Source organism: Hippopotamus amphibius, chromosome 4 (genome assembly GCF_030028045.1).
Source record: "Hippopotamus amphibius kiboko isolate mHipAmp2 chromosome 4, mHipAmp2.hap2, whole genome shotgun sequence".
Lineage (NCBI taxonomy): Eukaryota > Metazoa > Chordata > Mammalia > Artiodactyla > Hippopotamidae > Hippopotamus > Hippopotamus amphibius.
In genome coordinates, this window is record NC_080189.1 from 53,349,184 (window position 1) to 53,421,272 (window position 72,089).

Below are 72,089 nucleotides of genomic sequence, written 5' to 3' on the forward strand. Positions count from 1 at the left end.
TAATAAATACTGAATTAAGTTTAAGATTTATTTGAAACTGTTTGTAATCAGAACTCATTCCATTTAAGATATATTCTCAAAATACTCAAAAGTCACTGTATTTATAAACATAAATAAATAAATCTATTCTCTGTATTATAATGTCATTAATTTGATGTTAAGTCCAATTATTTCCATGTGTTTTAAGTGTGATCTTCAGAACAGATGCCTCAGCATCACTTGTAGACTTGTTAGAAATGCAAATTCTTGGGCCCCATCTCAGAGCTTTGAAATCAGAAACTTTGAGAGTCAGGCTCTGAAGGTGATTTTTCTGTACACTAAAATTTAAGAACCACTGATCTAGTGATTAACATTTTTATTAGATTTTTTCACAAGTATAACACATTTGTGTATATATAAACAATCTCTTGTCTTATCTAAATGTTAGCATAGTATATATACTGTTCTGTATCTTGCCATTGGAAAAATACACTATGCATACAAGTCATTTTGTATTTTTACCAGAATATTTTGGAGGTAGATTCCTAGAATTGAAATTGCTAGATAGATTGCTAGTAATTTTTTTAAAGATATCAGATTCCTCTGCTGAGGAGTTGTACATTTTGTGTTCTCATCAGCTGTTTCCTACAGTCCTGCCAATGGAATATGTTGTCAGACTTTTGGATGTTTGACAATCAGATATATGAAAAATAGTAGCTGGTTGTGGTTTTTCATTTGCATTTCCCTGAGTAAGAGCAAGTTTGAGCATCTTTGTGTATGTTTAGGTGCCATTTTCATTTCTTCTTTTGTGAATGTCTGCTCATATGTTTTGCCACTTTCCTATCAGGTTGTTATTTTTTTTCTTCTCAATGTATAGGAACTCTTAATATATTAACATTATTAGCCTTTTAAATGCAAATATAGTTTCTCAGTTTATCACTTGTCTTTTAACTTTGCTTGTGTTGTTTTTGTGTCATGCCAATATTTTATGGAAAATTAACATAATTAGATTGATCAGTATTTTATCTCATAGCCTCTAGTTTTTGAATTAGTAAGGTTATCCTCTGATCACATTATAAGGTGATTTTCCCATGTTTTCTTTTAGTATGTTTTTAGTTTGTACATTTAAATTTTGTTTTATTTGGAATTTATTCTGGTATGAAGTACTGACCTGATTTTATTTTTTTCACAAATTTGTGTCTAGTTGTCCTAATAATTACAATAACCTTTTCCCTCAGTAATTTGAGATAGATCTTATTTCTTATTTTTGCTCTTTTTTCCCTAGTTTATTTTTGACGTTTGTCAATTCTCATTTTTCTATCCTTCCATAATTTTTGCTGCACAACTCCTGGGAATAAGGAATGTTATAATTCTTTAATTCTCTAAATCAATAAACTCTTTATGGAGTTACCCCTTACCTAGCTAATAGCAGATTCATAGAGTGGCTTATTCTCCCTCACTCTTTTATCAAAGCCGAATCCAGGAATTGTTTGGGGATTGAAGATGGTGAGGAGTGCCCATGTGGTTGACATCTTCATTTGGCTCCTCTGGGTACGTGTTACTGCTGTTAAGAATTAGCTCAATTTAGGCACTTTGCTTCAGGTGGTCTTAGAGATGTTTCTTAGAATATTTCACTCCAGTGGCTAAAGATTCTTACTAAAACCTTTGTGTCATACTGAAACTCAGCAGGACATCTCACAGCATTTGGGATGCTTCATTCCACAGCCCTTATTCCTCTGTCTGCCTCAGTCTCAGTGTAAAGGAGGGGTTAAATCCCCCCCTTTCTCTCAGATTTGGCCTTTTTCAGCTTTATTGCCCAGGCCTCTTGGCCTTCTGACCACATTAGGCCCTCTCTGAGACCATCAGCTTCATAATTTTCAGTGAAATAGAACCACATTTTTCCTTCGTGTTTTTAAGGGTATTTTATATCTTTAGGCCTTTAGAAACATCTTATCTTCTCTTTTATGGGTAAGGGATTAGAGCTTGGGAAAGTAGATGCCAGCTCTATTTAGCATTTTACTGTCACACTCTGTGATGTGCTTTTTCATTCATTTATGCCTACCTTAATACACAATAGTTAATGAAACTAATTGTTAAATGGTATATTTGGGTGAAAGATACAATAAATAGTATGATTATTAGACACATTATAATAAAAATAATCTATTTTGCAACTTTTCAGCCAATGATGCTTGTCAGTTAGGTCCTCCAAGAAGCAGACATCAAGATAGAGATATATTGGAGGAAATGCCTTGAAAGATAAAAGAGGAGGAAGCTTACATACAGCTTTCATACTGCACAAGTCTTACACCTGTGAAAGACAAAAGTAAGGGGAAGATTGGGTAGGAAGAGATTCAGATTGCAGTGCAGTTGTGAAACACTCTTGGCTGGGTTTATGGGAAGTGCCCAAGCACATATTGCCCATTAGAGGAATCTCCCTTGAGGAAGTAATGGTTCCGGTATCTCTGTCATGCATGTCATTGGCTGGGAGCAGCCCAAGGGCGACATGAATCATGAGTCCAGTGAATGCGGTGGGTGGTGCCTTCCAAGGTGTGGCAGCTGGAGGCTATCAGTCAGCCATGTTCCTTTGCAGCAAGTTCTCTTGAAGGGCCTTGTGACTATCCCCGTGGCTGCCACTAATGTCTACTGATGTATTTAGCCAGTTTCAAAGAAATATTTCTACTGTGAATTTCTCTTACAATACATTAAAGCAGTTTGACAAAGCCTCCTTCATGAGGGGTGGGTGGGGGGAGGGGGACGGGGGGGTTGGGAATCCTAACAGGGGTTAAATAATGGACAACTTTTTGTTGTTGGTTATTCCTAAGACGTCTACCAAGTATTTAAATATTATTTCAATTTAGAGAATGTGAAAAGAAGTAAAAATAACATTTTCTATTACTTAGCATTTTAGTAATCATAGGCCATCTAAATATACCATTAGATAATGCCATTCCTTTAGTCCTGTCTTTTTTTTTTTTTTTTTAAGGTAAAGTAGTTTACCACTTTAGCACTTACTGAAAAGTCCAAAATTGCTAGCTGGATATACCTGTTTCTGATCAGTCTGTCCTTTTGACACTTTTGATTTTGATCTACAAGCAATTTGTTTTCAACTGAATCACTTGCTTCCAAAAGGACTGGAAAAACTCCTAGCCTGGTCATCTGTGGTCTAATTCTGCTTTGTTACCATGTAGCTGTGTGACCTTCTGGAAATTACTTTACTCCCTTGGGCTTCAGTTTCCAGATCTGTTAAATGAGTTTATTAGATTACATAATCTCCAGGCTTCATCTAGTCTATGAAGTTTTGTAGTTGAAGTTGGAGGTTATGGTTAAAATGTTTCTGTATTTGTTATCAAAAACTAAAGACATGGAAGCTATATTTAGGAAATGTGTGGACAGCACATGTTTTGGAAAATGCGGTTAATATTTAAAACAATCTTCCAGGCTAAAATGGTAGGTTTTTTTCCCACAAGATAAACTTAATAAATATAGAGTGGGTTATTTGTTTTTTAAAAATAAGTCTTTTATTTTAAGACAACTTTTAGATTTACAGGATTGTTGTGAAGATAGTACACGGTGCTTATTTATTTTTGCTTAAGACAAATTTAAAAATATTGGTGGCAAGCAGGGTTGAGTAGATGGTATTAGTGGTGAAAGGGGGCAGGGATGGGGCTGGTGGGGCAGATGGTAGAGAGATTGGACTTAACATTTTATGTGAAAAGAATTTAGGCATATTATGTGATGTGATCCTGTTATTCCATAACTTAAAAAAACAAACAAACCCTAATAAATGCTTAAGTACATTAATAGAGACTCCTGATCAAGAATAAGGGAAGCAACAGTCATATTGTGCTCTAACTTGGTGACACCCTATCTGGAGTTCTGGTTTTGGTTTTAAAAGTGGTGAGGAAGATTTGAAATCTATAGTTTGAGGCCTGCTATGTGAACCCTGCCTGTTAATAATTGCATAGAAATGATTGATATAAGTATAAAATGTACTGTTCCTGCCTCTACTCGCCATTGTCTGAACTCCCGCGTCCTGTAACCCTTAGCAACCCCCACGTTCTGTAACCACCTGTAATTTATAGAAACTGTGTAACCAATCAGTTAGTACCAACTGTAAGCTATATGTCTTAAGCTATAAAAGGAGAAAACTGGCCCAAAACGGGGCCCAGAATTTTTGGAGTGTTAGCTCATCTGGGTCTGCTGGCTCAATAATCCTGAGTTCTCCAACTCTCTGAGTGTGGTGCTTGGTTGCTCGTGGGATCAAGTTCTGCAACAAAAGGAACATTGAAATGTTTGTAGGTGATCCAAAGAAGAGGGAGCAGGGTGATGAAAAGTAAGGAAATTATGTAAGAGGAGAGACTGGATGAGCTGGAGAGGTTTAGTGTAAACAAGAGAAGACTTAGCAGGAATTTGCAACCAATTACTTTTTAAATTAAATTTATTTTAAAAATTGGGTAAACTATTCATATAATTAAAAAATCCAAATGATGTAAAAATATATATAGTGCTTCTACTCTTATTTCTACTCCTCTGTTCCCCCATCCTGTTTAGGTGTGATTTTTTTTATTAGTTTCTTTTGAATCCTTTCATTGTTTCCTTAGGCAATACCAGCAAATGTACATACACAAAAGGAACCAAACTTTACATGTTATTTTGTACCTTGATTTTCTTTCTTTCTTTTTTCTTTTTGCTTAATAATATATTTTGGAGCTCTTTCCATATATGTATAAAGAAGGTGACTTGTTTGTTTTAAACAGCTACGGAGAATTCCTTTCTGTGATCATCATAGTTTACTTAATCCTTCCCAAAGATGAATGCTTGAGTTCTTGCCTATATTTTGTTTTTACAATGCTGTTGTTCTTGGAAAATGAGAAAAATGAATAGCAATGTCTATTTATCATTTCAGATGCTTGCAGCCATATCTATAGGATAAATGCTCAGGAGTGGGGCTCCTGGGTAAGAACTTAACTATGCATTTTTAATTTTTAAAGATAATACCTAATTGCTCTCCTTGGAGTGTTCCCGGTTTGCATACCCAAGAGCGATGCATGAGAATGTGTTTCCACAGCCTCACCCACAGAAGCTGTGCTCAGACTCTTGGATTATTGCCCATCTGTGAGGTGAGAAATGGCATTTAAATGCAGGCTGAGTTTTCATGCATTTCTTTATGAATGAATGAGAGTGCCTTTTTGTATGTTGAAGAGCCTTTTTCCCCCTGTGAACTGTTCAGACCAGCTGCAGTTTTCTGTTGGATTATGTAGCTGTTGTTAGTACCAAACCCTCATCCTCTTGGCATTCAACCCAGGAACTGAAAGCTGCTTGTGTGAGCACCTGTGACGCCTTGCCTGCAGGCTTTTTCCTGGCCACGGTGGCAGGTATGGTGCGCATATGGGAAAATAGCAGAGCCAGAAAGTTAGTGCCCTAGAAACTTCTCTCATCCAGTAACAAACAGGAATTTGGTGTATAAAATCCCCATTTTCCTTTCCCCTTGATGGGGATAACAGGTATAATGGCACTGCTTCCTGGAGTTCCCCAGTGGAGTGGGGCCCACGGTGGTCACTGGCTTGAAAACCCTCACTGTATTCCTCCTGTGTTCTGTCTACTTCCCTACTGCATTCCCAGTACTGAATGATTTCACTTCCAGAATAAACTACGCATTTGCCTTAGAACCCTTGCCTCAGAGTTGGCTTCCGGCAGAATCCAAGTCAAGCAGTCTGTGAGGCTTGACTGCAGAGTGCTCCTTGAAGTGTGGGCTGCAGATGGTTTAGAAACTTCTTTAGCAATTTGATGTTGCTATGATATTTAACTGTGGTGATTTTGTGTTTCACACACACACACACCCCATGATGAATTGGAAACATAAACAAAAACACTCCGTAGTTAAAAAAGGGACAACTTTAAATGATGACACTAAGAACCAGTGGATGAAAGAAAAATTAGGACAATTTTGGTTAGATATGAGAGAATTTTCTAATTGCCCACCGTACCTAAAAATGGAAAGATTTCCTGTTGGTGGCAGTCAACACTCTTAGCTTGAGAAAAGTTAAGCCCACTTGACTGGCTGGGCTGTTGAGACCGAAAAGAATCCTTGAGTTTGAGGGCAGATCTTTCATTTTAACAGATCTTACTACTCTGCATTCATGAATCTTGAATAGTAATTCATCTCTTTCTATGAAAGAAAAGATTAGTAAAAATGAAACCAATATACGGGTTGTATTCCTTAATGCATGCTTAATACATGCTGACTCTCTAAAAATCATAGGGGTTTAATTACAGTTGATCCTGTTCTGGTGGTGTTTCATATATTGTGAGTTCCATTCCAACAGCACTACATATATTTACAAAACTGAGAAACTGGCAACTTTAGGTAGTGGGACTCAATCTTTTTTTTTTTTTAACATAAAGATTTCTCAACTAGTATTAAAATACTAAGTGAAAAGTGTTAGATTTCCTGGGTGCGGCACTGGATCTCAAGAACAAATAAGTCCTCTCAGTACACAAAGCACTAGGGTGAAACCAGAGAGAAGGAAAACACTTGCCTTTCAGCTTCTAAAGAGCTGTACTCTCCTTGGCTACTCCTCTGAGCCCTCAGGTCAGGGGTATTTGCCTACCTCCACCTGAACAGAGGTCTCTCTGCTGCTTAGGAAAGCTTGTGGCCAGACTGGAGTGGGAAGATTAAAGTGGCACTTACAGCAGAGCTGAGCTCAGTGATGAAACCAAGCAATCACAAGTCACTGAAGCCTTAAAGGATGTCCTAAAATCAACAATAGGCAAATACGGAGTGCTAAAGATGGGGTGACCAGGGATAGTTAAAGCTTCCTTTAAAAAGTTTCAAAAAAAAAAAGTTGCCAGTGGTTCCGTCCAGTCAGCCGAATATATGGATCCAAAGGGATGTTTTGGAGGACAGCGTGAGGGTCCTCCATTGTATTGTGTTGAAAGGCAATGGCCCTGGACGCAGATGGCCTCGATTCAGATACTATGTCTGCCTCTCACTAGTCAAGGTGCTCAATGTTTTTAAGGCTCAGTTTCTTCTGAAGAATGAGGACAATAAGTATTTTAGAGAATTGTTATGAGGATTAAATAAGATAATGCATGTCAGGTGTTTAGTGTTTGCTCCTAGTATCATACAATCCCATCGTTAAAAGCCTTCCAAGATTCCCACATAGCAGGAAACAGGTAGAACCTTACATAAACTGGAGGAGTCAGCTGTGTTTGGATAGTAAAATTGGTTCGTTGGTTTGGGAAGGGAGAGAGATGGGAGGGGCGAAAGGAGGAAGTTGGCTGGGCCAGGGCATGGGTGCGTGGTCCTGCTCGTCCACGCTCCCCTTTTCTCCAACCCCTCTTGCTTTGCCCTTCACCCTTGATCCTTCTCCTCCCTCAGCTGGATCTTCTTGCTTCCTCTTGTGGATGATGGTCGTGTTGATGGAGAATGGGAATTGCGAGCTCTGTGTGCAGCACCTTGACTGCCATTCCACCTTGATTTGGGGAGGACTTCCAGAACCTTTTGAGCTCCTAGTGGTCAAATTCATTATACATACATTCATCGTTACCCTGGCTCTTCTGTGATCTCTGAATAGTAAATGCATGAAGAGCTCTTGAACACAATTTCTAGTTGAAGTAGCTTTCGAATAGGAACTTTGTTCTCTTTACTTCTAGCTTACTCCAGATTGCCGGCCCTCTCTTTATCTGTTTTTTTCTTTTTTAAAAAATAAATTTATTTATTTATTTGTTGGCTGCATTGGGTCTTTGTTGCTGCGCACGGACTTTCTCTAGTTGTGGAGAGCGGGGGCTACTTTTCATTGCGGTGCACGGGTTTCTCATTGTCGTGGCTTCTCTTGTTGCTGAGCACAGGCTCTAGACGCGTGGGTGTCAGTAGTTGTAGCACGTGGGCTCAATAGTTGTGGCTCACGGGCTCTAGAGCACAGGCTCAGTAGTTGTGGCTCACGGGCTTAGTAGCTCTGTGGCATGTGGGATCTTCCCATGAACCTCATTGGCAGGCAGATTCTTAACCACTGCGCCACCAGGGAAGCCCTGTTTATCTGTTTTTATTTTGCTTTCGAAAGAATGATAACACCCATCAGGGCTGCAGCTGTTCAGTTGTCCAGGGTATTTCCTGTCTGGTCCCACAGGTTGAAATCCAACTTGAAATCAGTTCTACCCATTCAGGCATTTGCCCCGTCTGGGTGGCATCCACCTGAAGGAAGAAAGGAAGGATGGAAAGCCTTTTATTTCTTCCACAGAAGTCCAGTGTGGGATAGTCTACCCCTGCCTCTGTTGGGCCAGCTGATGCTTTCCCTTCTATGAGGGTAAAACTGAAACATGCAGGAAATCACGTGAAATCACCCTGCGGAGCACAAACACGTCACGTGAAGCTGCAAATCCGCTAAGCTGCAAATCCACTAACGTGCTTTTCAACCCCTGTACTGCCTCTCCTTTTCCTTCTCTCTGAAAGGAGCTATTTTTAGTTCCAGATGCTGCAACTACTGTGTTTCAAAACTACTGTGTTTCAGTCACTTTCTTTGGAATGCTGATGAGTCAAAACCAGAATGATTACAAAACTTGAGAGATTTTTAAAACAATGTTTAATGAGTACACATTTACAAAAGCAGTCATCCCTTAGTATGGGGAAAACATACGAAAATAAAAGGTCTATGATGTAATAAAAATTTCCCTAGAATACAGAAAACATAATAACAGTGAGGAAGTTTAGTCTGACTTTTTAATATAGAAGAATAGTTTGGAACAGTTAAAAGGAATATAGTTCACCCAACACACCTATTTCTATCTGTTTCAAACTCATTCTTTCCACCTTAAGTAAACTGGGGGAGTCAGCTGTGTTAGGATGGGCACGTTGGTTTGTTGGTCTGGGAAGGGCGGACTTAGGGAGGGACGAAAGGAGGGAACTGGCTGCTCTGGTCAGCGGTGGGGCTTGGAGCCCTTGTGGATGAGGCTGAGGGTCATGGCCAGCAATGCACAGGGATGCCAGAGCCACCAGGGGCGCTCTGTAACATCTGGCTTCCTGGGTGGCTTGTGTGAAGTGCCCAGGTGGAGCAGTTTTTAATCCAAGAGTGGCATTTTCTGTTTTTAGTGAAGAACCATGTAGGCAGTAAAAACATTACTCTTTTACCAAAAAGGGAACCTGGTTAACTCCAAAGGCTTTCTTTAGATCAACCTGGATAGTACTTAACCTTTCATCAACCAATTCTCTAGCCAAAAGCAGCTGCCAACCCTAGAATACTTGGCTGTTTTGCATAAAATAGAGGGATGAGTAGTGACAAGCTCCCTGCCTTTCTCAATGAGGCTCTAGGGTCAGCACCACATACCACAGTTCTGCTCAAAGTCTCAAGCTTTTTTGTATCCTTGCTTGGGTGGATCAAGAATAAATTAACGGAGTATATATTCTGTGTATCTTCTCGTTAACACAAATTGAAATAAAAAACAAAATCTGTAAGGGTGTAATGAAACCAACACTCTTATTCAATGCCAATGGTATTGACTTTAGAAATAATTTGGCAATATATATCCAGTGCTATTAAAAGTTCTTTAATTTTTAATCCCAATTCTTCTCAACTATTCTGAGGAAGTAACTTATTTATTCGTGTTAAGATATCCTCTGAAATGTTGTTTTAGTAAAAGATGGCTATAATCTAAATGTTGAATTAGGTCAGTGGTCAAATAAATGCATATTTGATGTAATATTATGCAGCCACTGATTCAATACATATACCATGTAAGTAAGTAGACAAAGCCACAGTGTGTTAAGTGAAAAAGGAAGCCTACAAAACTGAATATCCAGTATAGGTAGAACTATTTTCAAAAAGTTTTATAGAAAAATACCCCGTATTGTGGGTGATGTTTTAATATATTTTAATCATTTTGTATAATGTCATAGAATATATGATAATAAAAATAAAAAGTAAAAGAAACGGCCTTTGTGGAACAGGCAGAAAGATGTTGAAGCCCAAGCCTTTTGGTTATTTCGGCCTATGGGAAGGTCATATAAGCCTCCTCTCAGCTCCATGTGTGAGCCAGGAAGGCCAGTCCCGCGGCAGGTCACCTTGGAAATGGCATCATCAGCACAGAAAAGCAGAGAGAAGGGTCCTGCCTTCCAGCAAGGATCTGAGAGAGAACCAAGTCTCCTATGACAACCATTGCTCATGCCTCTCTCCTCTAAGACACCATAATTCTCTCTCATCTGTGTATCGGTCCAACTTACACTTTCATTATTCATTTAAATGCACTGCTTAAATTTACAACAAACTATGACAAATTACAGAAGCTACTTTTTTATACTAGGAATTCATTTCACAGATGATTAATGTTGAACAAAATTTGGAATATATTATTTACAAAGCATACCACAAAACCTAAATAATACCAAACCTGATATAGTGCAACTTTTACAAAATTTATTTAAATTTTGGTTTATCTGAACTTTTTGCACAAGGGCTTTTATCAGCTCTTCTTTGCTTATTGTACATTGAGAAAATCCAAGTGGATAGCCCTCATTTTTAACTCAGTCTTTCCTGTACCTATTCCTTTGTGGAGGAAGGATCTTATGACAGCTGTATAGATTTTTATATATCCAACCTATGATTACTTCCAGTCAGTTGTGATATTTTTATTAAAATAATTCCCCACACTACACATCCATATTAGTAAAAGCCAAATCAAAGAGCACACGCAACCATAGAATTCACCATGGCAATGTTTATGATAACCTGCACTTGCAAAAACCAAACTAAAAATCTCATTCCTTTTATGGATACTTCCTGGGCCCTCTTCTTCAGACACATCTAATAAAGTCTTTATCAGCGGCCACCATCTTACTGTTTTCTCTTTCACTCCACTCAGCCCTTGAACCAGAGAAGGAAACTGCATGTACTTCTCCTGGATTTCGCAAGACATTAGGTCATGCATGTTGCCCACAACAAAGAAACTTCTTAGTGTGAAATTACAAAGCTAATCGCAACCTCAGCACCTCCTGCCTCCAGGAAAAGGAGAGGCAGGGACCAGCACTGATTCAACACAGACCTGAGATCAAACGGTGTCCATTTCTCAAAGTCAGGCATGGTTTCTTTCTCTGTTCACAAACTTCAGCCCATGGTGGGAGAAAAATGCTTTCTTCACTGCACCTATTATTATTCTCTAAACATACAATACCATCGTTAAGAAGTCCAGGTGAATTGAGCTTTGCTTTAAATATCTGTGTTTCCATTTAGTGCCGATTCTGAGAATTTCGGGTTCCTTTCCCAGCCCTGGCGGATCCGTGTAAGGGTCTTGTCTATACATGGCAGGATGAGGATGAACTTGATCACCAGCACCGTGCAAGGGATGATCAGTGCTATCACGTAGGCTGAAGGAAGATACCAAACGAGGCTCGAAGGACTGAGGAATCTCTTTCCGCCGTACAGCAAGGTGTGGGCTGTGCACAAGATCAGGGTCAAATAACCCAGTTTGGACTATAAGCAAGAAATGAAAACATATGCATTAATACTGTTTACATTTTCACATGAAACACTAAGCCAATGAAGGGTATTTGTCAAAGCCACAAACCTTTGAAACGTAATATTTAGAACACTGCTAAGTACTGAAAAAACATTAACTCTCCTTATCAGTAAATCATTTAAAAAAAGACTGTGCTTACAAATGACATGGTGGTTTCATCTTAATCTAACTGGATGGGAAAGGTTCCCAGCAGTAAATTCTTTCGCATTAGAATAAATAAGGTACCTTCTTCTTCAATGGTAAAACTCTTTTCTGGATCACTTTTCCTGGAGGCCAGAGATGAATAAGACACAGTGTGTCCTCAAGAAGCACCACATTAGTATACAATGCTGGCTAAAAGCAGATGCTAGCTAAATTCTATGGCAATAAAGAGCAATTAGCAAACTTTACTTTGGTTGGTTGTTTTGGCTGAAAAACAAAACTCAGTGTTTACTTCCGTCTTAATGTCTTGAATAAAGGTATAAACGTGAGAAAATGTTGACTGCATATGGTCCCTGGGAGAACCACAAGACTTTTGAAATTCAAATAATTCCATAAAGTTCAAATCTGATTTGTTACTAATAGTCTCTTCTGTTATACTGGTTCACAAGGAGCAGGCATCAGAATCACGCAGAGGGCTTGTGCAAATGATCTCCTGGCAAACCTCCAAAGTTTCTGATTCATTTAGGTCTAGGTGGGGCCTGGGGATTTGTATCTAACATGATCCCAGGTGATGCTGCTGCTGTTCGTACAGGTACCACACTTTGAAGACCACTGGTCTATAGAATTAGTTACTAACTGCTTTTAATGCGGTACCTGGTGGTTGATGTTTGGAAAAACTGATTTTCCCTCTTACAGACCAGCATTGAATCTGGTATGATGGCAGTCTAGCATATCTTGCTTTGAAGGTTTTAAAGATTATTGCATTATATGCCTTTTCATAACAATAAGTCCATATTGTAAAGCTGATTTTCAGAAGTAGAAATTTGGTGTTTGGGTTTCTCTCCACCTTGCACCGAGTACGTCTCCACACACAGAGTTTAATAGTAGTTGGTTCTTTTTACTGTATACTCTTACCTGTGGCTCTGAGAGTGGTCAGGAATCTTGGCAAAGGATGCTCTGCTAAGAAATTAAACCATTATGGATCTGCCTTTTGGTACCAGAGTTTAGCATTTTCTAATTTGAACTTGTTTCAGTAGCTATATTTATGAGATTGCTAGGGAAGGGATGGAGCAAAATGAAAATGCATGCAGGTATGAGAGAAAAGTGAGAATATTTGTAAAGTCAGAATGATTTTGTACTGTAAAGTAGATTAAATCGTGAAGTTCTTTACCTGGACGAATCGGAACTCTCTCCAGTTGACCATGTTGCTAACTGATGGCAAGGAAGTGATTCCCAAGAGTACGAACAGGAAAAATCCAAGCATTCCCAAAGCGATATATGAATCGTTGAGCCAGGCAGTAGAGGTACTAAATGGGTTTTCTTTCTTGGTTATTGTCTAAGAAGAGTTGCAAGCAATTTTTAAAAATTCCTTTTTTCACAAACTGCCCAAACTTTTAAGGGGATGAAAAAATACCTCTGCATGGTTTCTTTGCTCAAGGCAAATTGTATAACAATTCTTAACAATCACTGAAAATAGTTACACTTAGAAAAATACACTTAGATATTATATTTTTTGATAGAAAAAGTAATTGGTTCTATTGGGACTTTATTATGATAGTTGACTCCAGGAGTTGTGTAGAGAGTTTTAATTGACCCTATAAATCTTAAAACAAAATAAACATTTACTTAAACCTTTACCATATGGCTTCCTGTTCCCTAAGCAAAAATTGATGTTCTCAAATGATTACATCAGGATTCTGTTTTCCTGCTTTATATGCTGATTATTCACACACATGAAGTTTGAGTTCCTTCATGTTTTTTATGTTGTAATATAGCATCAAGTCTGTTACACCACACCTTGAGAGAAATCTGACCCCTGTGACATGACTCTTACCTAAGGACATCCCAGGTATTTGTTAGGGAAATAATGTAAAGAAATCCACAGACATACCATCAAAGGGTTATTGATTGATAACTTTGAGACTGCAGTAAGATTGATCAAAACCAGTTATTTCCAAACTAGAACTGATGTACAGAACATCCTCTGGGACTGCTTTAAGACTCCCTGAGTTGATTCTCTCTGAATATTTTGACTATGCAGAAATAATATTTGACATTTCCTCAGAATTGTTTTGTTTTCTAGTTATTGAGGACAGCATCCCACAAGTCAAATATTAATGGAGTTATAAGCACCCTTTTGTGAATTTGTTTACATTCCTATGACACGTTTGGACAGCCCCCTCACTTATAAGATGGTTGGTTTTGACTTCCAAAAGGAAGTAGCATGCATAAAAATAGAAACTTGAAAACACTTTGGCTTCCATTTATTGCAGTAATTCAAATAGGTTCGTTAGGTTTTCCTGAGCCCTCAAATCTGTTAGTTTGTCAGTATCTCAGTGGGTCCTGGGAATACAGATATGGGCTCAAGTGACCCTGGGAATCTAACTTTCATTCTCAATAGTTGTGTGAGACTTCAACTGGATTCATTAAAAAACAAAACAAAACAGACCCCCAAAGCAAACATGAGGTGTCTAATTGTAGCTACTTTAAAAAGGAAAGATACTTAGAAGAGTGATTTTCTACAACTGTGAAGTGGACTATGATGTAGCAGGATTGCTCTTTGATTTCGAGCATAGGAGAATACAAATGAGTAAAGATTTACCTGGGCAGTGGTTCTGTTGGTCAATGTCCATCGCACATAATAACGAATAGGGATCACAAGTGTGTAGAGGACATGAAGGAAGGCAAATCCCAGTGCTGTCAAGCCAAGCTGCTTCCTGCAGAGCATCCAATGGTCAAGCCAGTCTGGGAATCGGCGGTATTTTGTACCTCGGTGCAGCTGCAGGATGGCCGCAATAACACCAGGGAGGTAAACCAAGGCAAGCAGTATAAGTGCTGCTATTGGAAAGACACGATTGGGAATAGAAATAACCAGGCGGAATGTCCTATCTTTTTTTCCATAAACATAAGGGTGGATTATTTCTCTTATTACACAGTAGAAAAAGAAGAAGACACACAGAATAGCAGACAAATAGAAGGGGAACTTCCACATTGGAAATAGTTGCAGTGGGTAGTCTTCAATTTCACTGGCTGCCATGAGAGATCCTTTATCCAATGGAGTAAGTCCAAGACTACGAACAATATCCATCACTCTTTGCTTGGCTTTGCTGTCATTTCCGCAGACAAACACCTGGGTTAAAATAATTTTGTATTTATTCTTTCTTCAGTAATTATTTTGAAAGTCTGTCCTTAAGCACTGTGCAGGACAATGCCGTATGGTAGTTAACAGCTTTTCAAACAACGCTGTAGAATGGACATATTTAACAAGATGATGATTTAGACTTGCACCTGTGTGTTGGATAGTTAAGTACCAGGGTTTTAAGTTGAACGTGACTTTAGGCATATCACAGTGATATGATAAGACTTGGTTCTCCACTATCCAAACAGTTTGAGCTCTCTTCTGTATTCATGGCTGCTGTATCACTTATGGATTGCTTTTGATCTCAATGAATAAATGGAACCCATTTCATACAAGGTGGTGGGAGTGGAAAGGATATTCACCAACAATGTAGTGGTGATGGGCATTTAGGTTGCTTCCATGTCCTGGCTATTGTAAATAGTGCTGAGAGAACAGCATCGACATATATACATTACCAAATGTGAAACAGATGGCTGGTGGGAAGTTGGAGAATAACATAGGGAGATCAACTTGATGATGGGTGATGCCTTAGAGGGCTGGGATAGGGAGGGCGGGAAGGAGTCGCCGGAGGGAGGGGATATGAGGATATATGTATAAATACAGCTGATTCACTTTGGTGTACAGCAAAAGCTGGCACAACAGTGTAAAGCAATTATATTCCACTAAAGAGCTTACAAACAAACAAACAAACCCCCAAAACCAATGTAGTGGTGTTATTTTCTAGTACTGACAAGAGGCCTCCAGAGACTGACGCCATTGGGTTCATCAAGCTAAAAGCTGAGGGTGCAGACAGTGGGCGATGAATCCCTACAACTGGTTACCCTACTTGGTCAAACCCTAGGACGTTATTCGTGACACATATTAGCAGGATGAAATGTTTTCTTTTAGAATTATGCTATGGAGTCTTTGAGGTAAGTGCATATTAAAACATTCACATTTTAAAGATGGAGTGTGAATTTATGGTTTAATCTTACCTGCCGACTTGCATCCAGTGCCCCTGACTGGAGAGCCCAGGCTGAGATAGTGTTAAATGCTTTTACCACGTGGGCGCCTGGCACCAACTGAGCAAGGTGCTCTGCGTTCGATTCTGGATACTGATTGATTTTGAGATTGTTGCTGACGTCGACCAGGGTTTTCCCATGGAGAACCTCTGTGAGCTCTGTGAGAAAATCGTAATGTTCCCTGTGGATTGTTACGATTATAATGTCAGATTTCTGGGCCGCTTCTGAGTAGCTCAAGACTGCTGCACCGTTGGGCAGCAGACTGGACATCCGGGGGTTTCGACTTCCAAAAACAACAGAATAACCACCCTGGAGCATTTTAAGTCCCAGTGATCTTCCAAAATCTCCAGTTCCAAAAATACATACAGTCTCTTGCTTTTCTGAAGCACACATAGTGAGAGGAAGTGCATCTGCAGTTTTCTCCATCGCTGAAAGAGAATAATGCAAGGACCCAACAAAATAAGAATGTTCTTGAAGAAATTAATGAGAATTATATACAGGAAACAGTGATTAACTGATGTTGTTTGAATCTTCTAATGAATTATCTCAAGCATATTCCCTACAAAATTGGGAAGGACTAAAAACGGCCTCTCATTCTCATATATCTTATTTAACAAAATCTTCTATTGCCTAAAGAAATGCTGTAAAAACCCAAGATGCTTACTGGTTGCTGTCTTAAACTATGGATTCTATCACAAAGATACTGCATTTATTGAACACTTACAGCTCCTAAAGATCTCAAGAGCAAAATCTGACAAAGGATGCACTAATAAGGAAATTATCGGCCAATTCATTTAGGTTCAGTGATACAAAAATCCCAAATTAACCAACAGAATCCGCCAGCCTGTTAAGAAACAGTGCACATTAATCAAATGGGATTATTCTAGGAAGGTAAAGATTAGTTCTGTAAATTCAATATTAGAAAATCTATTAATAGAACTCACCATATAGGAGATTAAGGAGAAAAATATGGCCATATTTATGTATGCCAAATGGACCTATGTTAAAATTTGACATTTATTCTTGATTCATATTTTAAAAGGACCAGATATTTCCTTAACATACAAAGTGTCTCTCTCAACCTAAAATCTAGTATCATGCTTAAAAGAGAATTACTAGAAATATTCCTAATAAAGTCATAAATCAAGACAAATATATATCTGCTATGGTCACTTTAATCATTATTGGTTGGAACTTCTAGCTAACACAGTTAGACTGGAGAAAAATTAGAGGTACAGACATTCAAAAGGGGTTGCAGAGGATCAAACTGTAATCTTGGAAAACTCAAAGTCAACTGAAAAAGTGCCATGCACATAAATACAATTGAACATCTTGTCTGGGAACCCAATTAATATCAATACTCTTCCCATATGAAAAAATAAACCAGTTTGAAGATTTAATAGAAGGAAGGGCCCTATTTATGACTGCAACAAAATAGAGATAATATTTAGGAATAAACTTAAGAAAATGAGATATGTACAAGATCTATATGAAGAAAAATTTAAAATTCCCCTGAGACTCAGAGAAGATTCATATAAATGGAAATGTACAGCATATCTCTGGATGGGAAGGCTCGGCTTCACAAAAATGTCCGTTTTCTCTGAAATAATCTATAAATTCTGAAAAGTGGGCTAATCAATGGGGACTAGTTCTTTAAATATTAACATATTATAAATCTAAAATAAATAACATGGCACTGTCACAGGAATAGCAAAATGTTCAGTGGAATAGACTAAAAAAGTTCAGAAATGAACCTATGAAATATATATGATAAAGATGGCATCTCAAGTCAATGAGAAAAAGATGGCTTATTCAGTAGCTAATATTGTGACAACTAAATAGCCAATTGGAAGAACAAGTTTAATCTATACCTCACATTCCTCCTCAAGGTAAATTTAAAATATATTAAAGATTTAAATGCATTTTTTAAAAAATGGAACTATAATAGATCTAGAAGAGGCCATGGAGAATTCTTTTATAACCTTAGAGGGGAAAGGCCCTTTTCTTATATCATAAATCCTTGAAACCATTAAAGAATAAAGGGATAAATGTGATTACATAATAATAAATAATACCTGCAAAGCAAAAAATTATGGTAAGTGAAGTCACAAGATAATCAAATTGGAAAAATATTTTTAATTCACACAAATCAATAAAAAAATTGCCCATTAGACAATAGGGCAAAAGAATATGAGATGACAGTTCATCCTAAGAAAATAGGACTTTTCAATATAATAAAATATTTCTTAATCTTATCCAAAGTAAAAGTAATGCAGGGTAAAACTAAACTGAGATACTGTTATAAACCACGTGATTGAGTTGTTTTTTAAGGTTTTGAAATTTAAATTAATAATAAACCAAAGTTCTTGAAGTTTTTAGGATCTAATAAAATAATCTAGGGTACTCTCTCCATTTTCAAAGAATATTATTTCTTCTTTCAGTATTGATTTTTTTCTCAAAAAATCTTCTCTTCCCAATATTGAGCATTTAGTTTAAGCTTTTAGTTAACCTTTTTTTTGGGGGGGGGAGGGAGTGTAGTCTCTTGTGTTCAGTGATGCATCCTCAGTGCTGAAAAGAGCACTGACTGTGATGGACCAGGACTTCTTGATAAATATTTGTGGGATCATATTAGAAGAGTGGAATGTCGGAGATGGAAGCAGCGGTTTTCTCCGTGTGCCCCGTGCAGTGTGAGGTGCATGTGTACAGAATGAGCACTGAGAGTGAGAAAAGAGGAGGTGAAGGAGAGAAGTGGAGGCAAGGTTTTTAAGGACATTGCTTCTACTGCCCAAATGGGTTTAAAGTAAAGCTTCATGCGCTTGATGTGGAATTTCAAACCAGACCTAATCACTGTTCAGTTCCTGCATATGGTGAATTTCTTGCAGATTGTAAAGCCTATGAAGCTTGCAGCTTTGAAACAGGATTTCAGAAATTTGCCCTTTCCATTTTAGCCTATGGAAAACACCTGTATTTTGTTGTTGTTGTTGTTTTTGTGTATTTGTTTTTACTGAAGTATAGTTAATTTCCAATGTTGTGTTAGTTTCAGGGTACAGCAAAGTGATTCAATTATACATACATATATATATATTCTCTTTCAGATTCTTTTCCATCAGAGGTTATTACAAGATATTGAATATAGTTCCCTGTGCTATACAGCCGTCCTTGTTGTTTATCCATTTTATATATCGTAATGTGTATATGTTAATTCCAAACTCCTAATTTATCTCCCCCCACCCCCACTATCCCCTCCCCTTTGATAACGATGTTTGTTTTCTATGTCTGTGAGTCTATTTCTGTTTTGTAAATAAGTTTATTTGCATAATTTTTTTAGATTCCACATATAAGTGATATCGTATGATGTTTTTCTCTGTCTGACTTACTTCACTTAGTATGGTATTCTCTGTGTCCATCCATGCTGCTTCAAATGGCATTATTTCCTTCTGTTTTATTGAGTAATATTCCATTGTGTGTGTCTATGCATATACATATATGTATATACATAGACACACACACATATATATATATATATATATACCACATCTTCTTTATCCTTTCATCTGTTGATGCACATTTAGGATGTTTCCATGTCTCAGCTGTTGTAAATAGTGCTTCTGTGAACATTGGGGTGCATGTATCTTTTCAAATTAGAGGAAAGGAATTCTTACCTGAGCTTATGCAAAGGTGTGTATCTATATCACAAGCAGACTGTTCAGACCTCTGTAGGTAGTTAGAAGTCATAGAGAAAAGGGACAAGAAGTACAAGACTTCTCTATACTTCCACAGAAATTCTTTGAATAATTGAATTAAGCACAACTGAATCATTTTATAAACTAGCTGGTGACTGATATCCTGAACTATATCAGAGAAGGGCATCACCTTATATAGGAAAACACCTGGATATGATTAGGGCTTATCATGTGGAAATGGCAGCTGTGCCTTTGAAAAACTCTTAACAGCATCTACAAATGCAAACTAGTGTAGCAATTTATATTATATTGCTAATCAGTTAACAACTAGTTGTTATAACTCAAACCCTCAAATTGCTGAATGATGCCTTAATTTTTCTACTTTGTAGAACTGGTTTGTGAGTGTATTGAAAGAATACCAGTGTGCCTGGCTTTCCCCTCACTTTTCTCCATTCTTTATCCGGATATATTATTTTTCTCTCTCTTATATTGGGATGAACATTTGCAAGCAAAATATAGATTTGACAAAGTTGCCGGTGTCCTGCGATGAGATGGATGATGTCTTTATTAACATATTATCGTTTGGATCACCTTAATCAGTTCAGAAAGAGAGGGAGTCCAGGCTTTATTTTGACCACGTGGCCTCTACATTCATCTATTCTAACCTGTCTAAACTTTTTTTTAAAAAATGAAGATATTAGCTATACTACACCAGTATTTTTTGCTCCACTTACTAGCTGTGTGACCTTGGGTAAGTTACTCAAACTGAGTCTCAGTTTCATCATCTTTAAAGTAAGAGATCTGTAGTACCTACTTTAGAGACATTGTGAGGATCAGTTGAATTAATGTATCTTAGAACAATTCTTGAGGCATAGTAAGTACTCAGTAAGGTGGCTATTATTATGATAGTATTTAATATGCTATAATCATCTAATTCATCAATCTATTAATGATCTAATTAATGTAGTCTTTATATAAATTCTATAAATTAAGGGTTAATTATGCTTCTATAACTGTGATCATTGGAAATATATAAATTTTATCTGAAATAGCATTCAGTAACTCTTGAGAAGCTTCTGCTCTCCCCACTTATTTCTCATAAATAAAACCCTATAGGAAATGGCTTCAGAGCATATGAATTTATCAAAACACAGATGTAAAAACAGCTCAAGTGTGAATTTCTCTCATTTGTAATTCTTTCACATTTTATTTTAATATTTTCCTCTTGAAATGCAGCTTGGCAATCCAGTATAACACACTTGGGCTGTTACCCCAACCATTAAAATTTATTTTCACTCTTAAACCTTCAGAGACATCCCTGGGCAAATTGAAGATACAAAAACAGTAAGGAAATATTAAAATATCACTGGTGGAGTTAATGGAAAGAAATACAGTTATTCCATTGGGCAGTTAGTTACTCCGTATCAAATTGTAGAAGTTCTAAGGTTGATAATTGTGTTGCGCACATCTTGAGTTCCACTTCAGATCCTCCTGGTTCTATTTCTAGTCCTTGGGCAATAACTGAGCCCTGCTCGGTTTCCACTGCATAACAGAGGCTCATTTTGGGGCTCTAGATCTTTTATCTCGACTTCTCTGATACCTGCACCTGTTTGGTACTCAGACATGTATAACCATGGCCCCATCATAGACCAATGGGGCACAGGACTTCATGGATACGTGCTTTCCCTTTCATCTTCTGGAACACAGTTCTGACACATTTCATAAGGCTCCTATGAAGGTCCCAGAGGAATAGAGCATTACTCATCTGAAACAGTGGCCAACTTAATGGGCTCTTATCCTGTCTTTCCCATGTTCCCTGGTTTAAGCCCCTTGTCCCTCACTCCTGATCCCTGGAGTCACTTTCATAGTAAACTAACTGCACACAAGCCTTTATCACAGGCTTTGCTTGTGAATTAACCCAGGATAATACAATATTTTGATTATCATTATGTTTTTATGGTAGAATAAAAATGATCAGAGCTAAGATTACCATAACTGGTATGATGAAATGACATGTAAAAAATAAAAATGTTAGCTAATTCTTTGGAGGAATTTGATTCAGCACTTTTGGAAAAAATATCCTAATAATAGAAGTTCATGAAAATGAAATGTATGCATACTCTAAACCACGAGGGAGATCTTGTTGAGGGTGTATTTTACACTAAGTACCAGGTAAAGAAGGAAGTTACACCCATTTCAGGCTATTTGTAACTCAGAATAACTCCCATGTATAAACAGGGATGTATGGAGGTAGTAAGGTTTCTTGTTCAAAGACTTCAAAAAAACTCTCCTAGTCCTCTTTTATTCATAGATGTAGGATGGAAGGAATCAGGAAAATAAGAAAAGTGGTAAACAGGAAGTAGAGTCATTCAGGCAAAGTTGGGATAAGACAGTTATGGCATAGTGGTCTCCTCTCCTTACTTCAGCTCTTTCCAAACCTCAGTTACATGACAGGAAACAAAACAAGACTCGCCCCTGGTTTGTCTCCAAAATCTCCAGATTTTGCTTTCTATGGAAGCATCTCTCAGAGAAGGAGGCCAAGACAGGTAAAGTGAGCCCACAAGATTGTTTATATAGATTAGAGATTGGCAACCAATGACACAGATGCAAAGGTGGCAGAGGCACCTGTGAGGGCCTGGGGGCAGCCACCACTAAGAGGCATGAGTGTGTGTGTGTGTGTGTGTGTGTGTGTGTGTGTGATGAGGGGGGACTGGTGTGGGTCATGCAGAGTTTTGCCCATCATCTCCCTCTGTCTACAGATCCCACCCCAGGCTCTGGGAACCTAGGGCGGCATTCTGCTGGATGTTCCCAACTAGGCATCCCATGAGGATGTTAGGGCCAGTCTGGCTTGTGCTTTTACTTCTCTCATCTCCCAGAGGTCAGAGGTCAGAGAGGCCCAGAGGATTCTAGCATATTAAAAACATGGAAACATCCAAACAGAATACAAAAATTTCATATTTTAAATACTTATATTTAACAAATCAATGTTATTAGCAAAGAAACCTTTTTATTTGAAATAATTATAGATTCACAGGAAGTTTAAAGATAGTACAAGAGGTCCTTTTGTATCCTTTACCATTTCCTCCAGCATTTACATTTTACATAGCTAGGGTACAATATGAAAACTGGGATCCTGACATCAGTGCATTGGGTGTGTATAGTTCTGTGTCATTTATCCCTAGTGTAGGTTCATGTACCCACTACTGCAATCAGGATGCAGAACTATTCCATCCCTACCCCTTTACAGTCATACTTATCCCCCTCTCTGTCCCCACCCCCTACCCCTGGAAGTCATTAATCTGTTCTCTACTCTGTAATTTTATCATTTTGAGAATGTCCTATAAATGAAATCACACAAAGTGCAGCCTTTTCATACTGGCTTTTTTTCACTTAGCATAATGCCCTTGAGATCCATCCAAGTTGGTGCATGTGTACATAGTTCGTGTAGATAGTTTGTTCCTCTTTAGTGTTGAGTCCATGGTATGGACTTCTTCATTTGCTTATTTGCTATTTGAATGTCCTGTTTGGAAGTGTTGGAACAGGATTACACAATTTGCATGTCTTACGTGCTTTTACTTAACAAATCCATGCTATTAAATGCTCGGTTACCACTTCCTGAGATTCTGAATCAATTATTCTGAGGTAGGGCCCAGACATCTGTATTTTTTAAAAAAAACAAAACTCAGACAAATCAGTTCTAAAGAGCTGAGAACCACTGGAAATGGGAAAAGATAAGAGTGTCTTTTTTTGGAGAGGGATGGTGGGGAGGGAAAAGGCAGAGGGAGAACAGGCTGCGGATGAGCTTGTAAGGGGTTGTGGAAACATTTCACCTGCTTTACAATTTCTTCCTCTAAGTAATCATTAGCTGCGTCTCATAGCCTAGTATTCCTATTTTTATGAAAACTGGAGGCAAAAAGAGTGTGCAGGCCCCCCAAGGAGAGGGTCAAGGGATGCCAGACATAAGACTTGGTAGGCTTTGCTCTGCAGCTCCCTTAAGGAAGCTTTGACGAGTTGTCTTCCATGAGCCACAAGTTATAGGTTGATCAAACCCAGCCATGAATCTGCTACAGTTACTCCTTCATAGCACCTCTCACACGGTGCCAGACAATATCCCATTTACATTTGGATGAAACCAGTATTGAAGACATTCTGCCCCTTTCTCCCTTTGAGAATTCAGCTTTGAATTCTGAAGTGATTGTTCACACAAGGTTTTGAATTCCTCCTACAGTATCCTCTCCGGACACCCCCCCCCCCCCCCCCCCACCGTCAGGGTTGTAGCACATAAATCCAATCATCTGGGTTGGCACCTCCCTGGGAGTCAGAATACAAATAACACTTTAAAACTCTATACGATGTGACAGGATTTTTCGTTTTAATTTGATGCCTGTAAACAGGGATTTTAAAAAATTCCTTCCTTCTGTTTTATTATTCCTTCTGAATTTCAACCTGAAAGCCCTAGATGACTTGACAACATATTTGTAATGAGCTGAAGCCCATCAATCAAATTTTTCCTTTCATCACCAGGCACAGGGGCAGGAGGGAGTTCTGCAACTAGGCCAGCTTCCTCTGATTCAGTGCATTTGTTTTAATATATCCCAGGGACAATTGGAAAGCAAAAAACAGTAGAAAAAAATAGTTTTAAAAACTTACAATAATACATGAACCCATCCAGTTTATTCACTGAGCTGTTGTATTTAGTGAGATCAAGGCTCTTGAGGGAAAGCAAGCATGCTCACGTTCAAGCACATATTCTTTTACTGACAGGTATATATTATTGTAGCAAAATCAGAAGCCCTTGGTTTAAAAAAGACTATTGATTGTAGTTTATTGGAAAATGTAATGTGCCCATATCAATGGAGTTTTACAATTTTTTGACAGTACAGTCTTCAGTCTATATATGTTATTTGAAAATATAATAGTATATTTCTTATTTTAGCCTGGTATTTAGAAGTAGCTCTGTTAATAATAGCTATAGGCTAACATAAATCTATCACTTAAAGCTTTTAATCTAAATAAAGAAACCACTGCAGATTGGTTGCTGAAAAACTGATTAATTATTTCAATTGTTTTGGGGGAAAATGTTATGTATCTCATAGTACCCTAATTTATTGATGCTTAGTTTTTATGCTAGCCAATAGAATGACACAAAAGGAAACTAATCTTAACTTGTACAGTTTGATCAAGTCACAAGAATGTAACTAAATATAACCTTTACATTAATGTTCTATGGGGATATATATCCATATGAATTGCTAATAAGTAAAACTAGCTATGACATGCTGCAGCTAAAATGATTCTGTCAGTAACATTTCACTATCATCCAATGAATTACCAGGAGAGTGAGGTAATGCAGATCTATGTTATCTATTTTAATTATACTTTAGGAGAAAATTTATTTTTAATATGAGTTCTTTGGTGAAATTCTGGTCCAATTAAAAATATTTTTAATACGTGTTTTCACATTTAGATCTCAGCTGCATCTGTCAAGATAAATGAAGATTATTTTATGATTCCCTGACCAAGAATTTCATCATGTAGTTTCATTATCCCCTGTCCAGGCTGGTTAGTTCATTTGATTAAAGCTGGGGCTCATGACAGCCAGGTCAGGGATTCAGTCATGTCTGAGTTAATTTACCTTGACCTCTGTTTACATTCTAAACCCTGAACTTCTTATAAATCTGTCGTTCACCAAAGAGTCAGCATGTGAATCAGGACCTGGATTGTCACCATCAGAAATACAACTCTATCTCATTGACTGGGTGGCATTTGACTCGTACACACTACCTGAGCATTTGCTTATTGGGTAATTTGGTGATCACAAAAATCCACTTAATATTTAGTGTCAATTAGTGGGTTTTGCTTTTCTGGGCCTCCTATAGTCAGAGAGATTTAGGAAGTGATTTGATCATTTCAGAATTAACTTTGTTTAAACAAATTTCCTACGGATAGTTATTTATCCTCACTTTGAGGTCACTGGGAATTATCTCAACATTGATAACTGCCAGCTTAGTTTGGAGGTAGAGCAGTTTTGCTGTGGATCTGATCCTGTTCCCTGCCTCCCAGCATCTGCTGTTGGGGTAACTCCAATCTGCTTCAACATATCTCCTTAACATTTTAAGAAATCCCCTGGGGATGGTTTACATGTCCTTTATGTAGTCTCCTTTGTCTTCTTTTGGGTACATTTTCTTCCATTTCTAATTTGGCCCTGGAAGCAAGAATTCCCAATGGCCAGAGCACCTCTAATGCTTGCCAAGACCCCAGGAGCTCCAGCTGCGAGCATGATCTGGCCTTGCAGCGGCTCCATTTCTTACCCCAGGAAAGAAAGTACCCTTGAAACTCCTTCCCCCTTCCTGTGTTATACTCTGATATACAAGCCTGAGAGCAGTGCTGGTTGATAAATATATTTTAGTGTAACTGCTCCTCCTTTATAATTCCTAAGTTTTTATTCTCAGCTCTTTTTGGTGGTGTGGTGTGACCAGAGCTGGCTTGCCAGCTGGAAGTTTGAAATCAGCCATGGTGGGCGCTTTCATACCATGGAAATCAGCAAATGCTACAATTCAGGACATGTTTTTTTTCCTTAGAGAGCCATTTACCAACACACCACTGGCTCTTTCTCTGTCTCTCATCCCCTTCTCCCCAAGACTCTGCCTGTGACAATGGAAACTGGAAAATAATTGAACTGACAGGATGATACACTTTCCCAATCCTGACTTTGCACTTTAAGCCTTAAAATCTCTTTCCTTAGAGGCCCCCCTTCTAGGAAGGCTCCTAGGTTCTTATTGAAAACAGAATCCATGTGGCTTCCCTACCCCAATGAAGTTTCCAGAGCCTCTCCACCCCACACATGGAGTTAACACGATTTTGGCTGTAGGTCTGATACCGCTAGACTCTTGGTTCTCTCAGGGAGATAGATACAGGACCTCTTTGTGTCCATCATCCCCGAACACATATCTTCCAATTTTCCAGATGTGCATTAAAAAAAAAGCACAGTTTAGGATCTCAGTCAAGGATAACCATTATTAACTGCAGTGAACCATTTACCAACTTGCTAATTGCTTTCTCCTCAAGCCCCTCCCATATCCCATACCACCTAAGTCAAGGCAATTAAATAGGGTTAAGAAATCATTTTAGTACTTGGGTACTGGAGAAGAAATAAGTAGAAAGATGATCATTTCTATAATAAGAATGATTTGATGTAACTTAGTTCCTTTGAAGTGTTCAATAGGCTTCATTTCTTATGCCATGCCTTCAGGTATTAAAGAAGGGCTCAAGTGTTTTACTTAAGTTAAACTAATTAAAACCTTAAAAAATTCAATATTGCAACTTTCATGACCTCAGTTAAATGCTTTAATCGCATTATGTCACTCTTTAAAATGAATTACTCTTTAAAATGAATTAAATTCCAAAGTATTATAGTTACAAATTTATTATGAACCTTACTCTGGATAGCAACATAATAGGGTTACTAAAATTAAGGTTAATGAGAAGAAATACCAAGGTTTCTGCAATTTCTTTATCCTTTTAAAAAAGTTACAAAAATGTCCACTACTTACTTTATATGTACTATACAGTATACAGCAGTCTCATGCTTCTTCCCAAAGGGCAGGACACTTTGACCCTATTAACTAATACAGTTCAGGGGGCATCTATGCTTATAACCTGCTACACCCATAATGATCAGCATCTTTTGAAAATAAAATTTAGTGTTAACAATATTTTGGTAGGATTGCATGTTTTTGACAGATTTATTGAACAGCCTCCCTGTGCCAGGCACTGTGCTACACAAGAGGGATAAAGTGATAAACTAGACTGTCCTTGTCCTCATGGGGCTCCTGACTTGGGGAAGATGTAGACACATAGTCAAACTGCTGCAGTACAACATGTGAAGTTGTTGAACATACAGAGAATGGATGCTAATCTGCCTGGAAAGCAGGACAAGAAAGTTCACCAAAGTCTGTGCATAATTGCTTCAGCCATAGGCTCAAAACTGTTTCCACACCATAAAATGAGAAGTATAGATGAAAGATGTATAATCAGTGTAGACCATTAGCCATGCCCTTCTATTCCCATGCTTCCCAGTGCTTGTGCCATCACCAGTGAAAACCTGATTGGAACGCTTGGCTTTGTACTTGATGCCTTCTTTTTCCTTCAGTATTTGGAGCTAAGGCAAAAGAGATGATCTAGTGTGTTGTTCTAATAACCCCTCTCTAAGAGGTGTGCTATATAGTTATATTAAGTTACCTCTTAGCTTTCTTTTTATTCAGATTATAATTCCTGACTTTCCAAAATTATCCTTTGCACACATTTGCCTTCCTTATAAGATGAAAAGTGAACTTATCTTCATCCTGACATGAAGACTGATCATGTAATCTACACTTAAAAGAAACATACTTCTCTCAAAATAACTTTTCAGAAATATGCAACCATCAAAGTTCAGTATGGTAAGGCTTTTTTTTACACATGGCAGACTACACTCTTCTAGACCAATGTGGAGAAGCATTCAGATTAGGATGTCATGTCCTGCCTAGTTAATTAGGGTGGAAATACTTCTTTAAGTAGAACATTGTATATTTTTTTTTTGCAGTGATGTATTTCGGAAAGATGATCTTCATACAGTGTAAGCATTCTTTGTTCCTTTTTCTATAATGGTTTTGTAAGAACATATTGCTTATGTATGTTGGCCAAGTATGTTTTCTTATCATGCATTTTTTCAGCATTAATTATCCTTTAGTTATTTACTTAGTTTTATTCCTTGCATATTTGATTTCTTCTCAAACAAAAGAACAAGTGTTAATTCAAATTATTTTGGAAATGACCTAAAAGTCATTCAAAATATCATGGTAGGTTGAACACATCATGTGGAACTGTTCATAGTTAACTGTCTTCATAGTTAACTAAGGACCCATTCTCTTTGGATGTACAAAGCACAGAAGGATGTACAAAGCACAGAGTCTAACAGGTGACTTCAGAGACCTTGTAAACCTTATTTCTATTACTTTTGGCCTAACTACAACTTCAAAAAAAAAAAAAAATCCCACAGAGAAAACTTCACTATCCACAGCCTGTCATAAATTCTTAGACTAGGAATTATAGATAGATGCAATTGACCTCTTCAGAGGACAACCCAGAGGAAACCTACAAGGTGCCCTGGAAAATCTTCAAGTTTGAAGGGTGATTGTATTTTTTTTTTTTACTAGCAGCTTATTAACCTAAGATTTTAAAAGGAAATAATTTTTAAATAGCGGTTGACAAAAGATCCAAATGACTTATAAAGAGAACTGGATGGTGAGAATCGTGAAACACTGGATGTGTTTCTGAGGGTGACTTCAGAATCAACGACTCAGGAAACTTTAAAAAGAGAATCTGTACCCTTTTGATAATGTCATGAATAATGGTAGAGTGATGTGGGGTGGTCCTTCAGGGGATGAGGAAATGTTGAGTGACTGCTCAGGGTTTCTTCCATTTTGAAATACTATGACAAATGAATCTATATTTCTTAAAACTGTTCAGAGCAAGGCTCAAGGCTTAGGGTTTTCAGTTTATGAACAGGCTTATAAAAATGTATTTGGTTACTTCTAACAGCAGTTAGCAAGCTTAAGCAAGGCAAGAATCCAGAAATCATTCTCAAGAAAGGGGTCAGGCCTTGACCATGCTGGTTTCTGAACCTCAATTTGCTCTGAGAACTTGGACAACACCATCAATGTTGCCGAATGGAGAGAGTGTTATGACCCAATTTCTCCATACACATGTTCCATTTACCTTACAGCCTTGAAGCCTGGTAAATAGAGAGTGCTTCATCCTGTTTTCTGGGTTGGCAGTGTTTGCCATGCAGGTAGAATACAGGCAGGTGGAATTTCATACCATGCTAAATCACAGCATTCTGAAAAACTCAGGGCCTTGCAAAAGGCCATATCTCAAAAAAGTTACTGCTTCAAATAAATGTGCCATTTTATAAAATTACACTGACTGTATCAGAAAAAAAAAATGTTCTTTCATGTGAGTGACATTTATATGACTGCCATTTATAGGGAATAGGACAGTCTAACAGCAAGGCTGAAGAATTGGTTTGGAAAGCTGAGAGTATTCTCTGAATGATAAATGTGGTACAAGCCTAAGATACTCAGTGGGAAAAGACTGTCTCCACAGCTGGGTAGTTTCCCTATAAAAGTGAAACCGGCATTATTATGAAGAAAGTAATTACTTGGCTACACTTACAGCATTGATGAAATTTTCAGTGTATTTCAAACCTGCAAGCATCTTTAGTCATGAGTTTTCACCTTGTTAGAGTTGGATTTTGTGGCTTCTCTGGTCCTAGAGCCTTTTATTTTATATGTGTGGAAACTGAGGCTGAGGTGTTGAAGTTCTAATTAGAACTAGGAGTAGAATTCTCCAATCCATCCCTGCCCTAATCTCCATCCAATTCACATTCCCTTACACCAGTCATCTTTTAAAGAAAGTTTCTGAATTACTATATAGAGGAAAAAAACTACCTTCCAGCTGCCTCTGGACAAACAGGGAACCAAAGGCTTTATTTACTCTCCACAATCAATTACATTCCAAACAATATTTCTCTGGAAAAGCAATCAGTCGCTAAACTGCAGAAGGACATTGGAATCAAGATCAAGGATGGAAGCGGTTGGAGATATCAGGACACATTTTCAGCTCTTGGTCAAGAAGCGGACTCAGATCTGAGATTGCCTTTACCCAGAAGTAAGATACAGAGAGGAATCCAAACCCCTAAGTCTTCCTCCTCCGGGTTCCTCGGCACCCTGGGGATAAAACTCCAGGAAGCCAGCCTATTGCTGTGTCGCCTAACTCGTCCGGCCACACCCTTGATTGGCCTGGAACCTTCTTCCCTGGGCCAGCGGGTTTGCAGAGCGGGGTCCTGGAAGCAAGGGTTTGAGGTGGGCGGAAGCTGATTAGGGAGGGGAGCCCTGTGGCGAAAGGCGCAAGGCGAAGACCAGCAGCAACGTGACCCACCTGCGGGAGAGAGGCTTCCGAGGCGGCTGTGGTCCAGCGCGGCTGCTGCGGGACGCGCCAAGGGCCGGGCCGGGAGGGGACGCTGCGCGGCGCTCGGGCTCGGGGCTGGGGCTCGCTACTCTCGGCGGTATAAGAGGCCGGAGAGCGGAGGGAGGGCCCGCTAGATTGCGTAAGAGAAGCCGTGAAGAAAGCGTTTCCAGTAAGAGTTCAAGCTGGGAATCTCTGGCAGCTGGAAGGACCAGAAATTCTGGTGCTGCCACTGCAGCTGTTGCTGCTGATCTCCAGCCAGCGGGGTTTTAAAAGGGTTTTCCCCAAAGCCCTTGGGATCTGTGCATCCCAGGCAGACTGAGGCTTGGAGAGGCTGAGGAGGACCCCTTTCCTGAAGGAGCCAGAGGGGCGGCTCTGAAGAGCTGAGAAAACAACACCTGGTTTAGGCTTCCAGGCATTTCCCCTGTGCCTGGAAACCCTGTTTTGTTTTGTTTTGTTTTGTTTTTTTGGGTGGGGGTGGGGTCATAGCTTGGGTGGTTTTGAATTTGGAGGTCTTAATTTAGGTAGATTAAATGGTTCAAAAGAAACCAAGTGAAAGAGAGGGATGAGGAGGAGGATACCTTATTATTGATATGTATCTGTATCTATATAATATTGCATAATAATACGCAATAATATATATTGGACTGATATGTCTTTCTACTTAGGAAGAGCTCAAAAGCCACAGCCATGGTGCTTTGAGATTTAACTCACCATGATAATCTGGGCGGCAAAGCACTCCTGTACCTCGAAACTCTGTGGTCTAGAGCCCAGAGTCTTCCCAGTCTGTCTCTCACCAGTCACCAGGTCTTAGTGGCATGCTTGCCAAGGCCCAGATGTTCAGCCACATGGGGGCCTTTTCCCAGCACTTTTGAGCCAAACCCTCTGATGCCTGGATTGAAACTCTCCCCAGAGCATCTAGTGGAGTCAGCTCAGACCCCATGTCTTCCAGGAGGTCTTCTCTGAGCCACTTGTTACAATTAATCTTTTCTTTCTCCATACAGTTTGGTTTGTTCTTCTAATACAGAGGTTAGGATACTTTGCCTCTTAATAAAAGTTATTGTGTCCGTTTCCCATTCTTTGGGTATATGCCCAGTAGTGGGATTACTGGATCATATGGTAGTTCTATTTGTAGTTTTTTAAGGAACCTCCAAATTGTTTTTGCATAGTGGCTGTACCAACTTACAGTCCCACCAACAGTGCAGGAGAGTTCCCTTTTCTCCACACCCTCTCCAGCATTTGTGGTTTCCAGACTTTGTGATGATGGCCATTCTGACTGGTGTGAGGTGATACCTCATTGTGGCTTTAACTTGCATTTCTCTGATGATTAGTGATGTTGAGCATATTTTCATGTGTGTAGCACAGACATATATATACTACCAACTGTAAAATAGTCAGTGGGAAGTTGTTGTATAACAAAGGGAGCCCAACTCGAGGATGGAAGATGCCTTAGAGGACTGGGGCGGGGAGGGTGGGGGGGACTCGAGGGGGGGGAGTCAAGGAAGGGAGGGAATACGGGGATATGTGTATAAAAACAGATGATTGAACCTGGTGTAGGAAAAAAAAAAAAAAAAAAGTTATTGTGTATCTCCTCGCCTGGTCTGCAAGCTTCCAGGGTTGACACCATATCCTTTTCAGCCTAGGAATTCTCTACCACACCTAGCACAGCAGTTGACATATAATAGGTACTCAATATTTATTGCACTTATCAATAGATCTACTGCCAATTATTATATTTTGCAAAAAGCTCATCCGGTAGTATTCTTTGGGCAAGGAAGAACTTAAAAAGGTATTAATGGCATCTAATTTTCCCAGTTTGAAGACTCTCAGGGTGAGAGAAGGAGTGTAACTAGGAAAGAAGCCTTCCTGCTGTGTCTCTAAGAGGCCTCACGGTTGATCAGCACAGTTCCTGTGACTTGCCCCTGGTCTAGCATCTGGCTTTAAGCCTTGTGGGCACAGAAACTTGATTCTTAGCACACTGAACCTGGTACTTACAACTAGAATGCTGATTTGTTAGTTGTCAGTGGACTATAAAGCAGTTACTGTGAAATACGGTCGCTGAGGGCACCAGGCATTCTGGCCACCACATGCTCTCCCAGGAGGCACATCCTGTGGAAGCCATTCTATGTGGAAGGCTGCTTCATAAATAGGGGAGTGAGTTATAAGGTTGCAAGGTTGCCGGCATCTTGCATCCACCGTTCACACCATGGTGACGTATATGCCGCCAGAAGCAGACAGCTGAGGTTTATGGACCAGGCCACTCTGGTTTCTGGGTAGTGTTTGGATCCATTATGAGTTGACAAAATGAAAATCATATTCCCAAATGCAGCCTCCAACTAATAACAGAATCATTGCTTTGTAAACTTATTATTAGATGGAAAAAAATTTTAAAACCCATTTTTTATTAGAGGCAGATATATTTCAGTTATATAAGCTCTTTTCTTTGCCAAAGGCAACTAGAGTCCCAGAAAAGGAAGATTAAAATTACTGGACTATGAAAGATAGAAAAAAATTCTTTATTAGTACCAAACTTAAGAGGTACTTATTTATCTTGTGGTTTAAGAATTGATTTTTCCCTTGGTCCTGGGAGGGACACACAATTCATAACTCTCCCAGTCTTTCTTTAAACCTTTACTGTAGGGGAAAATCAAACTTTCAAAGATGCCAGCCGCCAGAATAAGCAGGGATTTTCCCTTGGCAGGATTCACCCTCCACCCTGTAGCCTTATCATCGGAACTCCAGATAAGCCTTCCCAGATGTTGCACACCATCAAAGAGGTCCTGTTTAGAGATTTCCACATGGACTGTGCCCTGAGTCTTTCCTGCTATGTCCTCTCTTGCCAGCCTGCTACTGCCGTTTCTCCACATGGCAGAATTTAGCAAAATCGATAAAGTAGACCTAGAGCCAGGGTTCATTAAGCGCTATTAAGCGATTGGATAAAAGTGTGCCTTTAACATCTTGAATCGCCTTTTTTTCTGTCATTTTTCTCCTCTTCAGGGACCCTCTTCTGTACATTCCCAGGTCTTGCCCACTTGTCCCTCCTCCCCAAAGTCTCTGCTCACAATGCACCACACATTTTTATGGGGTAGTGCTTTCAACATGTGCTGGCCCTGGAGGTTACTAACTTGATAGCCTATAACTAGTATGTACTGGGGGAATTTTCATTGACTTGAAAAGATTTGCCCTCTAGCTATTTGGGGGGGGGGGGGAATTAAGGAACCCTTAGAGATGTCTCTGCCTATTCAAATAAATGAGTCTCTAAAGATGGGGATTTCAGGCATTCTGGGAGATAGTTCTGAATATGGGTATAATGAATTTTTTTGTTTTTTGTTTGCCCAGCATCCAGGGCCAGGACGAGGGTGAGGGAAGTGAGGCGCCTAGGGCACAACATCTGAGGAGAGGCTCACTGTCAAAACCAAACTTTCACGAATCAGGAAATGAGCGTTTCTTTCAATTTTGTCCTCCTTGGTACTTCACTGACCTTCTCTTGTCCTAGCCTTGCAGAATCTGTTTCCTTTCTGCTAATCATAGCCCCATTTTTCTTTGAGAAACACCCTTGCACAATCCTTGTGGTCCAGGTGGAAGTGGAGGCACTACTGGGGTTTCAGGAGTAGACCCATGACTTAGGCCTGGCCAGTCAAAGCACACAGCCTTGTCCACAGTGATTGGCTCGGTGATGACATGTGACTCAAGCTGGGCCAATAGGAATCTTTCCAGGAACAATGCAGAAAGAAGCACACTCTTTCCAGAGGGTTGTTGAGCTGCTGGAATGTAAACCTGGGTGGCTGTGAGGAGAGAGTGAGCCAGAGAAAGAAGCCACTTCAAGGGAAAGGAGAGCAAGAGTTGGGAAGAGACAAATTTCTGAAGTTGTTGGAACTCCATATCTGAAGAGAGCTCCATACCTTGGGCTTTTCAGTTACAAGAGTCGATATGTGGGTGTCTGTTATTTGTGTAGTCCTGCCTAATGAAATGGGATTGGGTAGGATAAGAGGGCACCTGATCAGTCTTGCTTCTCCAATCACACGGTCTACTTAATGTGCCTTCGTCACACAAAGGGATGACATTTGTTGTTTGGAAACAAGCAAACAAACAAACCCTGGATTTTCTTGTAGCATGTTTGGGAATGTGGGTAAACAATCAATCTCTGTGGCTAAAACTTCTCAGCTACTTCCTTTCATTTCTTGTCCCAGCAAACTTCTTTTTCTACTTCTTTCCTACTTTATTGGGAAATGGGCTAATTAAACCACCCACCCCTTCCCCCTGAACTGTAAAATTGTAAAGAGTACAGTAAAGAAACCCAGACCGTGGACCTGGTTTTAACTTATTTTTAGGATTCCTGCCAACACAGAGCAGGAAGCAAAACCAAACAACATTCTGCCACCCACCTGTACCCTAAAAATGTCCTGATGGGAAAATATGCCAGACACTGACAATAGTGGAGACTGGGCTAGAAGATGATGTCAGGAATGACAGTTAAGGATTTAAAAATAAAACATGCCCTAAAGAAACTCTCACTAGAAATTCAAGAGAAGGTAAAAGTGGAAGAGTTGAGGGTGTGAGATAAGTGAATAGTAATATTTTTAAAAATCCCCAACTATGGGTGAGGGGCAGCTACTTCTGGGAATTGGAAATGGGCAAGAAATCCCAGTTCTGTTTATCTGGGTCTCTGATTCTCCAGATCACAAACTCTGTGCTAAAGTTGGAGATTCCCAGGCTACCTGGCAGGGCTATGAACTCATCATAACCTCTTGAAATCTGGATGTGGCCCAAGCCACACCTGCTGACCTCAGAGGAGATCACTTAGCTACGATGTTATCAAAGAACAAGAGGTTCAAAGAAGAAGAGATGGGGAAACTTTTAAGTTGAGTTAATGTTTTGATAAACACCACTGCTATTAACAGAGATGTTCTTTTGATTATCCTGAAAGTGAAGATAAGCGGTTGCAGCTTCACCCAAGCCTCCTGGTAGACATGCTGACTTATCAGGCTGCTGAAAGAGCTATGATTCAACAGTGGGTGGTGATTACTGCTAGTACTGCAGGTATTATTGGTAAAGTCAATTCCGTTAATAATAATAGTCTAGCCAATCTATGCTTGATGCCAGTAAAGGAAGGTTAGTTGGATTTTCAATTGCTAAAGAGGAGAAAAAAATTAGAGTGCATGTACCTTTGTCCATTGTCCTGTTCACCTTCAAACAGAATTAGCAATGAGCAGATCATAGGAGGAAAAGAAAAGGACAAGAAGAAAGCAATGATTAGGCATATTTTAATTTTTGCATATTTTTGACTGTAAAGATCAATTACTTCTAAGAGTTACTTTTCTTGGGATTGCTTTAAAGGTAACTCTGAAACTTTCTCTGTCATGCTGGTAGGGAAATACCAAATCTAGGTGATTTATTTTATATTCCCAGATTATTTGCCAAACCATTGATTTAACTACTATAGATGGTTTGGGGTTGTATAAAACTACATTTTAACGAATTGATTAAAATATTTGAAGAAAATGACACATGGGTACGAAATTCAAGATACAAAAGGGGTACTAGAAAAAACATTTTTCCCCAGACAATGAGTTTTCCTGCCTAGAGGCAGCCATGTTGATGATTTATTGGGCTCCTTCCACAGACAATGCATATAAAAGCACACATATTTATTCTTAAAAATTCCAAGTGGCAGCCTACTTGTCACATTCTTCCACATCTTGGTTTTTTCACTTAATGTAACTCAGAGATCATTCAGAATAGAGCAGTCAAGGCAGTTCTATTTAAAATTACTCACATACACACCCAGATCCCCTCCCATGCTCCCTTCTTCTTTGTTTTATTTCCACATCACTCATTGCTTTCTAACACACTGTACTTGAATTATTTACTATGTTTGTTGTTTGACTTTCCCCTGGAATGCAAGCACCGTGAGGACAAAGAATTCTTGTGTAATTTGTGCTTTGCTGTATATGTAATACCTTGAAGGTGACTAGCGCATAATAGGGTCTCAATAAAGGCACAGTGGACTGGTTTAGATTTTTTTTCCTGCGCTTAATCCTATTTCTTTGCGATTAAAAAGTCATTTTAAAGCTGAAAAAGCTTAGGGCAACATCAATTGATGTAAAACATTCACTGATTTGTTATACTTTTTGAAAATACTGTGACTATTGCTTCTTCCACCCCACCCTCCTCGACTAAATCAATAGGTCTCTGAAAACTCGTATTCCATTCTAGTAAGAAAACTGCAAAGGATTATTGTAGGCAGTCATACATTGTCTTTAAAAAATATTGTTTTCAAATATTGTTTGAACTATTTCAACAAATATTGGTAAATGAATGAGTGAATAGTTTGAAGGGAAAAGGATGGACTGATAGAAACCCATAAAAGAGGGATGTGGAAATTTAAGATCTTTGAAATCATTCACGTCAAAACATATTGGTGAGGTTAAACCTGTGCTCCAGCAGCTCAACTGGAATACTGCAGTAGCTGCCTCTGCTGATTGCCATTTTTGTACTAATGTTGTTCAGAAAAGGCCAAAGGCCTCTGGCTACTTTATCTCTTGTTTTTCCCAGGGTTCTGCTTTTTTTCAGACTCCTTTTTCATCTATAATCTTTTCATTTAATTACTTCTTTCCCAACTCCATATCTCCTATGTCTGCAATAGCATTTTGTGAAAGTATAATAGAATTCTTGGGCCTTTTTTTGGAAAGTGTCTCCGTAGTGAGATATTGCTAACTAAGTCCCAGGAGTTAGGGGTTGTCAACAGGCTGTGAAAGGATGTCCGGGACTCATTACATGACAGGGAATGGAGGACCACACCCCTTCACATTTTGGAAGTGCACTGCAGTCACTGAAACAGTTTTGATTTCTCAGAAGTGTCATCTGTGTTTTTATGTAACAGTTGCAGGAAAAAGAGATGTGGATATGTGCTCTCAATTGGCCCAAGTAAAAAATATTTTTATCATTAAAAAAAGAAAGTGGAGAAAAACAAAATAAATGGCTTACTCTACTGGTTCCCTTTAGATATCTAATTTGGTTGCACTAGTGGCTATATGGGAATATTCTTAATTTGTGTTTTCTTGCATTTTATAAGGCAGTGATAGATGTTGTATATGAAAAAGGCCCCCACCGCCTCTAAAGGTTCTTTCTTCTATGGCCCCCAAGAAGATCATTTATAAGTGAGAGAAGTATTTTAATTAAACACTAGAAATTTAAATGGAGAAGTTTGTAAAACCTCATTAAAATCCACGTGCTAGAAATAAAAGCTTATTATTATTATTATTAATATTATTGGCGGGGGTTGACATCTGTTGATCCTGGTGCCCACTCCTCTTTAAAGAATAAATTATTATTTGGCCAGAGGGAGGTAAACCAACTAAGGGACACTTGAGAAAACCAAACTAATTCAGTCAAGTTCATGGATTTCAATTGTAGGCATGCCTTTAAGATTCTCACTCAAACATGTTTTAGTTAATTCTAAGAAGTCCAGTTTTCAGGCTACTATGCTTGAAAGGAACAAAGGAAGAGACAGGAAAACTCTAAAAGAAACCTCTGAAAAGCAGACTCAAGGACTCCAATACAAGTGTCAGGAATAATTTATTGCAGGGGCAAAACAATCAGGAAATACTCAGAGAATTACCACATATGTCATAATATAATTAATCTTTATGTTGATAACCTTATTATGACCAGGAAAAATATATGTTTGGCATACTCCAAGAATACAAGGAATGGTGTAAAATTTATTTTAATGGCATTTCTATCCAAAATGATTGTAATAAAAAATTTAAGGTCAGTTTTTGATATTAATCCACCCTCCTACCTTAGATACCACTCATGTAGTCACCACGTCCACCTTTCACTACTAACAGCTGCCACGCTTTCATTTCAAACATCTCATTTTCTGGCAATTGCCTCCTGTCCATCCAGCTCACTTACCCTGTTTATCCCACTCTTGTAAATTTCTAACTTCATCAACACCTGCAATCCCCTGTCCTCCTCATTTACTTTCTTTGTATTCCTCCGTTGACCTTGCTTCCTCCATCTTTTCACTTAACCTTCCTACCCATGTACCTTTCACGTACTGCTATGATCATTTCCTTGCAAATGCTTCTTGATTCCCTTAGCCATTTCTTGGTCCACTGTCCTTGCCTGGCACATATCAACCCTGATTTCACCCAACTAACTGCCCATTATGCACCTCCAAGCAGCTAAATGTTACTGCAGAAAATCCAACAGTTGTGCTGGCTAGAGTCGTTTCAAAACCATGACCACACGTGGCAAAGGCACACTAGCCTCAGTGCCATCCTACTGTACCTGCCAAGCATATTCAATTTCTAACTCTCTGAAATGATGCCTCAAACCTCTGCTTCCCTCCCCCTGCTACTCATATGTTATGATCTCACTATTTTTTTTTAATACTAATTCTAAAAGCCCATCATATTTGTACTTGACTCTGCCACGTCTCTTGGCCCCTGTCTAAGGCCATTCCCTCCAGATATACTCTGGATCCCAGCCCATGCTACCTTCATAAAGACCTCACTCCTCTATCCTCCCCTTTCTCCCAGTCATCAGTTTCTCTCTCTCTACTGGCTCATATCTGACAGCATTCAAGTAATGACTTAATATACCGACCTTGAGCATTTATTCTTTTCTCAGGATGTTTGCATGTTGTAGTTTCTATCGCTTCTGCTTAGAAAGGTCTTTTCTCAGATCTACAGAGTTCTCAGATCTCATTATTCGGGTCTCAGCTCAACTTCTTAACCTTTGAGGACCTTCTTAGTTCAAAGTAGCTCTCCCATCCACCACTTTTCAGGCAGGCACTGTATGTCACATTACACGATTTTATTTTCTTCGTGGTACATATTACTTTATTTTTAAATCACTGTGTTTGTATATTTCTTTTCCCACTGGAGTGTAAGCTTACTGAGGGCAGGGACTGCCTCTTCTTCATTACTGTATTACTGTATTAGTGAAGAACAGTGTCTGGCACAGCACAGATGCTCGATAAATACCGACTGATGGACTGACTGCCTGAGAAGACGTTGTTCCCCAGCAACACTCAGTGAAAGATGTATTACTGTATTTATTCCTTCAAACAAACCTATTCTGAAAGGCTAGTGAATAATAAGAATATAAACAGCACTACTAATAAAAATGCTTATCTAGCCCTCTCTGTGCGCCAGACACTCTTCAAAACACTTTCCAAATATTAACTTATTTAAATCTCACGACAACCGTCTGAAACAGGTACAACTATAACCCCCATTTTAAAAATGTGAAGACTGAGGCACCAAACATCAGCACAATTAGTTACTGTCCAAACTCAGGTTTTGTTGTCACTTCAGTGGGAAAAATATTGCACAGTGTTTATCTAATGTGAATCCCTTCAGATCATCACATCTGTAGGTGGTCATTTCCATAAGAAGGAACTGCCATTTAGTATAAAGTACTAGGAAATCTTGGATACCACTGATCACTGATTATACACCAGGAGCAGACGAGGTATTATGGGAGATGCCCAAGAAAAATAAAACAAGGTCCTTTCTCGAAAGGCAGGGGTAATCTAGTAAGTCAGGACTATGCATCTACAAAGAACTGTATAATATCATTAAATAAAATGAACAAATTAAGATATACATTTGCATGCATATTCTAATTTTGAAATGATAATATGCTTTCTATTTTGAAGACATGGGAAATATTTATTAAGTTAGATATGTGGATAACGGCTACATCACCATACCTTGGCACCAACTTTCCAAATCTTAGGATATATAAAGTGTTGGATCGAAACAAAAATATTCTTATTTGGGCATCAGGCAGTCTCCCCTCTCAGAACATTATGACTGCAAATTGGTTTACCTAGTTCAGATTCTACTTTCCTTTGTACTACATTGTCTTTTTTCTCACTAATTTTGGACTTTATGTAAACATAAAAACATTAGTTAAGTTGGCTACATACCACTAGATGAACTATGTATTTTTTTTTTTTTTTTAACTCACAAAGAGGTAATTTAAGGACCGATGTAGACAGCGTATCTTAAGCAATCCAGTCAGCTCCTGCATGGGTTGGGTGATACTCAGCCTATTTCACTAAAGAACTGGGAATATCCTTAGGCAACAGTGACTAAGGGCCCATGTCTCTTCATCCTGTTTTTACATCCTACACGGGCCCACACCCTCCAGGGCCAGCCTGGGTATAGCTTGTTTCAGAGATGATTGACTGGAGTTCCTGGTTTGTGTCTATAATTTCTCAAAGTTAAGTCCCTAAAGTATCTTAACTTTCTGTCTAAACTACACAGTCTGTACTAACTCTATTTCAGTTCTGTAGACCCCTACCCTCCCTGTGTTTACTGCACACATCTGCAATCCTAGGAATTTATGATATGTGGCTTTTTTAAAACATAGAAGTATCCACCAATACTTTTTGTAAGGAAAAAAATGCTTTGTATTTTGTATTGCCTCTGATCAACTTTTATCAAAAGCCTCATAGGCTTCACCAGAAAGTCAAAGACATAAATGGCACAGAAAAATTTAAGAACCCCTGCATTAGCTCTTAGAAAAAAAGACAGCTGTGGTCTGAGGTCACTAAATCATTTGCTTCTTCAGAAAACTGGATTATTTAACACATTTCCTTTCGAGGACATAGACATATAGCAATAGGTAATATTCCAATTTTCCAAAAATGACCCAAGCTCTTGTTCTCTTTAATTACTTTACATTTTGTGTAACAACTTTTTTTTTTTGCTGTAATATTGGGCAAGTTTGATTAGGTTTTCTGCCCAAGGGTGCAGCAGGTTATAGTCATCAATCATTGGCAGCACTCAGTTTTGATTTGGAACATGTGAGAATCTTTACCCTGCCTTACTTAGAGACCTTATTTGATTTGTCACTGAAAATGGGGAGCATGCTACCTTGGAATGTTAGTGCTGGAGGCACTGAGTCATTTCATAGGAAAACAGTGACATTAGAGAAAGGTCATGTGAAAACGGGGTGATGGAATTTCCGTTATGAAAATGGAAATGCTCTCTGTTTATATTACTTTGCCTTTTATATTGGCAAATTATTCTGCTGATGATATGGCTTCTGAGTGTATAGGTGTGGCTGAATTACCTTGGATGTGGCATGTAATTACATTCCTCTTCTCTGATGTTCAAGGCAAGCAAGCGTATTGTTGTTTTGGTTCTCCTTAGGGTGAAGAACTGTAGAATGCTCTCTCTTTTCTGAACCAATTAAAAAAAAAAAAACATCAGCAACAAAAATACCTATGTGTATATTCACACATACATATTTGAGTAGCAGATTCATTAATTCATTTGATGAACATTTGTTAAGTGCCGATTATCTGCTCGGCAAAGGAAGTTCCAAAGTGGGTTCAGTCAGAACTGGGACTCAGTGGTGGTATAACAGGAAAAAGTTGGCTTGTCCATTTACTAGGCATGTGGCCTGGGGCAAGTCACTAAACTTGACTAATATTTCACAGGGTTACTAGGGAATCAAATGAGACAATAATCTTAAAACATGCTGTGTAAATAGTAAAGGACTATGCAATAAGTGTTTATTATTATTGTTGACGTCCTTGGTCAGTATCGTAAGATGCCTGTAAGAATCTGGGAATGAGAGAATTAAACATTTTCTCTTTATAAATAAATTGTAAAATTAGACCTTGTAAAAGACAGTATGTTTCCAAGGCCAATGAAAGTAGACTCTAATATTTCAGAATATATTAATTTATCTAATGAGTGGGTGTATCAGTCAGTAAGGGGGTGAGTCAGACTGAAGTCTTGACTGTTTGGTGGTAGATTCAATTAGTCATACTTTCAATGTCATTTCCTCTAAGAACTCTTTAATTATTGAACCAGCAGTAGTCTCTTCTTCTAAACTCCTGTATAATTTGCTCAACTCCTTGCCCAGATATCATACTGGAAAATTTCATTAGCAGGCTTGGATTGACAAAAAGATAAGACATAGATACTCTTTAAGCACACTTTATTTATATTAGGAGTGCAGTACAAAGTGCAGTTAGGATAAAAGATGGCAAGATCAGCATCATCACCGAGTACAAAGATGCAAGTTTCTGAGCGCCCCCATCTAACCAGGGATTACGTGATTGTGAGGGCAGAGTGCAAGTCTTTCTGGAAGTGTAACTTGTCCCTTTCGTTGCCCAGTGTTTCTGCAGAAGGCTGGAGAAGGCCTACACATTGTCTAGTCTGGATCTGTACGGATCCTCCCTCACTTGGTCCAGGTACATCTTATCAGGCTCAGCGTTGTCTAATGCGGAATGTGATTCAGCCAGTGCATTCAGTGCTCATCCATTACCCTCAAACTCTTCAGCCGATCCAACCATGTTCCTAAACTCAGGGTTATAGAAGCAGAAGACATCGGTTCCCCAGAATTCTTTGGATTCATTCTAGGAAGCTCTTAGATCATTTAAGGGGCATAACCTAGAAGACAGAGCATTTAAAAAAACATGTAGCCTTGCAATATTCATTTGTGTGTTATCTCCTCTCCTAGATTATAAAACTATTTAAAAAGGGATTATAATTTATTTTTTATAAAAATTATATTTTATATGAAATTTTATTTATAAAACCCTAGCACAAACCCTTGTGTATACATGCACCAATTTTTTTTATTGACAAATGAATCTTCATTATCTAAAACATAGATACATACTTACTCCTTCTGTCTTTTCTATTTTCTAAAATTCCTTCCTGTCTTTCAAAAGACTTAGGCTCTTTATCACCTTCTCTGGGACATCTCCCTGAATTCTCTAAGAAGTTAATGACTCCACTCCCATGTCCTCAATAGCATTTTGGGCATAGCTCTATAAGCACTGTTTCTACTGTGTTGTAATTACATATCCTCCACTAGAGTGTGAGTTTATCTAGGGCTTGAACTATGATTCATTTTTGTGTTCCTTTCAAGCATCTAAAGTTAGAATTGGTTCATTGTAAAAGTTTATCAGAAGAATGATTTTCCTCCCTGTTGAGTGCTTGATATTGTAGTGCAACCTACGAGTGGATGTGGTTAGCAGGTTCTCTCATACAGAAAAACAACATAACATACTAGCTAAAAATGAGAACTCCAGAATTACATTGCTTAGGTTGGATTCTGAATCTGGTAGTACTATTAGCTGTGTGACCTGCATCAAGTTACTTAGCTTCTCTGTGCCTCAGCTTCTTTGTACGTAAAGTTGAATGTTAATAGTACCTACCTCATTAAATTGTTGTATTAAATTAGATAATATTTGTAAGGTGCTTAGAGAAATGCCTGGCTCATAATAGGTTCTCAGTAAACATTAGCTATTGTTATTAGAAAATTTTTCAGGACGTGGCTACTGAACTTAGTAAATTAGGGAATGGGAAAAGAATGGAATGAGGTATTTTGCCCTATGTTAATAATGATGTTACTTGTTTTTTTCTTCCATTGATTTACCATACATTCCCCCCCTTTCCCCTTCTTCTTACTTTCCTATTCCCATTCCCTTTCTTCTTGAGTGATAGGAAGTGTTAGTAGTAATCGAAGTGAGGATTGGGAGTTGAAAAAGTAAGAGTTCTTGGAAGTCACTAGATTGAGCAGAGTAGACTGTGATAATAACAAGACTGTGATATATATGAGTCATTTGGAAAGGTTTCCTGGATGTGGGCCTAAAAGGTTTCAGCAGGGGTATCCAAAGATGAACGGAATGTGAATTGGCCAGTGTATGAAATGCATTCAATATCGGTCACACTTCTTAGCTATTTAACAGCTCTTTGCTTAATGCAGATAAAATGCCATTAACATTTTGGGTGAGCTGTACTTCCTTGTTTATAGATTTAGGACTTCAAGGGCCCAAGATTGATATTTCCTTATTTTTAAAGGGGCTTGTACTTCAAAGTGTGCATGTATAAATCTTCATCTTTTGATCATTATGTTAATTTCAAAGTCTCTTTTGGCAAGTTTTAAGAAAAGTCTCACTGTTGATATAATTTGATCATTGATAGTTGTATTAAATATGATCTGTTTGTATTGTTTGTCCTTGAAATTCTAGATGTATTTGACTACTCCTTTCAACTCCTGGTAGTATAGTAGTTGTATACTATACAACATAACAGAATTACAGAATTTTTGACTGGAAATTTTGACCTGCTGTTTTTACTAGAACTTCCTTTTAGTTCTAGATGAGGATGAAGCCACAAAATATGCTTTACTTAATGCCTTTAGCTTAGGCAGATCTGTTCATTGAAAAACAGGTATTTGTATAGTCAGCCTTAAATTTTAAGTGTGTTTCCTTCTCTCTTCAATAATACTCTCTTTCCTATATAACCAATTATTTGGGGAAATCAGGAGGGGTGGGCTGGGGCACAGGAGTACTGTCAAGCCATTATGTTTGAATGAGGTAGATCTCAAGATTAGAATTAAGACTGAAATGTTAAATGTATTATTCAAGCACTGTGAAAAAAGCCTAAATTTAAGAGATGTTAAAGTGAATCTTACATGAAATGAGTTTGTTCTTAGTAAGTAAAATGTTTGGTTTGGGTATTAACAGGAGCATAAGAGAGAAGCCTATGTACTACCTTAATTGGAAACTACAACAAAGCTACCCACAAATGAGTAGAAATAGATTCTGATGACATGTTAACCACAAAGGTGAAGTTTGAGTGTCTTATAAGGCCATCAAAATTCAACAGTAAGAGCATATGCTTACTCACAGCATTCTTTTATTTAAGATGCTGGATGGATGCCTCACAAGGTCAATGAGAAACACATGTTTAATGAACTGCTCCCTGGTCTTCTTCAAGGCCTCATTTAAAGGCAGTAACCAAATCAAATATCCTTGTTGTCTTTTCAAGGTGTAGCCAAGCAGAAATTTTGAACAAGTTCCTCTCTTTTCATATTTTTTAGAATAGCATATTTATATAATTCTTTGAATATATTTTTTTTACTTTTGACTGCTCAACTTGAGTAAGTCAGTGGGTTTCTGACCCAGAGCTTAAGTTACTCTGTCAATTCTGGCATCAGGAAATATATCAGGCTATTTGTGGATATGTTTATTAGGGAGAACTTTTTCAGTGGGGTGGTTGGATGTGTGGAAACTTTTAAGTAAATAAGAGATTATGAGGGATATTTCCATTTCCTCTGGTTATTCCCCACAACCACAAAAAATAACAAGTGGTGATGGATGACATTTAGATTTAAAGATCTAAATAACTAAATTTATTCAATTAACAACTATAAAATGTAACACTTGTATTTTTTCTTTTTTTAGCAATGAGGGGGTGAGTTGGGAGGATTGTCTAAATGTGTATAATCTGAATTTAAAAGAACCTCTATTTAATACTTTAGAAATTATTTTTTATTCATGGTAAAATACACATAAGATGGAATTTATTATCTTAACCATTTTACAATGCACGGATTAACAGCATTAAGTGTACTCGCATTGTGCAATCCCAATCATCAGTTTTAATCTCTAGAACTCTCATTTAATACTGTTTTGTGGGAGAGAAAAAGATGGCGGCGAAGTAGAGAGACGTGGAGTGCATCCCTCTCCACAGATGCATTGGGAATGCACGGAAGGACGCAGTCATTCCCATAGAGAACCAGCTGAACACCAGCAGACGGCCTCGGACACCAGAAAGGGCTGCGGGGAGCCCGACATAGCCGGTAGGGAGGCATCTACGAGGGCTCAAAGAGGGTGAAGCGGCGGAGCTGTGGCAGACGGAAGGGAGTGAGAAACATACGGAGGGTCCGCAGCACAGCTCAGTCCCGGACCGAGACATCGATCCGCGGCTGAACGGAGGGTCTAGGAGCGGGAGCGTGGGAACCGGAGAGCTGGTTCAGGGTGAGAAACATTGTTGCCGGTAGGGGGACGGACCGAGAGGACAGGAGGGAGGAGGTCCGCGGAGAGGAGTGCCGGTCCCTGAGAGCTGCCCGGCCATGATGGCGGCTGGAGGCTGCAGGCTCCCGGGCCGGGGGGAGGAGCCGCACGCATAGCCTCTCCCTCTCTTTCTGCGCCTCTGCAACAGGCAGTGGAGAGACGCCCTGCGGGCCACCTAAGGAGCTCAGGGATAACAAGCACCCTCAGGCACTCGGGCGGGGCTAGATTAAAACTCCTTGCAACGCCAGCAGCAGGGAGGCTGCCGAGAAAAAAAAAAAAACCAGCATCAAAAAGAAAAAACCCCGAGAGAGGCCGAACTCTAAGACTTTCTGTGTACGCCTGAGCCACCAGCATCCCGCTGCAACAGGCACCTCCAAGCCTGACTGAAACATCAGTACGCCACTGCTCACTCACTCCCAGGAGAAGGAGCCACTATTGTACCCTCTCCCTCCCCACACACCGAGGCTTACAGACGAACAATAAAGGAAACCCAAGGCAAGGAGAAGGACACTTACAGCTGAGACGCTAAGGAAACAGAAATAGTAGTATCAATACCTATTGAACTGGTCCATTCTGGGATCAGTTCTGGATTTTTTTTTTTTTTTTTTTTTCCTTTTCTTTCTCTCTCTCTTTTTTTTTTTTTTTTTTTTTTTGATTTACTAAATACGATCTTAGCCCTAAGGGATCTACAAGTTTTACAACATAATTTTTTAAGGATATTTTTTATTCTTTTTTTTTTTTTTTTTTTTTTTTTTTTTACCTTTTTATATACTTCTATATCTAGCTAAGTTTTTGGTAGTACGGACAAAATATCTTTCATACTTTCCTTTCATCCCTTTCTTTTATACACTTCTATTCCTTTCTTTTTCTTAGCATATTTCCAACCACATTACGCTCTTCTGTTCCCCTTTCTTCCAGCCATTTTAAGTGTATTTTATATTAACATACTTATAAGCAACACTATCGGTCTGCTCAGACTCCTTGCTCTATTCTCCAGATGATGCACTGCCTTGGTATTAATATTAGGTTTTTGTCTTTATCTTAGTTCTTAGTACAGTTGTCTAATTACATTCTGAGAATCTCCATTCTCTCTAGTGGTACTCCAGCTCATTTCTATATTTGATCCTAGCTTACAAAATCTCCCTGGATCGATGTTTGTATGTGTAGGGTGTTATTTGTTGTTTGTTTGCTTTTGCTTTTGTCTCTGATTTGTTCTGTTTCAGTTGTCAATTTCTGCTGGGTTTCTCTTTGAATATCTGATAGCACACTGGGGTTCTGTCAGGTCTTTCTAGAGCCTTATGTACTAACGGATTCAGTAATTGTGTGTCTTATACATGTATGTGTTTCCTAGACTGAATATTTGTTTAATCCAATACTTGGACATTAGTCTGAGGCTTGGACAGTCTTCTATAAACACCTCTATCACCAGGACAAGCAACCCCAAAAGCTTGGACAACAATGAGGAAACAAAGAAACCCCATGCAGGCAAAGGAGCAGGAAAAAAACCCACAAGACCAAATAAATGAGGAGGAAATAGGAAAAATGCCTGAAAAAGAATTTAGAGTAATGATAGTTAAAATGATACAAAATCTTGATAACAAAATAGAGAAAGTACAAGAAACAGTTCATAAGAACTCAGAAAAACAAACAGCAATGGATAACAAAATAACTGAAATTAAAAATACTCTAGATGCTATAACCAGCAGAATGACTGAGGCAGAAGAACGAATAAGTGAGTTGGAAGATAGAATGGGAGAAATAAATGCCACAGAGCAGGAAAAAGAAAAAAAAATAAAAAGACTAGAAGACAGCTTCAGAGACCTCAGTGATAACCTTAAACGTACCAACATTCGAATTATAGGCATCCCAGAAGAAGAAGAAAACAAGAAAGGGTCTGAGAAAATATTTGAAGAGGTTATAGTGGAAAACTTCCCCAACATGGGAAAGGAAATAATTCACCAAGTCCAAGAAGCACAGAGAGTCCCATACAGAATAAACCCAAGGAGAAATACACCAAGACACATATTAATCAAACTAACGACAATTCAACACAAAGAAAAAATATTAAAAGCAGCAAGAGAAAAGCAACAAACAACATATAAGGGAAAACCCATCAGGATAACAGCTGACCTTTCTACAGAAACTCTGCAGGCCAGAAGGGAATGGCAGGATATACGGAAAGTCCTGAAAGAGAGAAACCTACAGCCAAGAATACTCTACCCAGCAAGAATCTCATTCAGATTTGAGGGAGAAATCAAAAGCTTTCCAGACAAGCAAAAGTTAAGAGAATTCAGCACCACCAAACCAGCCTTACAACAAGTGCTAAAGGAACTTCTCTAAGTAGGACACACAAGGAAAGGAAAACACCTACAAATACAAACTCAAAACAATTAAGAAAATGGTAATTGGAACACACATGTCAATAATCACTTTAAATGTAAATGGATTAAATGCTCCAACCAAAAGACACAGACTGGCTGAATGGATACAAAAACAAGACCCTTCTATATGCTGCCTACAAGAAACCCACTTCAGACCAAGGGATACATATAGACTGAAAGTGAAGGGTTGGAAAAAGATATTCCATGCAAATGGAAGTCAAAAGAAAGCTGGAGTAGCAATACTCATATCAGACAAATTAGACTTGAAAGTAAAGACTATTAAAAGAGACAAGGAAGGACACTACATAATGATCAAGGGATCCATCCAAGAAGAACATATCACAATGGTAAATATCTATGCCCCCAATATAGGAGCACCTCAATACAGAAGGCAAATGCTAACAGCTATAAAAGGGGACATCGACAGTAACACAATAATAGTGGGAGACTTGAACACCCCACTTACATCAATGGACAGATCATCCAAACAGAAAATAAATAAAGACACACAAGCTTTAAATGACACATTAGACCATCTCGACTTAATTGATATTTATAGGACATTCCATCCAAAAACGACAGACTACACATTCTTCTCAAGTGCACATGGAACATTTTCCAGGATAGATCACATCTTGGGTCACAAATCAAACCTCAGCAAATTCAAGAAAATTGAAATCATATCAAGCATCTTCTCAGACCACAACGCCATGAGACTAGATATCAATTACAGGAAAAAAACTGCAAAAAATACAAACACATGGAGGCTAAACAATTCACTCTTAAACAACCAAGGAATCACTACAGAAATCAAAGAGGAAATCAAAAAATATCTAGAAACAAATGACAACAAAAACACAACAACCCAAAACCTATGGGACGCAGCAAAAGCAGTTCTAAGAGGGAAGTTTATAGCAATACAGTCCTACCTTAAGAAACAAGAAAATGATCGAATAAACAACCTAACCTTGCACCTAAAACAACTAGAGAAAGAAGAACAAAGAAACCCCAAAGTGAGCAGAAGGAAAGAAATCATAAAGATCAGAGCAGAAATAAATGAAAAAGAAACGAAAGAAACCATAAGAAAAATAAATAAAACTAAAAGCTGGTTCTTTGAGAAGATTAACAAAATTGATAAACCATTAGCCAGACTCATCAAGAAAAAAAGGGAGAAGATGCAAATCAACAGAATTAGAAATGAAAAAGGAGAAGTCACAACGGACACCTCAGAAATACAAAACATCATGAGAGACTACTACAAGCAACTATATGCCAATCAATTGGATAACCTGGAAGAAATGGATACATTCTTAGAAAAATACAATCTTCCGAGACTGAACCAGGAAGAAATAGAAACCATGAACAGACCAATCACAAGTACAGAAATTGAGGCAGTGATTAAAAATCTCCCAACACACAAAAGCCCAGGACCAGATGGGTTCACAGGCGAATTCTATCAAACATTTCGAGAAGAGTTAACACCTATCCTTCTCAAACTCTTCCAAAATATTGCAGAAGGCGGAGAACTCCCAAACTCATTCTACGAGGCTACCATCACCCTGATACCAAAACCAGGCAAAGATGTCACAAAGAAAGAAAACTACAGACCAATATCACTGATGAATATAGATGCAAAAATCCTCAACAAAATACTAGCTAACAGACTGCAACAGCACATTAAAAAAATCATACACCACGATCAAGTGGGGTTTATCCCTGGGATGCAAGGATTCTTCAATATACGCAAATCAATCAATGTGATACATCATATCAACAAATTGAAGGATAAAAACCATATGATCATTTCAATAGATGCAGAAAAAGCTTTTGACAAAGTTCAACATCCATTTATGATAAAAGCTCTCCAGAAAATGGGCATAGAAGGAAATTACCTCAACATAATAAAAGCCATATATGACAAACCAAAAGCCAACATTGTTCTCAATGGAGAAAAACTGGAAGAATTCCCTCTAAGAACAGGGACAAGACAAGGGTGTCCACTCTCACCACTGTTATTCAACATAGTTTTGGAAGTGTTAGCCACAGCAATCAGAGAAGAAAAAGAAATTAAAGGAATCCAAATTGGAAAAGAAGAAGTAAAATTGTCACTCTTTGCAGATGACATGATATTATATATAGAAAACCCTAAAGACTCTACCAGAAAACTGCTAGCACTCATTGATGAGTTTAGTAAAGTAGCAGGATACAAAATTAATGCACAGAAATCTCTTGCATTCCTATACACTAACAACGGAAGAGCAGAAAGAGAAATTAAGGAAACTCTCCCATTCACCATTGCAACAAAAAGAATAAAATACCTAGGAATAAACTTGCCTAAGGAGGCAAAAGATCTGTATGCAGAAAACTTTAAGACATTGATGAAAGAAATCAAAGATGACACAAACAGATGGAGGGACATACCATGTTCCTGGATTGGAAGAATCAACATCGTGAAAATGACTGTACTACCCAAAGCAATTTACAGATTCAATGCAATCCCGATCAAATTACCAATGGCATTTTTCACAGAACTAGAGCAAGAAATCTTACGATTTGTATGGAAACGCAAAAGACCCCGGATAGCCGAAGCCATCTTGAGAAGGAAAAATGGAGTTGGTGGAATCAGGCTTCCTGACTTCAAACTATACTACAAGGCCATAGTGATCAAGACAGTATGGTACTGGCACAAAAATAGAAAGGAAGATCAATGGAATAGAATAGAGAACTCAGAAGTAAGCCCAAACACATATGGGCACCTTATCTTTGACAAAGGAGGCACGAGTATACAATGGAAATAAGACAGCCTCTTCAATAAGTGGTGCTGGGAAAATTGGACAGCAACATGTAAAAGAATGAAATTAGAACACTTCCTAACACCATACACAAAAATAAACTCCAAATGGATTAAAGACCTACATTTAAGGCCAGACAGTATAAAACTCCTAGAGGACAACATAGGCAGAACACTCTTTGACATACCTCAAAGCAACATCCTTTTTGACCCACCTCCTAGAATCATGGAAATAAAATCAAGAAGAAACGAATGGGACCTCATGAAACTTAAAAGCTTTTGCACAGCAAAAGAAACCATAAACAAGACTAAAAGGCAACCCTCAGAATGGGAAAAAATAATTGCCTATGAAACAACGGACAAAGGATTAACTTCCAAAATATACAAGCAGCTCATGCAGCTTCATACCAAAAAAGCAAATAACCCAATCCACAAATGGGCAGAAGACCTAAATAGACATTTCTCCAAAGAAGACATACAGATGGCCAACAAACACATGAAAAGATGCTCAATATCACTCATCATCAGAGAAATGCAAGTCAAAGCCACAATGAGGTATCACCTCACACCAATCAGAATGGCCATCATCACAAAGTCTGGAAACAACAAATGTTGGAGAGGGTGTGGAGAAAAGGGAACTCTCCTGCACTGTTGGTGGGACTGTAAGTTGGTACAGCCACTATGGAAAACAATTTGGAGGTTCCTTAAAAAACTACAAATAGAACTACCATATGATCCAGTCATCCCACTCCTGGGCATATACCCAAAGAAAACCATAATCCCAAAAGAAACTTGTACCATAATGTTTATTGCAGCACTCTTTACAATAGCCAGGACATGGAAGCAACCTAAATGCCCATCAACAAATGAATGGATACAGAAGATGTGGCATATATATACAATGGAATATTACTCAGCTATAAAAAGGGATGAGATGGAGCTATATGTAATGAGGTGGATAGAACTACAATCTGTCATACATAGTGAAGTTAGTCAGAAAGAGAAGGACAAATATTGTATGCTAACTCACATATACGGAATCTAAAAATGGTACTGATGAACTCAGTGACAAGAACAAGGAAGCAGATACAGAGAATGGACTGGAGAACTCGAGGTATGGGAGGGGGCGGGGGGTGAAGGGGAAACTGAGAAGAAGCAAGAGAGTAGCACAGACATATATATACTACCAACTGTAAAATAGTCAGTGGGAAGTTGTTGTATAACAAAGGGAGCCCAACTCAAGGATGGAAGATGCCTTAGAGGACTGGGGCAGGGAGGGTGGGGGGGACTCGAGGGGGGGGGCGTCAAGGAAGGGAGGGAATATGGGGATATGTGTATAAAAAACAGTTGATTGAACCTGGTGTACCCCCAAAAATAAAAAAAAATAAAAAATAAAAAAAAATAAAAAATAAAAAAATACTGTTTTGTGAAGTGAAATTCTCACATCTCGAATTCAACCTACCAAGTGTGGAAATGAAGGAGTAGAGCTACTTTAGAAGAAACATGAATCGTGACTATGGCAGAATTTAGGGGTATACAATTGATATGAGTAGAAAGAGATGCGAGAGCAAGTGGACCATGGTGCAAGTGATTTTGTGATGGGAAACAACTACCACTGATGTAAAAATACACTTCATCTGGCCTCGTGCCTGAAAAATTTCCATCCCTAAAACGCTGCTATGTGTTTAATTGTCAAGGATTAAATTAGATGCTGTGTTGAGTGCTGCTTTGGCCACAAATTGGATGGAAGGGCAGGGGTCGTTTCTATTCTGGGGCTGGGAAGAAGCTCCTCACAGCTTTCCAGGGGGTTGGTGACCCACTTCTGGCTACCATCTCACGCCTCTCACATTCACAACTGGAGAAGAACTTTGGGTCAAAGAGATGTCTTTATTTTCCAAGGAAGGAGCAATCATTCCCCATGTCCTGCATGTTCAGAGAAATGCTGAGAAGGGTGAGTAGTTGGCGTCAGGACTAGAGATCAGGGTATTCTGATCTAGTTGGGAATTTTTGAGAGGGCCTAGAGAAAAGTCCGTTTCCCTTTGTACTAACAGAGAGCTTAACCCTGGTACTACAGGGCAGGAGCGGACTGACGAGTGGCCAGAAATGGGAAGAGCACATATTTTTCCCTTGAAATTATCTCATGGAAAGGATTGGTTATACAGTATTTTTTCAAACATTAGGTCATGAACCATTAATGATGGTGAAATCAGTAGTAGGTTTTTACCAATATCTTAATAAACAGAAATAAAAGAAAGTGGAGACTATCACAATGAGTGCTGCTTCGTGAAACATTTTTTAGGTGTATGTGTGGAAATATGTTTATGTGTGGGTGTGGATGTGGGTATTATAAATGGATGTCCGTGTGCAATGGAAAACTTATTTATTACAAAGAAGCCAATGAGAGAAAAGTTTGAATGTACTGAAGTCAGAACTGCTTGCTCCTAATTTTTACAGAGTTTAATTTCCTCAAGGTATTAAGGAACATCTGGGTGCAATTAAATTCTGTATGTAGCTTACTTATGTTTTCACATAATTCTTGTGAACTGAAGTTCATAGAGTACTATTCAGTATGTGGAAATGATAATTCACTAAAAATGGTTGATATTTATCATATTGCCCAGTATTGGTCTCAGAGTATTATATGCATTGGTCCTTACTACAATTCTTTGGGATAGGAAACATTATCACCCTCATTTTACAGATAAAAAATGGAGGCACGGAGAGCTTTAGTGAATTGTCCAAGCTGCATAGCTGGTTTGTGGCAAGGCAGAATTCCAGCCCAAGCATCAACTTCAGAGTCCATGACCTTGGTCAGTACACTATACTGCCTTTTACTATATTAAACAGAAATATTTCATAAACAAAATAGTTATGTTTCTAACATCACATGGTGGATCTGAGGTTTCAGTGACACCTGATTCAAAGTGATTGAAATCATGTTATCACCACTCTTCTCTGATAACTCCATTTCAGAATCTACTTGCCATGGACTTGCTCCTTACTCATGGGTTTTGATGAGTGTAACACTAAAACTTGGCCAGCTTAGAGGTCATTCCTCTCTGTGTGAAGAGGAGCAGTATCTGTGAACCCTGAGTAGTGACTGTTGGACAAGTTGCCTATTAGTTCAAATTCTATTAGACACTTGCCGTCGGTAGACGGCTGCTTAATGGCCCAAGGGCATCCACGCCATTGTTTTACCCATGAATCGAGTAAGGGCTAGTGAATGCTACTTTTCAGGCATTTTATGGTCTCATGAATTAAAAAAATAACAATAGTAGCATTAGAATTAGAAATGAACTTCAGTTATTAGGGTAGTTGAAGCTGTCCGCTCTAGATGGTTAGAATCACTGAAGGATAAATATGTGCTGTTTGTAACCTTCAGAAACAAGGTCTCATTATTCTGAGGTGTCCCGGAAGACTCCCATTTAGAAGCCATACTGCTGCCACCAGTGACCAGTGTCCTTGGAAGATGATAGTTTATGAACTACTGATTCCTGGTATGTTGCTTCAACTTACTTTCTCACTAGAGAATAGAAAATATACCACGTAAAACTGCAGAGAAATACTGATTTTGATATTGTGACAACAGGATGGGGGTGTGTGTGTGTGTATTGGGGAGACTGCAAGCTTAGGCAGGATAGGGAGAACTTAAAGAAAGGAAGTTACATTTGAAGGATAAATATATTCATAAACTTGCAGATACAATGATTTTATAAACCCTTTAATACAAATAAATTTTTAATGTGATTATGTCACACCAAAATTTTCAAATTGTTTAGTTTGACAAACTCTTTATGTGGTCATTGTATGAATCTAGCAACATAACTCTTTAAATACTTATCACCATACCTCAAAAATTAGAATAGTGATTAATATTTTAAATGCAGTTAAAACTTATTCGGTTTATGCCATCTCACAAAGAGCACTACCTACCAAAAGGTACAGCCTTCTATTCTTGATTATTTATTCTACGAGCATCTTTTCCTAGAGAACTTTTGCATTTGCTTGACATACAACTTTGGGATTATTAATATCACTTTGGCTTCCCATTGTAGCCCTCTGACATTGCTTCATTGTAAGAGTGTTGTTATTTACTGTGATTTCAGTGTGGCAAGATAGAACTACATCTCTAAGAGGCAGCACACATTATTCTCTGTCGTTGCAACGAACAGGTGCTTTTCTTTCCAGTCTTCTGCTGTACACTTCTGCTGTTCATTTCCTTTATCACACAGGTTAAAAATGCATAGCTGGTGGGAACCTGCTGTATAGCCCAGGGCGCTCAGCTTGGTGCTCTGTGGTGACCTAGATGGGTGGGAGGCAGGTCTGAGAGGGAGGGGATATATGTATACATATAGCTGATTCACTTCATTGTACAGCAGAAACTAACACAACATTGTAAAGCAACTATACCCCAATTAAAAAAATACATAGCACTTTTTACTAAAAGGCGATATATGTTCGTTATAGCTGATTTTTGGAGTAGGAATGTAGAGGCAATGAATAAAAATTATGTACAATTAAAATACTTAGGAGCAACCACTAATAACGTTTGGTATATTTCCCTCCAGATTTTGAGTGAATGTTTGAGTAAAACTGCACATTTATTTTTTAACTAAATTGGCATTATAGTATATTAAAAAAAAATAGAATGCATTTTCAAACTTAAAACTGTATTGTAGTTACTTTTCAAAATCTCTAAATATTTCAACCTTTCATTAATGGCTTCATGATATCACCTTGCATGGATGTTCCTGGCTTATTTTACTCAGCCCCTTTCATTAGGCATTTATACTATTTCCAGATTTTCATGATTGGGATTACACACAATGCCAACATCTTTGTCAGTGAACTTTTGTGCATAGCTATGATTATTATCTTAGTCTAAATTCCCAGAAGTCAAAGATCAAAGAGAAGTATATTTTTAAGGCTTTTGATATATTTTTCTCTTGAAGAGATCATACCTATTTTCACTCTTTAAGAGCTGATTTTTATATTTTTGTTGCTTTTGGCAACATGAACTTGTATTCAATTGTCAACTAGTATGATACCCAGCAACTAAGTAAGGATCTGTCTATCTATCTATCTATCTATCACCTATCTATCTATCTATCTATCTATCTATCTATCTATCTATCTATCTATCTATCTATCTATCTATCTTCCTACCTACCTACCTACCTATCTACTACCTACCTACTCAAGAAAGTAACATAAGAACACATATATGTCATGTATATATATGCTCACATATTGTCCTTTATAAAAGAAAACTGATATTTAGCAGTGGTGTGAATTCATCTCTCTGGGACACTTTCTTATCCAAGCCCCTTGTGACTTGGTCCTCCACCCGTATGCAGTGGGTTTGGTGGAATGGCAGGAAAAGGACCTGTCGTTATGTGGCTGTACCCTAGCCATATTTGTTTAGAGATAATATGTAATGCAATTCATCATCACTGTGTAAGCCAGAATGACAGTTGTCCCACTTGCTTTGGCCCGCTTTAAAGAAGGTTAGGAAACTCCAACAAAATTTATTTTATGAGACATAAAATTTAATATATAAAAACGTGATTCTTCCTTTGAACCCAAGGGAAACTATTTTGCAGGTTGAGTGAGACTGTGGAACAAACAGACGTGAAGATGCACAATTTCGGCTAGATTTCAAAACTAGAAGAGAATGTACCTAGTTCATATATGCAGAATTATTCAAAAAGCTGTCTAGCAAGAAGGAAAAGACCTGTAGGAGAAAGCTTGCAATTTCCAGGGTAGACGTTTCAATGGTTAGCTAGTCAGACATCCTTTGGCCTCCTTCCTGAGTCTCGTTTCTCCCCCTGCACCCCAGCCTTGGGTTGCCCTGGTCGATCCTCATTGCCACCTTGCTCTGGTTGCAGCCATTAAAGCCACCCAGCTCTCTACCTCATAGAGGCCCTCCACCTTCCTAAAGCCTCAAGGCACTCATCACCTTGTCCCATGGCACGTATGTGCTGAAGTGACATCAGAAGGACGGCTGCTTCCTTAGTGTGTCTCAGCCTGCTCTCTTCTCCCGGGGTGTATGTCTGCTGTCCTTGTCCAACCCAGGAGCCATGAGGGACTGAAGCAAGGTCATTTTAAATCCTGAACATACTCTCTTGACACTCTGCCTCCGATGGAAACATCTCAGTGCTTAGATTTTAACTGTTATTTATTCATTTAACTAATAAATATAAATTCAGAACTTTCTGTGGGTCAGACACTTCTAAGTGCTGTGGACTCCACATTGAACAAAAATAAACAAGTTCATGACCATAATGGATACTACAATCTAGTATGGAAGACAGACAATTAATAAATATGCAGGGGTTTATCATGTGATGTTAGGTAGTGACAAGCGCTATGAAGAAAAATTAACTGGTGTATGAACATAAAGAAAGAGAGGATACTTTTCTGGATAGGAGGTCAGAGAAGGTCTTTCTGAAGAGATGGCGTTTCAGCAGAGACCCGAAAGAAGAGATAGCCAAGGGTCAGGTAAGGTAGGTAAGGTAGGGTCCAGCCCGTGTATAGGCTGCATTTATTTGAAGTGATAGGAAGCCAGTGGAGGGTTTTGAGAAAGAAGTGATGTGACCTATTAACCTTCTGTTGCTTTTGTGGATTTTTTTTAAGATTTTGCTTTTATGGTCTTGTCCTATGGCATTGAGACAGGAGGACATTTTTCCAGTTTCCTTTTGCTTTTGTCAACATCGCCATGTGGGAGAGTTTAGACAGACAGATGTTCTCTCTCTGCCAAAGGCATAATTAAAATGTCTGAGGCTTTTTATATAAAACTTTACAGAGGACTGGGAGTAATGAAGTTTCTTTGGATTTCAAGTAATAGAATCCAGTGCAGATTACCTGAGCAAACTTCTTTGGAAAACTGATGGTGTATCTTTCAGAATCCAAGGAAGAGGTCCATCTGGGCCTTTGGAGCAGGGCTGCTCCAGGGGCCTTCACAGCAGCCATTTGTGGTCCCTTTTCTGCACTTTCACATTGCTGAGGCCAGCGGTTTCTGGGTCCCTTTGTTTAAAAGTCTAAATTATTGGGAGAGAGAATTTGATTGGTTCAGCTTGACTCAAGCATCCTCTTCTGAATCAACGAATCCTAGTCAAGGGGGCAATGACGGCAGAAATGAAACACCTCTGAGAAGACCCATGTGGGTGAGGTGCATGGTTCCCAAAGACAAGGCTGGACAGACAGCTTTCTAGTGGTTTGTGACCTCTCTGTGGGCAAGCACCCGGATGATTTGTTGATGTGCTTTGATGGAGGCAGACCCCAGGGGCTTCTGTGTAGTAGCCATGTCTCTGCTCTCTTCCTCTATGAAGAGCTGATATCCTGGGCAATTTGGTTGCAAAGTCCTTGATAGCAAGGGCTAGTTTTATCCCATTTTGTACCTCCTTGAACAAAATAAAGGGCAGAGGAATTTTTGGTGTTTAATTTTGCTTTAGGGCCCTGTGCTCTATGCTGCTGAAGCTGCCCCACAGCTCTCTAAAATTACAGGTTCTGTTTTACGTTCTTAAAAGATGTGCTGATACCTTGGCAGGCAGATATAATTTTATTGTGAAGAAATTTTTGCCCATTCTCACATGCACTGCTGTGCCAAGAACATGGAATTTGGAGTCAGGGAACTATATTAAGTCTGGTTCCTGGGAAACTCTGAGATGGAGACTTGTGAGCAGGAGGTTTATTGGGGAGTGTCCTGGGGGTCAGCACCTGCGAGGGGTGAGGGAGGCAAGACTGGGCAGAGGAAGAAGGTGAGCTGTGATGCCATGGCAACAGAGACTCCAGCCCATCCTACAGGGATCTCTGGGCCTACGATGGATCTCCAGCATTATCTGGAAGGGACGCAAGGGGGCCAGACCTCTGTACTTGGCAGTGACCAGTACGGGGAAGGGGCTCACCTTGTGGGAGACAGCTACCTTAGGTCTAAGACAATGTCTTGAGAGGGATGTGAGCTCCCAGCCACCAATCCTAGGAGCAGCTGGGGAATGAGTGCTTTGCTCAGAATGTGCAGGTTGGGGATGGGGAGAGTCTGGTTGGTCCATCATAGCATCTACTCCAAAGACTTAAATTTCAATTCTGCACTACCATCCTGGCCTGTGAGGCCTTGGGAAAATCCCCTAATTTCTTTGAGTCATCATGTCCTTGTTAAAAAAAACAAACAAACAAAAAAAAATACAGACCCAACCAAGCCAAATAAACAAACCTCATTTTTAAAATGGTGTGAAATAGTGTTGTGAGCACTTTGAAGGATACTTTCATGTAAGCTGTATTGTCTAATTCTCTCTGCAAGTCTATGATATAATCTATTTTAGGACAACTATACTGATAAAGAGATCTTCAGAGAGTTTAAAGTAGTTTGCTTGAGTTTGTCCAGAAAAGATATATGGAAAATGCAGTCTCACATCTTCTGAACATAAATACTTATTTTGGCCAATTCACTCAGCAACAGAAATAACACTAATAATACTAATACTGGTAATGACAGATAATGCCTAACTTATATGGTTGTTATGAGGATAGAATGAAAGAAATTTATAAGTTGCTGAAAAAAGTGGGTCAGTGTTACTGTTCTTTAAAATTGTTTTTCCCATCAGCAAGAGATGGGCATGGTCTAATCCATCCTGAAAAGAGGAGGGAAGGCTTACACAGGATCCTAGAAAAATCTCTCCTAGCCAACCTCTAAAAGGCACAGGGCATCATGTTGTTTCCAAGTTTCTTTAATTGACATTTGGACTCCTCTGGTTCACTCTTTGAGAGCTTAAAAAATTCAGCTCACATATTCTGAGCTACAGCGTACTCTCTGAGGGTTATGCTGTAGGGTAAGGGAATGAAAGAAATGTCCTTCAGGGATAAAAACAAGACCAATCAGTGACAGTCATGGGAACCCCTGTTCTGGAGGGAGTGGGATATTAACAGAGCTCAGAGGAGGCTCTGGGAGTCTGGGCCAGACTCTTAAATTGTCAAGGTGACTTACAGCATAGATGTCAGCTTAGGTTTTGAACTTTATCTGCTTTGACTTTCAGGATGCATTTTTAAAAGGTGAGGAAGTCATGGAAAAGAACCAGTCTGTGGTGTCTCTACCAACTTGGAAAAAAAAAATGCAACACTATATGTAAAGCTTCTTTTCCCATTGGCACATGAAGTGTTTTACATGACACACAAAATGCAAAAGAAAATAAGTTGTTTTAAGCACACACATGTTCACAGATATATTTCAAATTGCTTTGTAAATGATTGCTGTTCATGAACCTTAATACAAACTCAATGACACACAAAGTGAAATTGAAATAGAGTGTCTCCAAATTATTGTGAAAGCCCACTTTATACTCATCTCATAATTACCTTTCTAAAAAATTGCATGTTTGGATCAAATTTTTACTTATTCTTCTTTCTTGGAAAATAATCAAATGTTACTACCAACATGTACTATTTGACCAAAGGTATTACTCCTGAACCGCATAAGGTCTAAAGTTCTGGGTTTTCTCATATTTATTTTCCCCCTCTGGCTTCATTTAGTAAATTCCAGTTTTCACAGTGTAGCAAGTTCAATAGAGGTCAATGGATTCTCATGTCACTAGTCTGTTTATTTTTTATCTCCACTTGATCTAGATTAAAAAGTCAAACCTTTTTGGCAGGAGAAAGTATTTGAAAAGGTACTGTAATGTTTCCAGCATGGTTAAAATGAATAGGAAAATTCTATCTCTAGTTATAGAGAGATCGGCTAAGTCCAAAATTGCTAGCTTGCTTAATCACAGTTTCACGACTTGGCTTCAATGGCGATATGAAAACATGTTTATTAGGGCTATGTTTCTTATCACTCTGTGAACCACAGTCAGTATAAATGACTGACATTTAATTATGCTTTGGTAGTATAGACTCGGCTAATGTTTTGGGCATCATCTGGCATAATACGTGAAATTGTAAAACAATACAGATATACCTGTCACAGCTAAAGACAATTCTTGTGATTTGTAGCAGAGAAGAAAAAATAGAAAAATCCTGATCATGTTTATTTTCCCCTTTTGTTCCCAAGGCTATTATTGTCTTTTTAAAAAAAATTTTATTGGAATATAGTTGATTTTAATGTTGTGCTCATTTCAGGTGTACAGCAAAGTGAATCACTTATACACATACATATATCCACTCTTTTTTTTTTTTTTTTTTTTGATTCTTTTCTGATATAGGCCATTACAGAGTACTGAGGAGAGTCTGCTGTGCAGGTTCTTATTAGTCATCTATTTTATATATAGTAGTGTGTATATGTCATATCCAATCTCTCTTCCATTTATCCCAATTTATCCTTCTCCCACTTATCCCCTGGTAACCATAAATTTGACTTCTACATCTGTGACTTTACTTCTGTTTTGTAAATAATTTCATTTATACCCCCCCTTTTTTTTTTGGATTCCACATATGAGTGATATCATATGACATTTGTCTTTCTCTGTCTGACTTACTTCACTCAGTATGACAATCTCTAGGTCCATCCATGTTGCTGCAGATAGCATTATTTCATTCTTTTTTATGGCTGAGTAATATTCCATTGTATGTATGTACCACATCTTCTTTATCCATTCCTCTGTTGATGGACATTTAGGTTGCTTCTGTGTCCTGGCTGCTGTAAATAGTGCTGCAATGAACATTGCAGTACATGTATCTTTTTTTTTTTTGTAATTAAAAAAAAATTTTATTACTTTTTAAAAATTTAATTAAGGTATTTTCATTGGAGTATAATTGCTTTACACTGTTGTGCTAGCTTCTGCTGTACAACAAAGTGAATCAGCTGTATTTATACATATATCCCCATATCCCCTGCCTCTTGAGGCTCCTTCCCACCCTCCCTATCTCCCACTCTCCCTATCCCACCCCTGTATGTCATCACCAGTCATCAAGTTGATCTCACTGTGTTATACAGCAGCTTCACACTAGCTATCTATTTTACATTTAGTAGTATGTATATATTAATGCTACTCTCTCACTTCATCCTAGCTTCCCCTTCCCTCCAACCCCTTCCCTCCAACCCCCATGTCCTCAAGGCCATCCTCTACATCTGCATCTTTATTCTTGCCCTGCCACTGGGTTCATCAGTACATTTTTTAGATTACATATATATGTGTTAACTTATGGTATTTGTTTTTCTCTTTCTGGCTTACTTCACTCTGTATAACAGACTCTAGGTCCATCCGCTGCACTACAAATAACTCAGTTTCATTCCTTTTTATAGCTTTGTAATATTGCATTGTATATATGTGCCACATCTTCTTTATCCATTCATCTGGTGGGCATTTAGGTTGCTTCCATGTCCTGGCCATTGTAAATAGTGCTGCAGTGAACATTGTGGTACATGTATCTTTTTGAATTATGGTTTTCTTAGGGTATATGCCCAGGAGTGGGATTGCTGGGTCATTTGGTAGTTCTATTTTTAGTTTTTTAAGGAACCTCCATGCTGTTCTCCATAGTGGCTGTACCAATTTACATTCCCACCAACAGTGCAGGAGGGTTCCCTTTTCTCCACACCCTCTCCAGCATTTATTGTTTTTAGGTTTTTTGATGATGGGCATTCTGACCAGTGTGAGGTGATACCTCATTGTGGCTTTGACTTGCATTTCTCTAATGATTAGTGATGTTGAGCATCTTTTCATGTGTTTATTAGCCATCTGTATGCCTTCTTTGGAGATATGTCTATTTAGGTCTTCAGCCAATTTTGAATTGGGTTGTTTTTTTGATATTGAGCTGCATGAGCTGCTTGTATATTTTGGAGATTAATCCTTTGTCAGTTGCTTCGTTGGCAAGTATTTTCTCCTATTCTGAGGGTTGTCTTCTTGTCTTGTTTATAGTTTCTTTTGCTGTGCAAACTTTTAAGTTTCATTAGGTTCCATTTGCTTATTTTTGTTTTTATTTCCATTATTCTAGGAGGTGGGTCAAAAAAGATCTTGCTTTGATATATGTCATAGTGTGTTCTGCCTATGTTTTCCTCTAAGAGTTTCATGGTGTCCAGCCTTATATTAGGTCTTTAATCCATTTTGAGTATATTTTTGTGTGTGGTGTCAGGTTGTGTTCTAATTTCATTCTTTTACATGTCCAGTTTTCCCAGCACCACTTATTGAAGAGACTGTCTTTTCTCCATTGTATGTTCTTGCCTATTTTGTCATAGATTAGGTGACCATAGGTGCATGGGTTTATCTCTGGGCTTTCTGTCCTGTTTCATTTCTGATTTTGTGCCAGTACCACACTATTTTGAGTGCTGTAACTTTGTAGTATAGACTGAAGTCAGGGAGCCTGATTCTACCAGCTTTGTTTTTCTTTCTCAAGATTGCTTTGGCTATTCAGTCTTTTGTGTTTCCATACAAATTGTAAAAAATTTTTGTTCCAATTCTGTGAAAAATGCCCTTGGTAATTTGATAGGGATTGCATTGAATCTGTAAACTGCTTTGGGTAGTATAGTCATTTTCACAAAATTAATTCTTCAATCCAAGAACATGGTATATCTCTCCATCCATCTGTGTCATCTTTGGTTTCTTTCATCAGTATTTTATAGTTTTCTGAGTACAGGTATTTTGCATCCTTAGGTAGGTTTATTCTTATGTATTTTATTCCTTTTCTTGTGATGATAAATAAGATTGTTTCCTTAATTTCCCCTTTTGATCTTTTGTTGTTAGTGTATCGGAATGCAAGAGATTTTTGTGTATTAATTTTTTATCGTACAACTTTACCAAATTCATTGATGAGCTCTAGTAGTTTTCTGGTCACATCTTTAGGATTTTCTGTATATAATATCATGTCATCTGCAAACAATGACAGTTTTACTTCTTCTTTTCCAATTTGGATTCCTATTATTGTCTTTTGAATGAGAACTGTGAACAAATGAAAGTGCCTCCTAGTGTAAAATGCTAAATGAATTAAACTCAATCCCATTAAAAAATGCAGTTGCTGTTTCTAAAGTATTAGAGTCAAGATACTTAAAACAGCAATTAACCTTAGGAATGGATGTGATAACAGAAGCATCCTTCGTGTGTGTGCTCTTGCCAAAATTCCTAATTTAATCTCAGAAATGTAAATACAATTATCCCTTTTATAACACAGTATCAGGGTTATCTCAGCCTCAGCACTATTGACATTTGGGGCTGGAGAATTCTTTGTTGTGGGAGCTGTCCTGTTCATTGTAGACTGTTTAGTAGCATCCTTGGTCTCTAGCCATTAGATGTTGATAGAGCCACCAACCTCGCTCCTTCATCAGCAATGACAACCAAAATGTCTCCGGACATAGCCAAGTGTTCCAGTAGTGGGAGAAGGGGCAAATTACCCTAAGTGGAGAAACTGGGTTTCAGAGTTAAGTTTGGTATTATAATTTAAAAGCAAATTTTACCTGTGGAAAATATTTGAAAGATCCATAATCTTTGCTAGGAAGATTTAAAAAAAGGAACTCTATCATATATCTGGCAGACAGTGGCCAGAAAAAAGGTCTTCTTGTGAACTTCCCAGTGCTATGATTTAGTGAGACATTTAGAGGAGTAGGGATTTCAAGTCCTTTCTGTACTCAAGCCCACAGAATCCAATGGCATGTTTTTAAAATTATGGTTAAAGTAACTGAAGTGTAAATTATGTAATTCTCATATTGACTTCATTTCAAAAAAGAAAATAACATTTAGATTTGGAGAGAAACAAGTTGTCAATAGCTTTGGGAATTATGCCAAAGACCATGGGAATAAAATCAGGCCTTTTCTCAGTGATGTTGCTGTGGAGAATCATATTTTCATCCTTCCGTCCACATGATTTTCTTATTTATGGTATGCAAGCATAGGCTTGAGTGTACCAGTATTGTTCATATTCTGTCAACAAGTCTTCGTGTACACTCTTTTGTTTTTCCTTTTGTGTTTTTGTTAAGTTTATTTATATTTCTCTAGCGTTAAATAAAAAGGGATCCACAATACCTTGACTTCAGGATTTGCAGCAATTGGCCTTACCATTAGACTTTTATGTATGTGTGAGAGTGTGTATACATGGGTTCTTGGGAGGACCCCCATTTTGCCTGCCTTTTTATGCCCCTTTATAAGCCTCTCCCTCACCGTGTCATCCACCTACAAGCAGGTATGTTGTTCATAGGAAAAGGTATGTTCACGATCTTTCAGTTTATATTCAGCCAGATCCAGATTCTGCATCGAAATGCATTGTAGAAGTCAGAATACCCCCAAATTACAAAAGCTCAGTCATCTTCCTCTCTCCTGTCAATCTTGGGTCAGGTGTGCATGCAGTGGTCTGGCTTTCTGGGGACTGACTGCTCTGGCCCTTCAGGACGTTCATTTAGTCCCACAGCTGTTGGCCTGCCCAGGACTCCCTGTAGGGCTGCCCCACAGCAAGTCTGAGCACCCTGATAAATTGTCCACTAAGTATGTTAGATTGTACAGTTTATTTTCTCCCATCACCTTCACCCTGCCCCCATTCTTAAAGTTAAAGACAATTCAAAATTTTTAAAGCTTAAAGGAAACAATGGAAATCTTACATTTGTCCTGTCCCTCATCTGCCCACTTCCTATCTTCCTCCAGCCACAGGTAACCACTGTTGTCAGTTTCTTAACTGTCCTCTCAGAATTAAAAAAAAAAAAATTATATTCAAGCACATACCAATATCTTCCTTTCTTCTCTTTCTTACACAAAAGAAAAGATGCCATACCTGAAGTGCCTTTTCCACTTACGAGTTTTTCTTGGGGATTTTTCCATAGTAGCACACAAGGAGCTTGCTTACTCTTTCTTTTAGCTGCAAATATTATTCATAATATGAATGTACAACAATTTATTTAATCATTCCCTTATAGATGGACATTTGCATTCGTTCCATTTTTCACAGTCACATTGGTAGTAAAGAATATTTAACTATTATTTTTTGCACAAGTGCAAGTATATATGTAGGATAAATTCACAAAGTGAAATTGCAGGGTCCAGGGATATGGGCAGTTCTTATTTTGATAGATATTGGAAAACTGTTTTCCATACGGATAATCTTAACAGCAACATATGAGAGTGCCTATTTCCCCACAGCCTGGCCAACAGAGTATTAACATTTATTTTATTTTATTTTATTTTATTTCATTTTATTTTTATTAGTTAACTATTTTATACATATTAGCATATATATGTGAACCCCAATCTCCCAGTTCATCCCACCACCACCCCCAACACAATTTTATATCCTAAAAATGTGATAAAGTTGGGATAGTTTAAATTCACGTTTCTCTTTTTATGAATGAGGCTGAGATCTATGGCTCAGTCTTGATTGGGTTGGCCTTTTGAATTCCTGTTAGACTGTGCCTCTTGAACTCTCATAGTTTTATGCAATATGAAGTCATCTGGGGGCTGCTCAGAAGGTAGGACCCTCCAGCTCTGTGTCTGGATGTCAGGGTTGACACAGCTCAGAGAATGTGCTTAAGTGTGTTCCACTATTTCTCTTAGAATGAGCCCATTATTTATCTGTCAAATTACTGAATTTCATCTCTACTGATCTGTATTTTCTTCTGATAGTTTATGTATTCTAAGACTAACAGTTTTATTAAATCACTTGTCTTTATCTGTGATTACAAACACTTTCTATTTCCTGTGTAAGTGCTCTGGAATTATGACAAAAGGATAATGCTTTTTCATTATGGCAACTCTGAAATTCTCCCTCCATTTCCATCATGTGGAGGACAAAATAATGGAGAGGCTTGTCAAAAATTGTCCTCTGGGTATCATCTTTTCCATTGCATTCTCTTCTATACAGATGGATGTAGAAGATGCCACCAAGTGAATGCATTCACATAGAGCATTCAACATTCAGCCAGTATTCACTGAGTGTCTACTATATGCCAGGCACTGTTATAGGCACCTACCATGATGTATTACAGCCCAGCAAAGACAGACATTGGATATTCATCAAACTTACTACATTGTGTGTGAGTAGGAAGGCCTATGCATGGACAGCACATATTGCACTGTCTATCAAAAGATCAGGGTGGCAATCGGGAGCCCAAGTTCTATTCTTGGATTTGCTCTTATCTTGCTGTGAGTATTGGGCAAGTTCTTTCATCTCTGTGGGCCCCAGCTTTCTCATCTGTGAAAAATGTAATGTTGACTAGAATAGATGATATTTACATCTCTTCTAGTTTTAACATTCTAAGATCATAATGCTCATATGCTACTTTTACAATTTAAAAAATACCCAAGAATCCACATTTATATACTAAGAAGAATAATTGTGCCCCCTCTCATTTGTGGATACCCCTCCAAGTATTCATAATTATTCCTTTTCCATCAGGAGGTAGCAGGACTTATGTTTTCCACAGAAATAGATTAGAACTTATTGTATGTAAACATTTGCATTAAAAATCTCCCACAAAAATTCAACATTTATGACACATTTTTTGTTGACGTATTTCTGAGGGAATAAAATGCCACAAAATATAAATCTCAGTAAAAATCTTTAACAATACACAGACTCTGGAGAAGCCAGAAGTACTCAGGGCATGGATATCAGAAATGGACATTGTGATGTTGGCCTATGCCCTGCAGGACCATCTCTCCCCTCACTCTGGAAGCTCCAGCTCCACTGGAATGGAAGATATTGTAGTCTAATTCTTCATCTAGAACCAGGCTACCTGCCTATGAACCTGGAAGCAGTGAATTCATTTTTGAAAGATGCTTAAAAACATCCCACAATATCATCTTGAGTCACCCTCACCTCTGCTTTCTCTATACCTCTCTCTGTTCTCTATTATATTCACCCTGGGGTATTCCTCAGGTTAAACAATTTCATCTGACGTGGCAGCAGGTTAAATTGTACACTCAGTCTTAAAATGTATCCTATTTCAATGAATTCCAATCCCACTTTAAACAAGTTAAAGAATTTCATTGTTTATCTTTAATGCAAAATATTTAGATTAATGATATTAACTTATCACTTGTCATTTTGGATGAATGATTAGTATCTCTTTATTATCTTCAAGTTAAGCTGATGCAGTGGAAAAACAATGGATTCTGGAGTCTTATTTTAAAGGCCAGTTTCATCAATTACTGGTTGTAATTTACCAGCTTTATAATTTATATGCACTTAAGTTTTTGTTTTCCTCAAATGATGATACTAATAACTTTCAAATCATTATGAGGTTAGAAATAATATATAAACGTACAGAACTATCTAAACACAGTAGGACTCAGCAAATGTTAGTTGTTTTACCATTATTGTTATCGTCATTACTATGACGGATCAGACAAAATATCCGCTAGCGATTATTCCTCTAAGATTTTCATATAAGGCAAAGATTAGGAAATTAGGTCTTGCTGTTTTTCTTTATTTCTTATTGGTATTTGAGAAATATTTATTTCTTATTGTTATTTGAAAACATCTAGCAACTTATATGATGCTCAAATATTGGACATATTCAAAGAGGGATGAATCACCGCTCACATAATCTGGTAATTGATCCCTGTGTATAGAAAGTAGTGTGTATATTCCTAAAATGCCAACAATAGAGCTCCTTTTCTCATGATTGATGTTAGCAAATTCATTATCATAAAAATATCAACATCATATTTTATTTAATGCAACTGGCCTTTATGAAGTTTGGTGACTTACGAGGAAAGCAACTGTTTTTAAAGGAGGAGAAAAGGAGACTGAAATGTCATGACGAGTGATCGGAACAGGGGCACAAGCATGCATTCCAGAACCGAGCCTGCCCTTGCGGGGACACAGCATGGCTGCCGAGCGGCGCCTCTAGATGGCGGAGGAGCGCCGCGGAGCCGGCCGCGCCCAGAGCCGGGTGAGCGCGCAGCCCGCCGGCGCGCAGCGCTCGGGCTTGCAGTACTGGCTCACCAAGTCACCGCTTACGCGCTCAACCTAAGTTTTCCTACCGCTGTGTTCCTCTGCCGTAAAAAAAATAGTTGCTTAAATATAAGAGAACACGATACATGACCCAGCAACGCATCACTTTCCTGAAAGGAAAGGGTTTTCAGGAGATTGGCCTTTGAGGGCTTTAGAAGCAGTGACCTTTTTGGCGGGGAGTGCGAGCCTCTCAGAGCGTTGTTCTGGGCCAGACTCACAGCTCCCCGTGGCGTGGGTCTCGCTCCCGCTCGCGCGCTGGCTGCGCGTTCTTGTCTGAGGTGTGGACTCTTTCTGAGCTTTGATTTGTAGTCCGGGGGTAACAAGGGCGCCTACCTCATGAGGTGGTTGTAAGGAGTAAAGAGCAAATGGAGGTAAAGCGCTTGGCACAGAGTGATAAGTATCCAGTAAATGGCAGGATTGGAGCCTGATGAGGTACTAATACACGGTAGATGGGTGTATTCGAGTTGAACAGTCTGCATCGTGGGAATGTGAGACATCACTAGAATCTGAAGCAGTGATCAGGCATCCCGTCAGCTTTTTATTCCTTGATGTTTACATGAAAGAATGTGCCTCCTTCTCTGTTTCTGGCTGACAGAATGTCTTGGGCGGGGGTGGGCCGCAAAGGTCTGACAGGAAGTTCAGGGTACACGTAAGCACACCACCCCGACGTAGCTGTTCCGTAGAATTCTGGTACTTTCTTAAAAATAGGCTAAACAATCTTGTCAACAGCTCCTTTTCAGAAAGGAGAGGGAAGAGCAAGTGTGTCTTTCCTGATGGCTGGAACACATAGCCTTATGCTACCGGATTCTGGTTAAAGTTGGTGTCCTCAAGAAGCATCTACCAAAGGAATCATAGAGAAGTCACAGAAAGTGATATTTTGAATAGTTTTCCTGTAACAATTGAAAGACAGTATATTACAGCTATGTAAATGTAGGAGGTTAGGGAAAAAATATGACTTGTTAAACAAGTAAAATTACAGCAAGGGGTGAGAGGCAATCTTTTTTACAATCCCATTGTCCTCGTCTTTTTATATTTTGGCCTAATCTTTTCATTCTCAATGAACTTTCAGCCATAAATTTCCTGGTAAATGCATAGATAGTGATGTTAGAAGTTAAAGGAAGTAAGGCGTTAAGTACTTTTCCAGGTACCCACAGACACATTTACCTGAAGATAAATGGAAAAAATAGACACTTTTGGTTTTTATGCAGAAATAATAGCAAATCTAAATGCCAATATTTAACTCACACCCTATTCTCTGTGCCCCAGAGAGTCAAGAAACAGGGAAATCTGCTCTGCAGGCCTCCCAGAGCCCCCATCCTCGGGCTGTGGTGCGTGGCTGCAGGCCTGTCCTGCTCCTGGCCGCACTGCTCTGCTAAACTGGCCTCTACCCTGCCCTTTCCCTCCTCACCTCCTGTGGTCAGTGGACCTGAAGCAGGGATGTTAGTGGCTTTGTGGACCTGAAGCAGCGGCCCCTCTGTGCAAAGCAGAAGTTCCAATTCTTGCCCAGACCAATGAGGTCTTCTCAGTGCTCTTTGGCAAGTTACACATAATGGAAACAATCCCTGTGTACTTAAGTTTTGAAACCTGGAGATATTACTACACAGACTTCCTTAGATTCTGCTCTAATCGTGGTTTAAATTCGTTCTTTCCAATTGCACTTATTCTGTGCCTATTACATGCCAGGTCCCGTGCTGTATGCTACACAGATATGTAACAAGAGTAAGATGTGGTCCCTGCTCTCAGGTGTTAATGGGAGAGACAAGCAGAGAAAGACAAAGGAGGCATTACACTGCCTGCACACCTGGTATGTGATTAGCCTACTGCTTTCGTGGAGCCATTGTCTTTGAGAGCTGGGGTGATCGGTGATGAATTAATTGTGCAGGTGGTGAGCTAGTGTGAGGGCAGAAAAAGGGAGAGAGATCGTGACCTTACCCAATACGTCAGGATTATCTCAGCATTACATATCACAGAGCAACTGTTCCAGCATAAAATGCGGAGAGTTGGGCCCTGTATATTATAATCTACTTTATTAGAGAAGTACTCTCAGGGATGTAGTGGCAATATGTGGTATTCATGATAACTCAGAATGATGATTTTTCTTTGCCAATTGGTGTCTCTGTTGAAAACACCCATCCCATCACTATATATACAGTGAGCTTCCTGAAATATGAGACAAAACTGTAAGGAAAGTGATAAAATTATAATTTTTTTATTCAACTGAAAGGAGGAAGAGGGGACTTGGTTAGGATTTGAGATGTTAAGTCTCTTGATCTCTTGTATGAATACCTAGTGTATGAGATTATGGAACAAACTCTGGGATAGCTTGAGTTGACAGCCTTAGAAATAACAGATATACAAATAGGTTTAATTGTCTTTTATTTTATTTTTTAATTTAATTTTTATTTTATATTAGAGTATAGTGATTTACAATGTTGTGTTAGTTTTAGGTGTATAGCAAAGTGATGGCTTGTCTTTTAATGGTACAATCTTAAGATAAAAGCCAATATTGGTACAATGTTTACAAGTAGACTTTTGGTATAATGTCATTTTCAAATGTGAGGTTTTTTTTTTTTGCCATCCCTTTTCTCATAGGTAATCATAATTTTACTGTACCTATCAATACTACTGCATTGTATCATTCATGTTTGTTTGAATGAAATGTTAACACTAACAAGATGCAAGCTGCCACACAGAATATAAGAGAGAACTAGAATCATTAGGTTACCATAGACACATAAATAAATGGGGCC

The 72,089-nt window shown here is 38.6% G+C and overlaps 1 protein-coding gene across 1 annotated transcript; it reads right to left on the bottom strand.

Moving 5' to 3' along the window:
• Window positions 1–8,580: 8,580 nt before the first annotated feature.
• STEAP4 (STEAP4 metalloreductase) lies at window positions 8,581–30,546 on the bottom strand. Its single transcript, XM_057733999.1, has 5 exons — window positions 30,435–30,546; window positions 15,745–16,199; window positions 14,234–14,761; window positions 12,803–12,967; window positions 8,581–11,444 (listed from the first exon to the last, which is right to left on the bottom strand). Exons 2-5 carry the CDS (start codon window positions 16,195–16,197, stop codon window positions 11,181–11,183), a joined length of 1,410 nt encoding a protein of 469 aa, XP_057589982.1. The 5' UTR covers window positions 16,198–16,199; window positions 30,435–30,546; the 3' UTR covers window positions 8,581–11,180.
• Window positions 30,547–72,089: the final 41,543 nt, after the last annotated feature.

Excerpts from the sequence above, each read along its gene's own strand:
- STEAP4 (XM_057733999.1), bottom strand. The coding sequence starts at position 16,197 with ATGGAGAAAACTGCAGATGCACTTCCTCTCACTATGTGTGCTTCAGAA. Across the intron at positions 12,968-14,233 it reads CCAACAGAACCACTGCCCAG|ACAATAACCAAGAAAGAAAA; the intron begins GTAAATCTTTAC and ends AACTCTTCTTAG. Across the intron at positions 11,445-12,802 it reads GAGAGTTCCGATTCGTCCAG|TCCAAACTGGGTTATTTGAC; the intron begins GTAAAGAACTTC and ends TCTTGCTTATAG.